Source organism: Chlorocebus sabaeus, chromosome 20, assembly GCF_047675955.1.
Source record: "Chlorocebus sabaeus isolate Y175 chromosome 20, mChlSab1.0.hap1, whole genome shotgun sequence".
Lineage (NCBI taxonomy): Eukaryota > Metazoa > Chordata > Mammalia > Primates > Cercopithecidae > Chlorocebus > Chlorocebus sabaeus.
This window is the reverse complement of record NC_132923.1, coordinates 25,250,611-25,322,699: the sequence shown is the minus strand read 5'-3', so window position 1 is coordinate 25,322,699 and position 72,089 is coordinate 25,250,611. Positions and strand designations below refer to the sequence as shown.

General features: G+C 41.6%; 3 protein-coding genes across 3 annotated transcripts in view; all 3 read left to right on the top strand.

The window, feature by feature from the left end:
- Positions 1 to 4,953, top strand: part of CHI3L2 (chitinase 3 like 2) — a 15,616-nt gene extending 10,663 nt beyond the window's left edge. The window contains exons 9-12 of the mRNA XM_007977594.3: positions 261 to 443; positions 2,833 to 2,949; positions 3,740 to 3,879; positions 4,728 to 4,953. Of these exons, the coding sequence (XP_007975785.3) occupies positions 261 to 443; positions 2,833 to 2,949; positions 3,740 to 3,877 (438 nt within the window). The 3' untranslated portion in view covers positions 3,878 to 3,879; positions 4,728 to 4,953. The remainder of the gene's footprint in view (positions 1 to 260; positions 444 to 2,832; positions 2,950 to 3,739; positions 3,880 to 4,727) is intronic.
- Positions 4,954 to 31,527: 26,574 nt separating this feature from the next.
- Positions 31,528 to 37,513, top strand: LOC103224230 (acidic mammalian chitinase-like). The gene is made up of 11 exons (XM_007977593.3): positions 31,528 to 31,552; positions 31,998 to 32,027; positions 33,030 to 33,231; positions 33,907 to 33,963; positions 34,059 to 34,224; positions 34,469 to 34,593; positions 34,775 to 34,898; positions 35,556 to 35,741; positions 36,250 to 36,369; positions 36,485 to 36,626; positions 37,278 to 37,513. The coding sequence occupies exons 1-11, from the start codon at positions 31,528 to 31,530 to the stop codon at positions 37,511 to 37,513; spliced, it is 1,413 nt and encodes a 470-aa protein (XP_007975784.3).
- Positions 37,514 to 57,679: 20,166 nt separating this feature from the next.
- On the top strand, positions 57,680 to 67,872 carry CHIA (chitinase acidic). The gene is given in 13 exon segments (XM_073007828.1): positions 57,680 to 57,800; positions 58,996 to 59,025; positions 59,519 to 59,720; positions 62,030 to 62,086; positions 62,763 to 62,822; positions 62,824 to 62,923; positions 65,160 to 65,284; positions 65,465 to 65,588; positions 65,891 to 66,076; positions 66,521 to 66,640; positions 66,728 to 66,873; positions 67,604 to 67,670; positions 67,672 to 67,872. Coding segments are annotated over 13 exon segments (1,461 nt in total). The 5' UTR covers positions 57,680 to 57,757.
- The last annotated feature ends 4,217 nt before the right edge of the window (positions 67,873 to 72,089 follow it).

Sequence of the window (72,089 nt, the reverse complement as noted above, 5' to 3'; positions counted from 1 at the left end):
TAGGTTTCTTGACTGATTTCTTTTGTGATCCACCGCCTAGTTCCTTTCAGAAATTAGAAAAAGCTGCATAAGCCTCTTGCTGCTAAAGAGCATATGCGCGTTAGAACAAGCACTCTTGTCCTGGGGAAGTCTGGTCTGTTCACACTCAGATATAGAAAAGAAACCAAGCAGTCACCTCTGTGAAGTTTGGGATAGAGGCTAAAAAAGGCCTGACACCTTTCTTTCCCCACTCTGAGCCTCCATCTCTCTTCCCATTCTAGGAATATGCTGTGGGGTACTGGATACACAAGGGAATGCCCTCAGAGAAGGTGGTCATGGGCATCCCCACATATGGGCACTCCTTCACACTGGCCTCTGCAGAAACCACCGTGGGGGCCCCTGCCTCTGGCCCTGGAGCTGCTGGACCCATCACAGAGTCTTCAGGCTTCCTGGCCTATTATGAGGTACCTGGAAACCACCTGTACCCTCAGCTCCCTGCCGTGTCTGGGTAGATATTCCAGCTTCAATCTGACAGCACAGTAAAGCATTCTGAGTGTTGTGAAGGGGAAAGTTCGCAGTACTACTGAACATGTGAAGGGAGCTCCCAACTCTGGTTTGGGAGAGGGTCAGAGAATGCTTTCTGGAGGAAGTGAAATAAGCTGAACTCTGAAGATGAGATGGAGCTAGCCAGGAATGGGGATAGGTAGAGGAGGATATGAGAAACTGAAAAAGGAAGACTACCCCAAGTTCTTGATTTGAGCAGCTAAGTGGAGGGCAATGCCATTTACAGGAGATAGGGAAGACTGGAGGGAGAACAGAGTGGACATTGGTCCTGCTCATGAGATCAGTTTTGGACGTTCTGAGTGTGAGGAGCCTGTGGGACATATAGATAACAAGTGAGTCATTGAATATATGGGTTTGGATCACAGCAGACCAGTCTGCACTAGAGAGGTAGATTCAAAAATATCAGCATAAAGATGGTACCTGAAGCCAAACCATACAATGAGAAGTGCATGAGGTCCAAGACAAACCCAAGAACCTCCTACACCTGAGGGACATGCAGAGGAAGGGGAACATATTAAGGTAACTGACAAGGAACTACAAGAGGGTTAGGAGGAACCCACACAGATCTGTGACAAAGACCTTAGAGAAGTGGGTGTTTCAAAAAGGAGGGAGTGGTCAAATGTGTCCAATTCTGTGCGAAAGTCAGATAGATCATAGGGATAACAAAATTGTTCAGTTAATTATACCATCATTTCTCTCTGCCCTCCAATCTGGGAAAATTTATTTAAAAAGCACAGGGGAAGATATAAATCTAATAATAGGTCAACCAACAGAAACTCTTTGAACACTCTCATATCCCAAACACTGGGTACTGTGAAAGCTAGAAATAAGTAATTATCCATCCTTGTCTCTAAAGGAGTTATTGTCAAGGTGAAAAGAATGTAGAATACAGACATAACTAGTTAAACAAGAGTTCAAAAACAAGATAACTATAATATTTAATAAAATCAGAGAGGTATTATAAAACAATATGGGATTCAATGACCAATGAATGGTGTAGAGTGACATGAGATCAGAGATGTGTGACCGGGGAAGGCTCCACGGAAGAGGAGAAGTTTATGCTGGGCCTTGAAGGATGAGTAGAAATTTGATCAGGTAGAGAAAACATATATCATTCTATATCCTGGTCTATCTTTGGAGTTCCAGCCCGACCTCTCATTGTGAGTGTGGACATGCCATGGGCCCATGCTGAATGACTTGGCACCCACCAAGGTACCCATTCAGTGTAATGCTCAATTTTTCCTTTCACCTTACACATAGGAATGATTGACATATCATCAATTCAACAGGCAACAGGAATGGGACATGGGTCATCGTGAGAGTCGTCAATGAATCTCAGGGTGCCTGATAGATAGGAGGTGGGAGAGAGGCTGACCCATCCTTGGGTAGTTCTAGGTTTATAGCAATAACACTCTTAATTTAAGGGAGAAGAGAGGTCATTGCTCAGAATCTACTGGTAGGATTATAATATCAACCACTAGATATGCACTTCCCATCTCATGGAAAGTTCGATTTGATTGTTCAGTTCATAATGACTCTAGGCCACTATAACTTTGACAGGTTGATATTTGCTTAAATATTCAACTTTCACTTTCTGCCCTCATTGTAGTAAGCGTGAATGTAGCTCATCCAAAAAGAGTAATCCAAAAGGGATTTTCTATGTGATGTTGAAATGCATTTTTTAATTGAAGATTTATCTTTTTTAGAGCTCTTCCTTATGCTAACAGAAAGAATGTAGCTAATGACAGAAGGGGAGCCCCAGGACAGGGCATATTGGGAATGGGAGGGGATAGAGGGGTAGTAATGAGATTTAACTGGAGATGCTACAAGATGAGGAATAGTGATGATGGTCAGGATAATACTTCACATTTGTAAAGCACTTTACTGTTTTCAAAATTTTTTTTAATGTGTGTTAGGTCATTTGATCCTAACAACAACACTGGAAGGTAGATATGTTGAAAGCATTATTATAATTATTTTCATTTTGCAAATGAAGAAATTGGAAGATTTATTGGTCGGTGCTGGGGTCTGATCTGGAACTCAAGTATTTTCTGATTTCTAGCCGCTGTGTCTCCTCCTGATGAGACTTTAGCACAGACACTTCCCAGGGGTTTACCTTGGGTGACCTACTTCATATGATTTATGTGGTCATTTCTTTCATTGTCTGATCTTTGGGATAAAGGTTCTGATATTTTCCCCAAGTCCCTAGTGGCTCACTGTCCTGTCTATCCCCACCAAGTTTCAAGAATAACCCATTACTGACCCTCTCGTTTCCCTTTCCCCTGCCAGATCTGCCAGTTTCTGAAAGGAGCCAAGATCACAAGGCTCCAGGATCAGCAAGTTCCCTACGCAGTCAAGGGGAACCAGTGGGTGGGCTATGACGATGTGGAGAGTATGGAGACCAAGGTAGGTGGGCAACAGGATCTGGAACAGGCAGATGCTTCTTTAGGTGGGGAATGGGGATATGTAGTAAAATGCCTGAATACTCTATGTTGAAAGAGAGAAGCTTCTGAGGCCCCAGACTCTAGGATGGGATCTAGCAGTCTCTATAGCTCAAGTCTAATAGTGACTCTATGTCATACCTGTGAGCAGCTGTGGTACAGGTAGACGAGTCGGAAAGGACACAAAAAAGAGTTGAGAACAAGTAAGTTTATTCTGATAAGTGAGGAGTAGAGAGAAGAGAAAGGCAAGGAGAAGGGAGAGGGAATAAAGGAGACATTAGTGCCTGTATAGGTAATCTACTTTGTTAATTATCTCAGGACAAACTGTTTAGTCCTTCTCATGGATTACCTAGCTAGGAGGCTCCAGATTCCTGAGCCTACCAGTTCTTAGACCTTGGTAAGACATTTGCATTCCTTTCAGGGTTAGGGCAAAAAGGAGGCTTGAGTGTAATTGACAATCCTGGCCACTTGTCTTGTTAAGGGCTTCCTAGTTTCTTCCCTTATTATGGAGAGTTTTCTCAGCCTCCAAGAATGCTGGACCTTGAGTGTGGTGACTCAAGTCAGAATGAGAGGTGGCTAATGCTGACTTGGTGGCTGTCTCTCCCTCAGCCATCTTACCCCTCAGGGAGTCTCTAACTCCAGAAAACCAGTTAGTCTACCGCTGTATTCTAAGCTGAGACCCTCATCTGAACCTGATATGGTCCTGGGCATTTAGGGGTCACTTCTAATCTCTATGTGTCCTGTGCCTCCCATAGGTTCGGTTCTTAAAGAATTTAAACCTGGGAGGAGCCATGATCTGGTCTATTGACATGGATGACTTCACTGGCAAATCCTGCAACCAGGGCCCTTACCCTCTTGTCCAAGCAGTCAAGAGAAACCTTGGCTCCCTGTGAAGGTAACAGTCCAGGCTGGAGCTGGGAGTGGGCAGAGAGATGGGCAGAACAGGGCACAGGAGACTGGGGGAGATCATCTTCACATATTTGGGCTAATCCTTTCTCATGCTCCTTTGGCTCTTCTGCCATGTTTTCTTAGTGATCAGGGGTTCTGCCCTTTTCATAGGTTTCTCATAGACTTTTAAAATGATAATAATAATATTGATAAATTTTGGCTACCATTTATTGAGCATAGTATGAGCTAAGGACTTTCATTACATATATATTAGGGATAAATATTGACTCCACCACAATTCTTGGTTACAAAATCATCAGCCTGTCTTAATTTTCTAAATCACAATAAATCTGACTCTGCCCTCAATTCACTTGACTGATGACAATTTCCATCTTTGTCACTACCTGATGCTCTTTTTCCCCATCCACAGTTGATCTTACTTAATCTAGACATTTGTGAGCTCCCATGGTCATTAGTGATACGCCTTTACCCAAGTCTCCCTATTACCTTGAAGGTCAGTGGCTTTGCTGCTGCTCCATCCCTGGGCCCCCAGTTCCCTAGGTGCATTGTATATCCTCCTGTGCAGATGAAGGCTGTTGCTGACCAACCAGTTATGCTGTGATACATTGGTTCTAGGGCAGAGGGTGGAGTAGCAGGGCGCTGGGGCTCACTGCACACAGACAACTAAAAAGGACTGGCTCTACTATCCTGGCAAAGGGCCTAGAACCATTTGAACACTCCTGATTAGATAATTGGGTAGCAGCCTTCCAATTCTGAGCATCCATTGTTTAGTAACTTGACTTAGGCCTCAGTTTACTGAGTTGGGCTTTGAAATATTTTTCCTTTTGTTTCCAGGATTAATTTACAGAGAAACAAGCAAGGTGATCTTGCTGCCTGGGGCCTGCTCTCTCCCAGGAATTCTAATGTGGGATTCCCCTTGCCAGGTTGGCCTTTGGATCTCTCTTCCAAGCCTTTCCTCACTTCCTCTTAAATCATGGATTGGACCTGGTTTTGTTTTCCTGCAGCTGTTGACTTGTTGCCCTGAAGTACAATTTAAAAAAAATTCATTTTGCTCCAGTAAGTATGGCCTCATTTGTTCAGTCCTTGACCCTGTGATATCAGGTTGTTGTTCTGTCCCTACTATTTGTGGGGTCCAGAGCTAGGGTGAAAATGAAAGTTTGCATATCATGTTTAAATATTAAAAACAGCTAATGTGCTGTTAAAATATGACTTATGCTCCAACATTAACACATACAACTTTGCAACCACCTAGAAGATCAGAACTTGAAAATTTAAAATTCTCAGACTCCTTGGAATTCCACACGAGAATTCCCATCTTTGCCTCTGTCTCTCACAGCAGAAGCCTCATGGGCATACTTGTGGACACTGTAGGCTTTGCCTCCAAGCTTCATGTGCACTCTACCCTCTACCCTCAACCTCCAACACACACACACACAGAGCCACAGACACACACACACACACACACACACACACCTGCCTCTGGGCTATGCATGTGCGCACAAGCATTGTAGTCCACTCTCAGTGAAGATGGACCCAGGGAAAAGTCATGTGCAGTCGCTGAGAGAGCGCATAGGCTATTCTGGCTATTTGGGTAGAAATGCTGGATATCTGGATCACGATTTAGAAGAGGAGGTGTGTGAGCTTTAGGTGAATGTGCTCCTAGCCTGGCAGTCTCCTTACCTTGTGGGGAGGGGTGCAACTGGAAGAGGGCCCAAGCGGGACCCTCCAAAGGAGGGTCAGAAAACTATGGCCCATGGATCAAACCTAGCCCATTGCCTGGTTTTGAAAGTAAAATGTTATTGGAAGACAGCCACACGCAGTTTGTTTACATATTGTCTGTGACTACCTTCTCCCAATAATGGCAGAGTTGAGAAGTATGACAGGGATGGTATGGCCTGCAAAGCCTAAACTGTTTACTCTCTGGCCCTTTACAGAAAAGTTTGCCAACTCCTTTTCTAAAGCATGGTGCCCACAGCACCAGGTCTAAGGCTGATTCTGGTGTCAGACTCCTTAATTTTAGGATGAACTGTTTTCCCCCATTTTCCCAATTTCTTCCAATCTTTTCCTTCCAGAAAAGCCACTTTTATCTTGACCTTTGAACAAGAGTTTCATACAAGTGTTTAATCCTCATGGCTTGTGAAGTGACAATAAGCCACATTTTCAGATGAGCTAACTGGGGCATCAGTGTAAGGGTACATGTCTGATAAGTGGTGGCAACTAGACTGAATCCAAGAAGGCAGCAGCACCAGAATGTCTGTGGAGGAGGGGATTCGAGGTGGGTTACATGATCGAAGCGGCATAGGGTGGCAATACTAGGAGACTTTTTCAAAACTACTTTGAATATCCTATTATGATGGAAAACCCCAGACGTACATACCAAAGAATGGCAGTGGCAAGCACTGATGGATACTAGGGGAAGTTAGTCCCCAAGGTCGCCTTGAATGCTGCTCCAGTGCTCAGATCTTCTTACTACAAGGTAGAAATTGCTTGGGCACCTCTCTGGCTTTCTAACTCTGGCTTTCTAACTTTGCTTCCTGTGGTAATTGAATTCTCAAGAAGCAGAAGAGCAGAGTAATTAAGAACATAGTCCGGAGCCAGATCTCCTGGATTCACACACACTGGCTTTGTCACCAGCCTAGTGGCTATGTGACCTTGGGCATGTTATTTACCTTTTATGTGCCGCCAGCTTTCTCATTTTTAAGGTGGGGATAATAAGAGTACCTACCTCTCAGGGATGTGATGATGGTTTGGTAAGTTAATATTTGTAAGGCATTTGGGCAAATGCCTGACACATCACAAATACTATTTGTGTTTGTTATTATTTCCATTAAAAGAAAAACGTTAGATAAGACAAATCTAACAGAGTTTATTTGAGCAAAGAATGATTCAGTGAATTGGGCAACACTGAGAACCAGAAGAGGTTCAGAGAGCTCTCCTCTGCAGTATGGAGAATGAGTATTTACAGACAGAACAGAAAGTAGAGAAATAGTCTAATTGGTCACAGCCAGGAGTCTGCCTTATTTAAACATGGTCTGATCAGTTGGCTGCCTGTGATTGGCTGAGATCTGGTTACTGTTACAAAAAAAAAATACTTCTAAGTTAGGTTTCAGCTTATTTATATACTACATTAGGTTCCAGTTCATTAGTAGGGACTCAAACTACAGAGATATCCTCAGGCCAAAGTTAATTTAACACTTCCATTATCCAGCTGCTATAACAGGCACGAGAGAGTATGGGCAGCTGCCCAACACATTAACCTTGGCCTTGCATGGAGCCTGAGAGCCCATTAAAGGTCTGTGTCTTGGGCTCTAAGCTTTGAACTCTATGGAGCTTGCTGTGACAATAGAATCATTTGTTTTGCAAACATCCAGGAGAAGATTAAGGAAATCAAGGCCCCTTGTTTGGTTGGGGTTGGGGATGGATCCTGGTCCCCTCCCCTCCCTTCCCCTCCCTTCCCCTCCCCTCCCCTGCCCTCCCCTCCCCTCCCCTTCCTTCTCTTCCCCTCCCCTCCCCTCCTTTCCTTTCCCCTCCCCTCCCGTCCCTTCCCCTCCCTTCCCTTCCCTTCCTCTCCCTTCCCTTCCCCTCCCCTCCCCTCCCCTCCCTTCCTCTCCTCTCCTCTGCTTTCCTTTCCTTTCCTTTCCTTTTTTTCTCTCCCCTATATCCCCACCCACTACAACCCCTTTGAGGAGATCTTTGTAGGCTAAGAGTCTTATGCCAAGGAGGAACCACATCTTAGACTTGCTCAGGGGCAGTATGGGTGAGAGTCAGGAGGTCATAAGAACCCAGGCCCCAGAGTCCGTTTGTCTCCACTTGCATTACAACTCTGCTACTTCTCAGTGTGATCTTTGGCAGTTTGCTTAGTCTCCTGTCCCTCAGTTTTCCTAATACATAAATAGATGATAGTAATAGCATCTTCCTGAAGGGATAGTTTTGAGTAAACGAATTCATACATGTGAAGCATTTAGCACATTGTAAGTGCTGAATGAATGTTAGCTGCTGTTGTGTTCAATACTGGTCTAGTTCTAGTTAGTCAATGCGTCCAGTTTTTGACATTCTTCTAGGGTTCAGACAGAGGCCAAACAGTCAAAAGCCTGGGAAGGATGGGGATAGATTGTAAGTAATAAATAGCTTTGGAAATGTCATCAGCTCCACACAACCACACACATGTACTGAAGTTTCTAGGACCCATTTCTATTTTGTTTGTGAATCTAAATTGCCTTTAAATGTATCTGACCTCAAAGCTCCCAAAGGTCTGAGTAGCATCTCCCAGAAAAATCTTGAAAATGTACCTGGCAGATCTCTTAAAAAGGAGGTATCTTGGCATATACTGGGAGTGGAGCCAGCAGCAAGACTGTCTCCTAGATGGGATTTCAGTTAGGTTATGTAGACGCCTCGGGGCTAATGTCAATACCAAAGATTTTTTTAAAAGGCCTGCCTTGGAGGAGAGCAGACCACATCTTTGGTACTTTCATTGTCTTCTGGGGCAGAGGGACCCTCAGAAATGGTCTAGAAACCTATGATGTGGCATCATGGTGGGCTTCCTGTAGGTGGCATCCCTTTATGTATGGGTAGTAAGACTAGGGATGGAGTGGAAGGAGGTGGGTAGTAAAATATTGCGATTTTCAAAGCCCGGGACCTGTCCCAGGTCTTGCTGTCTCTCCTTTCTGCGTGAAAGCATAATTAGAAATGTCTGCCCAGGTGAATTTTCTCTATCCTCTGTAAACCAGACAACCTTCAAATAAACAGAAACAACCTTGGAAAATGATGCTTTCTCACGCCAAACTTGATAGAACTCACAAACTTCTTGTAGCCACTACCCAAATCTATTGCTATAATAGAATCAAGGTGTTAGGGCCTGGGCAGGGTCCACCTGCCCAGGATGGTTCAAGAATGTGGTCAAATGGTTGCTTGATGTCCTTTGTCCATATCCCTCTGCTAGCATCCAGCTAGCAGACCCCAAATGACTTTGGACTCTAGGTCAACCTCATACGTGTGCCAAGTATGCCATTTTCCTCAAAGAACTTTCAGTCAACAGCCTTTTAAAGCTGCCCTCTCATGTGTCCCTGGGTTGATTACCTAAGATGGAAGACACAGATAAGATTCAAAGAGGTAAGGGGAGCCATATGCAACCCATACGCCTTTATTCCTGATCTCCCATCATGTCTGCTGAAGGGGGCCAGATGCAGGATGAGGGGGCATGCGTGCTCCCTATAAAAAGCTGTTGAGTACCCCACTCAGAACTGGAACTTGCATTTAGGACTTCCCAGCAAAATGGGCAAGCTGCTGATTCTTGCTGTTGAGTCTTTCCCAGGCAAGCTGTGTTTAGCTTTCAGAGCAGCTGCCTTTTCTCCTCCGTTCACTTGCTCTCTCCTCCCCTATCCTATGCTCCAAAGGCCTGCACTGTCTCCTTCCTCCCTCTCTTGCAGACTTCTTGAGTTCATAACATGGTGGGGAAGTAAGGAAGGGCTCACTGAGTACCTTAGGGCTTCATATGGGAGGGAAAGTGGATAACTCTGGCAGACCAGGACAAGGCCACTTCCCCCACGTGAAATAATAGAAGATTTAGGCCAGTCCCCACCCCAACGCCTTTCCAGTGTTCTGTGACTCCTGCTCTGTGCCAGCCACAGAGCAGGAGCTCAAGACACTCACTTAATCAAAGATTAACCAACTACCAGGAGCAATTAGTAGAAAAATGAATGAGGCGGATGTTTCTCTGAATGTAGAACTCTGGGAGCAGGCGCGTAGGAGGGGGTTTGGGAGAGAGGAAGAAAAGGCCTTAAAGAGTTAATGCAGCTCCCCCAGGGCTAACTTGTTTCCCAGAGAGAGTGACCAAACTGTAGAAAGGAGCCCAATAAGGGCGATCACTGGGCTGGCGCAACAGCACATCCAGGGTGTGGTTGGGTGGCTTGGAAAAGGTTACAATTTAAAAGCTTCATCTGAGTTGAAAAGTAGAGTATAGTTTTTCCTGGAAAAGGTGAGTTGTAGCTTTAGGGTGAAGAGACTGCTATGGGAAGGGGCCCTGTGCCTGAAATCTCCCCTTCTTCACCTTCAGTGCCTCCTGTGACCCTCCCCACAAATCTGGCTTATCTTTAGGGTCCGTTCATTCAATACTTACTGATAGACAGCTGACTGTGTGCTGGGTAGTGGGGACTCAGCAGTGTCAGCACAGCCCTTGCCCTCACAGAGCTCGCAGTCTGATGGGCAGGCCAATAAACAATCATCTTTCAGTGTGGTAAGGGCTGTGATGGGGATAAGCACAAATGTCAAAGGGGCCTAGAGGGAGAGCAGGGAGTTCCCGTCCCAAGGTCAACTCTCTTGGGAAGTCTTCCCTGACCTCTGTATCTCAATTTTGTCACTTGTCATACGGCATTGCACCTGTGTGCTTACAGGTGTGACTTTCCGCCAGATTGTGAGCTCCTTAAAGGCAGGGACCCTGCCTATGTAGTCTTTTGATCTCTAGCACTCAGTAATTAATATAGATTTATTGAAAGAATAACAACACATCCTCCTGGCTCCTGAGTCACACACCATCATCTGAGCTTCCAGGTAGCCAAGTGAATGCCTACATTAGCCTCCTGCTCCAAACACGTCAAACAGTAGCCTATGTTGGGAAAGGGTTTATAGAGCAGAGGGGGCACCAACCCCCATCTCCCTTTCCCCATTTACTGGCCAGGGCTGCCGTCGCCTTGCCTCTTCCCAGCCAGAGAAAAGGTGACCCTGGCACCCTCTGACCAAGGTCTCTTTGTCTTTAGGTCTGGTCCTCTTGCTGCAGCTGGGTAAGTATTCCATGAGAAGGTAGGGAGTGCCTGCGTATGAGGAGGACATTAGGGCAGGACACATATCTTACTTCCCTCCCATTCTGGGCACAGAAACCAAAATCATCTGTTACTTCACCAGTTGGAGCCAGTACTGCCCTGGGATTGTCTGCAACATGCCCCAGAATGTGAACCCTTGCCTGTGCATACACATCTTCTACGCTTTCGCTGGCATGGCCAACAACCAGATCAAAACCATCGAGTGGGATGAGGAGGCCCTCTATGCCGGCATCAATGGCCTTAAGAACTAGTGAGCTCTGGACTTGGGCTTTGTGCTGGGTTGAAGGCTTTTACATGAGGCTTTCACAAGTTCTCCAAGAGATACTGACACCAGAATGTTTAGCCTTTGAGTGCTGTCCACAGTCATTCTCATGCCATGCCTCATTACTAAAGCTTTCAGCATCCTTCTCCCCAGGAGAGGCAGGTTGCTGTCATTTTTCTGGATTATTTTCTCCAGGAAATTCAGATACCCAGGATTCTATTCTGTGTGTCACAGGAGGTGCCATTCACAAAGGATTCTTTGTGAATAGTGTCCCCTGAAGTTTGCCATGTTGCTGTACAACCCCACAACAACCTATCAACTAGCTACCAATTTAACCCAAAATTTAACCTAAAATTGCACCAGCTAAATGCTTAGCGTATTTATTGGGTAACTACTGTGTGCGAGGTGCTTTTCATTTATTATTTTATATACCCGCACAATAAACGTGATGAAGTGGGCATATTAAAACCATGTTAAGGTTGAGGAAACTGAGTCATAGGGAGATTAAAAGCTTTCCCTAGCCCACAGAACCCAGGAAGGCCAGATCGCCTTATCAGCTAGGTTGATGCTTTTGTCTCATCAGGAATCCAATGGGTAGGTTTTATGGTCAAGCTCACAGGACCATGGTACAAAGGACTTAGGTGTGAATCCTGGCTCTGCCACCTTATGCGTTGGATGATCTTGGTCAAGTTGCTTAATCTCTCTGAATGCCACTTAAAAGTCAAATGATATTAACAGTTTCTGCTTTGTGGGATTATAAGGGTTAAAGAAGCAATGCATGTAAAGTGCCTGGCATTTAGCAGGCACTCAGTAACTGGTAGACACTTCCACTGCCTGTGTTCCTCACTCTCTCCTAGAATCAGACTTCCAGCTTTCTGGCCTTGTGTATCCCAGAAGCTCCAGCCAGTCTACTTTCTGTGCTAAGGGGTTGATTTCTGGCTCCCTCATGCTGACCAGGATGCCCTGTCTTTTCTTCCCGGAAGCTCCCTTCTGCACCAGGGTCCATCAGCCCACTGGCAGAGATGGGAGCAAGAACCTACTCAATGAATTATTTATAGCGTGCCCTGGAGGACTCATGGCACAAGGGCCCCTTGATCCTACAGAGAGCTCTGTTCCCAACGCAAGGCCTTGTGTGGGATGTGAGGGTAGAGGGACTGACTGGCAAATGACGGTTCCTTGCAAGTGGAATTTCTTTCCACTAGTATCTTTTTATCTACAGCAACATAGAACTGAACACCTTGCTCTCTGTTGGTGGCTAGAACTTTGGATCCCAGGAGTAAGACCTTGTATTCAGGACTGAATCATTTCCAGATTAATCAGCCTCTTCCAAACTCCAAGGACTGTAAGTTTCTGTAATGTGAGTGTACTCTGGGCCTCAGACCCCAGTGTAGACCTCTCAGAACTCTTCTCTGACCAGGTCTCCCTAAAGTCTGCTCTTCCTTCATCATAGCTCTTACCATACAATTTTTTTAACTGGACATTTCATGATTTTTTGTTATATTATTTTTAACTTTGTTTTTTAATTGACATATAATAACTGTACATATTTATGGGATACATAGTGATATTTCAACACATATAATGTAGAGTGATCAGATAAGGGTAATTAGCATATCTATCATCTCAAACATCTGCCATTTTTTGTGTTGACAACATTTAATATCCTCTTTTTAGCCATTTGAAACTATACATTATTGTTAACTATAGTCATCCTATACCACACTGTATTTTAAGTTCCATTTACTTATCTATACCTTCCTCTATATGAGCTCCTCCAGGGCAGAAACTATTTTATTCACTACTCTATCCCAGCAATGTTAACAAATGACAGAATAACTGAATGACAGTAAATGACAATAAACAGCAGAATAACTGCATGTATGTCCAGGCAAATAGTAAGGAGGATAGGTGGCAAGACGGAGTATCCAGGGGCTTAGGCTACTGTGATTTAGGCTACAATGACTTATTGACTCCAGATTCTCTGACGTGGTGGCCACTGCTGAGAACCGCCAGACCTTCATCCAGTCAGCCATACAGTTTCTGAGGAAGTACAACTTCGATGGGCTGGACATTCACTGGGAATATCCAGGCAATCGCGGCAGCCCAGCTGACACCCAGCAGCTCTTCACCATCCTGTTGAAGGTGTCTCACCCTCCCTGTGTCCAAAGAACACACAATCTGGCCCACAGCAGGCTGGGACAAGGCCTCTCTCTGGAGAGGGATTCTGAGAGAGGCTGAATATATCCTGGCCAGAGGTGTGGATCTCACCCTTTCTGGCTCACAGCCTCATCTCTTTAGTGTAAGAGCAGATCTCTCTTTTGGGGAAAACTGCCACTGGCAGTGAGAAGTATATCTTTGAGCACCAGTGTTGGCTTTAATGCTCCTATTTCCCCTTCCTCCGTTTTTCTGATAATTAGATGCAATCACATACAGCTTGCAGGGCTGGAGGCCATTTTTGTCTCTTTAATACAATCTCCCTCCTTTTTTTTTTTCAAATTGTACTCTGGACATTATTTGTTTATTTTAAAGTTTAACTGTCAGAGGATGACCGAATTTCCCTCATTTCCAAGTTTTCGGAAGACAGCTTACTGTTGTCCCCAGAGACCAATGACAGCTTTTGGATCAAAGGACTGTAAATCAAGCACTCTGTAGCTTTCTTCATAAGAGCTGTGACCTCGTCACATGCCCACTGGTCCCTCTAGCCTGTGTTCGGTGTCTTCTGTTTCACAGGAAATGCATGAGGCTTTTGAGCAAGAGTCCACCCACAGCAAAAAGCCCAGACTGCTGATTTCTGCTGCTGTGTCAGCTGGCACAGGTGCCATTGAGACTGCCTACCAGATCCCCAAGATGTCAAGGTAAGCAAACCCAGGAGCCCATACTCAGAGCTAAGTGACCCTTAGACCTTCCCCAGGCATTGTCAAATGCCCAGATACCAGTGACCAATGCTCAGGTACCCAGGATAGAGAGGACTCTATCTCGGAGGAATGAAATGACCCCAATTCCTGAGGAAGAGGCAGAGGGAGCCAGTATGAATGCTGGCCTTGTTTCTAAGTCTATCTCCAAGGTTCTCGAGGGTAAATGGCCATTTGGAGAAGGTTAATTGAGTCTCAAGCTTTTACAAGTCCTGAAGGTCTGAGTGTAGCCAGATAGTGATCATGGTGTGGGTGCCTATTATATTCCAGGTGCTCTTGAGAAGAAGGTGAGGGAGAATGGAATAAAGAATAATAATGCATAAGGGAATCCTTATTGCCAAGTAGCAAACAGCAGATTTGGCTGTTTGGCAAATCTGCAATCAGCTGATTTGGGACTAGGAGCATTAGGGGTAGTGGGTTAGAAAGAGTGATTTCTCTTGGGTCATTTATTTCCTCCTGTTCCCTCTCCCTACTACCTAAGGTACATGGACCTCATCAGTGTGATAACCTGTGACCTAAGGGGCTCCTGGAAGGGTTTCTTAGGAGAGGACACTCCCGTTTGCAGGATCTAATGACTAGGAAGACTACAAATACTTTAATATGGTGAGTGAGGAAGCCAGCCCTAACAGACATCTTCAAAGCCTGTCACTGGATCCCCGGCCCCAGACTGCAAAGGAGGCCAAGAAACTTGATGGACAGCTCATGTTCTCTACCTCCCTGTCCCTATGACTGATTGTATCCATTCATCTTTCACAAAAAAGGAAGCAGAATAGTGGCTTGGGATAATCCCAAACATTGGGGGATTTTAAAAAATATATTTTCCATTTATGCTAGGAGCACATTTCATGATCCATCTTCTTCCCATTCTTCCTTGCCTCCCTTCCAGCCTCTTTCTTCCTAATTTGTGTGGTTTAGGCAGCTGTAATAATTAGTCTGCTTAATGATTAGTAGGTGACTAAATGGGCTAGATGTCATTTCAGTTGAGATTTCAACCAGGGATTTAAAAATTGATATGGGAAAATCTCCCAGTCGTTGCTCCATGCACAAATAACTCTCAGCATTGTAGTAAGCCCATTGGGAAGACAAGTGGATGCACAGCTGAACACTAGTCATGCCCCAAATGAACTCCAGTATGAAGAAAAAGAGGATCTCTGGCTAACACTGGGCCCTGCTACTAAAGCAATGGACCTCTTGACCCTTTGGTCAATCCATTCTTGAAGGAGCAGCATTCCTTTCCTTTCTACAAGGTTGAACTGTGGAAGGGGTTTGGCTGGATGCTATACCCAGAGACACTAGGGAATTGGGCAGAAAACCTAGACTATTCTAAGGCCTCTGGGTACATGCTCAGCTGCTTTCTAATGATACCTTCCTTATCTTGCCTCCAGGATTATGCAGTGAACTCCTGGAAGAGCCCAGGTGCCCCTGCTGAGAAGCTGATAGTGGTCTTTGGGGCTTATGCTCACACCTTCACTCTCACTAATCCAGCAAATCATGGCCTGGATGCTCCCACTTCTGGCCTTGGGACTGCTGGGCCCTATACACAGGAGGCTGGGACCCTTGCCTACTTGGAGGTAATGTCCTCAGAGGGCCTAGAGGACCCACTCTCTCTGTTCTCAAGGTTGAAGATATGTCAATGGAGAGAGAGTCTATACTCTGATTTCCAGTAGAGGGTACTCTGTTGCTGACTGCTCTGAATATATGTGGCAATGAGAGAAGGGAAGAGTGAAAAGTTGATAAAACATCTTAAATGTTAACCTTTTAAAGTAAATATGCATCTTTAATACTAGAACTAGCTAATGCTTACTGAGTGCAAACAGAGAGCCAGGTTGTGCTCCAAGTGATTTTTATATATAATCTCATTTACCGAACAATAAGGTACTGCCTTCTCCCCATCTTATTCAAGAGGTCACCGAGGCACAGAGAGGTTAAGCAATTTGCTCAAGGTCACAGAATTAGTAAGTGGCAGAGCTGGGATTCAAACTTAAGTTGTGCAGCTCCGGAATCTCAGACCTTACCCATTATACTACACTGTCCTCTTATTAGCTCTTTGGAGACTCCACTCTTTCAAACAAAAGGACCAGTCAAATTCATTTCAAAAGGAAACCAGGACACGAGGCACAAAGAAGCTTCTTGTCCATTGTTACACATGAGGTTATTGGCAGACAAAGGACTGAATTCATGTGTCATCTCTCTAGCTAGTGCACTCCACTGTCCCACGAGACAAAAGCAGGGCGGGGAGCTGGGTGACACTGGAACCAGGTTGTTATTTCCAGCACAGGGGAATGGACTGGGATGTGGATCTTAGAAAAGAAATGGAGGGAGGACAGAGAAGTGGCCTGAGAATAGCAGGGCCCCTCTGAGTTATGACTGCTCCTTCTGTACCTGCCCCAGTTCTGCTGCTTCCTGAAAGGAGCCACCGAGGTGTGGAATGACCCCCAGGAGGTGCCTTATGCCTACAAGGGGAACCAGTGGATGGAGTATGACAACTCCAAGAGCTTCACCCTCAAGGTAGGACCCTCCACACTCTTCCTAATGCATGCTTGGGGAGAGGTGGGGGACCTGCCCTCCAGCTGCCCTTGAATTGCAATCCCAGGAGACCTGAGGGAGGTGAGGAGAAACACAGGGAGGTTGTGAAGTTTCAGGGTGAGCCAGTGACCCAGCCACAGAGCCTGGCAGTTGGAGCAACCCCTTCAGTTCCTTTTCCTTCCTTTCCTTGACTCCTGCAGTTTCTCCTTCCCCCTACCCCTGGAGACTCTCCTTTGGCCCCCTCCCCTGCTCTTCTCTGGTCCTCATGCAGCTCTTTGATTTGTGCTTCCTGACACAGGTGTTCTTCCCCACTCCAAAGATAAAGTGTAGACCACAGAGTTTTTTCCTCTCCTTTGCCTATCTCCTGCTCATGGCAAATTCACACAGGCTGAGCCCTAATCAGGAGGTGATAGAGGCTCTGGTCCGCAATGTTATGCTCAGGTCTAGGGAGGACATGACTGCTGTTTATCAATCCCCGGGCCCTTCACCCTACACCTTCCATCTAGAGCCCTCTCGCTTTGCCCAGGTACTTTGCTGTGTGAAGGGCCTTATGTCTCTATAGCACTCAACCCACCCAAACTCCAGCTGTCAGACGCCTTCTCAGAAGGTGGTGGGTGATAACAAAGGGCAGGGGGAAAGAGCTGCTTGGGGCCAAGACTTATCCTCCATGACTTAGTCCTACAGTCCTTCTGTACATACAAAAACGTTAATGAATTCCTCAAAGTTGCCTCCTCAAAACCCACCCCCAGTCTCTCCTCTCCATGACTAGATCATGGTCCTCCTGCCATCCTGCTAGAGTTGCTCCCTGCATTTGTGCAAGGACACCCCAGAGTGCCCCTGGTTCTCTCCCACTGGCTTAGTGGCTGCTAAAGAACAGATTTGGAGGGGCCATGGTCTGGGCCATTGACCTGGATGATTTCACGGGCACTTTCTGTGGACCAGGCAAATACCCTCTCACGAATGCACTCAAATCCGCGCTTGGTGTCTCCGCACCCCGTAAGCAGTGATGACCTACCAGCCAGGAGATAACAAACTAGACATGGTTAAGAAGAAGAGAAGACCAGAGCTCCTCCCAGCCTCACCTCAAACAAGGCCTCCTCCAGATCTTCCAGCTGTCCTAGTGTGTCCTGTTGGAACTGGCATTTAGAACCCAGAAAGCAAGACCCAGCAGACTTAGTAGCAGGCAGGCCATGAGTGACAGGCCTGGCAAGTAAAAGGGGACCTATCAATATTCTGGAGGATTCTCCTCTGTAGGGCTACTCAGGGAAGCTTCTATAAAGTGAACTGAACACGCTGGAGCCTGGGTAGGGAAGGGAACACAAACACTGTATTCCCTGTCACTGCTGCTCAGCTCCAGCTTTTATGAACTTTGTGGGTCAGAGTTAAAAAAAAAAAAAAAAGCAAGGGATTAAAAACTTACAAGATGAGGAAAGAAATGAAAGAAGGAGAACTCTAAAGGGGCTCAGCTGGCATCTTTCCTGAAGTGGGGAGCAGAGCTACAGATGGTCTCAACACGATTCTATCCCAGCCCCGAGAACAGGGCAAGTCCAGGAAGCAAGAGGGGCTGGGAAGCTGCGGAGAAAGCTACTGCTGATCATTGGATCTTTACTCCGTGTCAAGCCTGCTGGTTCTTTAGATTTCATGTAATTCTCATAGGCACTCTTGGTGCCAGGTGTATTAGTTTACTCACAAATAAAAGCTAATAATTATATAATATAATAATATATATTTATATATATGATATATATTTATATACTATATATGCCTTATATATATAACATAATATATAATATATAATAATAAAAACTAATAATTACTCACAAATAAAAGCAATGTGCATGCTATATGACTTACTATGTTATATAGCATGCACATTGGAAAATGCTTTTTCTAATAATTCTAAGAGATAATACAATTATGTCATCATTTCAGAGAGGAAATTGAGGCTCAGAGAAGTGTTAATGAATTTTTCATGGTCACATAGCTCATGGCAGAGCTGGGCTATGAACTTGGGTATCCTCGATTCAGGCTCAGAGCATTAAACCACTGGTTTAGGTAGGATGTGCACTGAGAGAAACCCACAGTGACCTTAGAGACATGACACTAATCCTGGGAAAGGAGTCCTCTCCTGAGTTTATGGGGACCATTTTCCTTCTCTCTTCAGGTTGCAGAGTACCCACCTCTACCCTGGGAACCAACTTGACTCCCATCGTCACTGTAGCACCTGGGATTGGCAGCACTAGTGGCAGTGGATTCTGTACTGGGAAGTCCAGCGGTCTGTATCCTAGCCCCACCAGCAAGCGTGCCTTCTACAACTGTGTGGATGAGCACACCTATGAGGAGGCTTGTCAGGAAGGCCTGGTCTTTGATACCAGCTGCTCTTGCTGTAACTGGGCATAAGCTATTCACCTGTTGCGTCCCTTGGAGATTGTAAGACAAAAGGATGATTAAAGGGAAGTTTTGCATGTGAATGTCAAGTTGTCTGTTTTGATTTGTAAATCTGTGTGATACTATCCTGCAAGTAAAAGACAGCCTACTGCCACCCCCTAATCCCCATTGTCCACGAGCTCCCAGGAGATGCCCAAACATTGAGGCTGAGAGAGAAGGAGGAACAGGTTCCTGGGACCTCTCTGAGCATCTCTATGGGAAGTTCTGGTACTCTGGGCCCCTCCTGAAGGAGGATGAGAGAGGAAATAGGCTCTAAGGAACAAGAGAAAATAAAGCCTCATTCTTTCTCACAAATTCGCCTCCAAAGGGTCTTGCAGAAGGACCCAGAAGAGTGGCTGGACTTGGAACATTTAATTTACGGGATCCACCCTCTTCAGGAGCTCTACCTTCACGAAGTTCACTCATTTCCCACCTCCATGGCAAGCAACCCTAAGAAAGCCTGTGTTTTACAGACACAGCATGATGGGCCAACCACGGGCTAGTTTACACACACCACTTCCACACCTACGAGGTTAGCAAAAAAGACCACTGCTGACGATTTCAAGATTACCTCATTTTCAAAACAAATTCATTTATTATCATTTTATTGCCACACCATGCTCCAGCGTACCCTTCGATACCCTTAGGGAAGGCAACAAGAAAGCTAGAAGGAAAACCACATTACAGCAGGAGTCAGAGGTCCTCTTTCTCCCACCACCTCCAGAGCCTGGCCTTGGCTTTTTCCCCAGTTGCCATGCTGCAGAAGGCAGGAAGAATGCAGCTCACCAAGCAAGGGAGACACCTCTTTGTCCAGCCATCTTAACTGGTTTACTGGTGAATAGGAAGGGAGTCTGTGGATTATACCATTTTGACAAAACTGTCATAATCAGTAAGCAGAATCCCCAGAAGTTTATTTTGTGCCTCCCATCTGGTTAGCTGGAGTATGAGCAGGATGTCTATACAACTCCGTTTTCTCAGGAAAGTCCCGGTTAACTATAGTTCCAGTGTCCAATTCATTTAGCAATTGTGTGGGTTTAAAACTTTTATTATAAAGTATTTTTATTACTATTGTATTGATGTTATAGGACATGAAGTTATACCCCTCCACTTTATACTACTTTTTGCTGTGTTTCATAAACAGAATTATTTAATATGTGGTTAAATCTGAACACTTACCAGAGATAACCCCTCTCCTTTCCTGGCCCTTTTCTGACAAACAAACACAGCCCCTTTTCAATGACTACTTGCTGGGTGCTTGCTAATAAACTGATGTGTGCTAGGACAGAAGTAGCTAGAGATAGCTATTGCCTCTGGTCTCCAGCACTGGTGAAGGACTGCTGCTCCTGCTAGCCCCTTAGTGGACCAGCTAGTTGTGCCATGGCCTGTGAGATGCATAAAGCCATCAGGCCACCTGTTGGTAGGATCAGTGGGTAATCATAGGTTAAGGGTATGCAGAATATAAACAGGGAAATATTAATAGAAACCAAGAAGACATTCCACTGAGTTTGTAGAGAGTAGTCTGAATGTTCTTCTTACAAGGGCTTTATCATCTATTGTGTAGTATAAATCTACAATCACTTATTTATTTTGTTGTTTGGTAACACTTTTTATTTTGCAAATAAATGCTTTTGTCAGCAATGAGCTTTAAAGTTCAAATGTCTACATAATAAAAAATTAAGTAATGAATTTCCATTTTCCAAGAAAGTTGATGGTGATTATATAACTTATGTATAACTTCGCAAGATGTTGGCTGACATTTACCAACCACCATGGGGTTGTTTGATGCAGCACGAAAACCAAAAGACATAAATCTGCTGAAGAAGCATCAGCATCTACTTCAAAAGAAATCATGATTTTAAGAGGATTTTGCCTAAAGATGACGATTTCACGAAAGTAGTTGCCAAAGGTATTATTTATGTTACTAAGTGCCATGGTCTGAATGTTTGTGTCCCCACCCAAAGTCGTTGAAATCCTAACCCCCAGGTGATAGGATTGGGAAATGAGGCCTATGGGAGGTGCTTAGAATTGAGGGCCTTATAAAGAGAACCCAGAGAGCTAGCAAACCTCTTCCACCATCGAAGGACACAGCTAGAAGTTTTCATCTATAAACCAGAAAGTGGGCCCTCACCAGACACCGAATCTGCCCACTCCTTCGTCTTGGATTCCTAATCTCCAGAACTGGGGAAAATAAACGTCTGTTATTTATAAGCTACCCAGTTTATTGCATGTTGTTACAGCAGCCTGTGTGGACTAAGACACTAAGTGAAACATAAATTTTCATTTAGGTAGATCAAAAGACTGATGCTTCAAGTTAACCTTTCTCTTTTTCTATTCCAGGTTTTGTATGTGTGTGTGCACATATATAAAAGTCAAGTTCTACTTGCAGAACAACTTTCCAAGGTTTTAAATAATACCAAGTTAACATCAATGTCATCAGTTATTCCAAATAGAAAATCAGATAAGATAGTTATTCAAATAATGATGGGATGGTTGCATTTTCTTCACATAGCTTATGAAACAAAAGTAAAGCTTTTCTGGTGGTTCATTTCATTAAAGGAGAGACATCTGATGTTATCATAAACGCTATTTTAAATTCAGTTAAATAGCTCAACACCAAAATTAATTATTTTATGGTGATATGAATTCAAATATTGATGGAACATAACATTATGTGAAAACAATGTTCCTTCTAAATGCCTTAGTACTTTTATGCTGCTATAGCAGAATATGACAAATTGGGTAATTTATAGAAAACAAATATTTATTTCTCACATTTCTGGAGGCTGGAAAGTCTAAGATCAAGGTGACTAATGACAAAAAGAGCACGTGAATTTAATTTCTTGCAAATCTGACATACTTTGCATATATTTCATGGCCATTCGAGTGGATCTGGAAAAGGGTTTCTCGATTCCCCTGTGATACTTGCGGGTTGCACTTCAGCTCTTTGTATGTGTGTCTGGATTATCTTCATCTTGAGAATCCCCACACCCTGATGGCTCCTTATCTTATTGCCCTGGCTAGTCCGGGGAGGAAGACCAGCTGGAGTCACCCTCGGTATTCCCCCAGTCCTCTCTCCAACCTCCTTCCTGCCGCTTTACTTATTTAACAACAGTACTGTGAGCAAGCCCTGTCCAGAGCACTCTGTGAACGAGGGAATCTTCATAATGACCCTATGCGGTAGTCATGGTTCTTACATGACCACTTTACAGGTAAGAAAACTGACAGAGACACTAAGAGATTTGACCAAGGTCAAACAGCTCGAAAATGCATTTCGAAGCTGGCTGTCTGGCTTCGGTGTCCAGGACCTTAGCGCACATTCTGCTGTTCTTTGGCCCTACTGCAACTGGAGGCCACCTCTCATTCTTGCCCAGGCTCCAGCGTTTGGACCTTAGGACCGAGGGAAAGCTGGGTGGAGCAGGTCAGGTGGCACCACCTGAAGTTTCAGGATTCCCTCTCTTCAAAGCACCCCATCTGTGACGCCGCCCCCTGGCTGCCTGGCTGCCCCCGCTGCGCCCCCGGCCCTCTCTACCGATGGATGGAGCATCACCCCCAAGTGGTGACCCACCGGTGAGTGCCGGGTGGCCCAGGGCAAGGCGGACCGGGAGCCACCTCACACCCACACAGCCTGCCTGAAGGATTCGACAAGGTGAGGGTCGCCCCGCGCGGGGCCGCAACAGCCACCGTGGCTCTATTCCTCCCGTGTATGACTGGACCCCAGCCAGAAAGAAACCAACCTGAGTGCCCAGCGAGCGCCTGTGTTTAGCCGCTCCGACCCCTCGCCAGGGGATGTCCGGTTGCAGTAGCGCTGAGCTGAGGTGACCGCGCGGGGGCGCCAAAATCTCCACTTAGGGCGATGAAGGGAAGTCGGCCTCCCTCTTGCTGGCACTGAAGGAACCGGCCGGGTGCGACAAGGTGGGGCGGGCCCTCATCCATGTCCCTAGGAGTAAGGCACACTCTGAAAGTAGCAGCGAGTCTGAAGTGTCCAAGATCAAGTCGTCCTGCAATTCACCATTCGTACGGCTATCTGCGCCTTTCATTTACCCACTGGCCGGGTGACTCAAAGCTAAAGGTTGCCAACTTTTTTCAAAATCTCTGGAGGGGCGTTCAACACTTTTTAGGTGGCCTGAACTACCGAGGAACACAAAGGCTGGCCAGAATCCAAGTGAAATACTACACAGGATCCCCCAAGGCACGAAGCTGGCTGGAGGGAGCTGGAGGGAGCGCTCCACCTGTCCTGGGAAACTCACCAGGGAAGTGCAGACCTTCGGTGGCGCTGGCAATCGCGTGGCCCTGATTCCTAAGACTTGGCACTGGCCGCTAGAGTTCCCTTCCCTGCACTGCCTGGTCCGGGGCAGAAGCGGGGTGGTCACCACCGTCTCCAGCAAAAAGGAGCAGATGAGCGACACCTGGAGTCTTTAAATCTCCTGACTGAGAAGTCCTATTTGTCCAGATCAGAGGTGGGCAAGTCTGTGGGACCAGGTGCCCAGACTTGCCCACTGTCCCCCACCCCAACCCCAATGATACTTGCTTCAGTCTTGTTCTATCTCTAGTTCCTCACTTCACTCCGTTTTTTTTTTGTTTTTTGTTTTGTTTTGTTTTGTTTTTTGATCGCTATCAGAGTAATCCTTTGGGTGTGACAAGTTCCATCAGCTGCAGCAGCATTTCACAAAATGTTTCAAGTAACACTAGCTTTTTGCAAGCTAGTAACAAACTCAACCTGTTTTTTGGGAAATGCTATCCTATACTCATGCTATGTGTGGGCCACAAATTTGGTTTTATATTTCTGGTAGTCCATGAAAAATTAGAAATAAAATTAGTTACACAATTTATAATGTGCAGAAAATCAGAGCAAACAAACAGGCAACTATTTTAGATTGAAAGACCAGAAATATGCTTCCCTGCAGGATTCTTATTGCCAAAACACTGCATAATCCAAGGATCAACATCCTCACAGTAAACACAAAAGTCTGTTTTTACATATGAATGCTCCCTATAGCATCCCTTAAAAGAAAGGGAGGGCGTAAGTCCAAAACACCACCAATCTTTCATGATGAAGATGCCAAAGCAATTGCAGCAAAAGCAAAAATTGACAAATGGAATCTCAGTAAACTAAAGAACTTCTGCACAGCAAAATAAACTGTCAACAGAGTAAACAGACGACCCACAGAATGGGAGAAAAGTTCTGCAAACTATACATCTGACAAAGGTCTAATATCCAGCATCTATAAGGAACTTGAATTAATTTACAAGAAAGAAACACACAACCCTATTAAAAACCCATTAAAAAGTGGGTAATGGACATGAATAGAATCTTCTCAAAAGAAGACATAACATGCAGCCAACAATCATATGATAAAAGCTCAGCATCACTGATTATTAGAAATGCAAATCAAAATCACAATGAGATACCAGTCAGAATGTCTATTATTAGTCAAAACATAACAGATGCTAGTGAGAATGTGGAGAAAAATGAACACTTATACACTGTTGGTGGGAGTGTAAATTAGTTTAATCATTGTGGAAGACAGCATGGTGATTCCTAAGACCTCAAGACAGAGACACCATTTGACCCAGCAATCCCATTACTGGGTATTTTACCCAAAGGAACATAAATCATTCTCTTATAAAGACACATGCATGCCTATGTTCATTGCAGCACTATTCACAATAGCAAAGACGTGGAATCAGCCTAAATGCCCACCAGTGGTAGGCTGGATAAAGAAAATATGGTACATATACACCATGGAACACTATGCAGCCATAAAAAAGAAGGAGCTTGGCCAGGTGCGGTGTCTCACGCCTGTAATCCCAGTACTTTGGGAGGTGGGTGGGTCACGAGGTCAGGAGATGGAGACCATCCTGGCTAACACAGTGAAACCTGTCTCTACTGAAAATACAAAAAATTAGCCAGGTGTCGTGGTGGGTGCCTGTAGTCCCAGCTACTTGGGAGGCTGAGGCAGGAGAATGGCATGAACCCGGGAGGCAGAGCTTGCAGTGAGCCGAGATCGCGCCACTGCTCTCCAGTCTGGGCAACAGAGCGAGACTCTATCTCAAAAAAAAAAAAACAATGAGATCATGTCCTTTGCCAGGACATGGATGGAGTTGGAGGCCATTATCCTTAGCAAACTAACACAGGAACAGAAAACCAAATACCTATTATATGTTCTCACTTATAAATAGGAGCTAAATGATGAGAACACATGGACACAGAGAGGGAAACAACACACACTGGGACCTATCAGAACCTGGAGAGTGGGAGGAGGGAGAGTATCAGGAAAAATTATTAATGGATACTAGGTTTAACAGCTGAGTGATGAAATAATCTGTATAACAAACCCCTATGACACGTTTGTCTGTGTAACAAACCCACACATCTTGCACACGTACCCCTGAACTTACAAGTTAACAAAAATGCAATCAATCAAAGCAAACCTATAGGACACTTATATAAAAGGCAGGTTTCAGCTTTCTACTGATCTGTCTAGAACTATGTTGTCCAATATTGTAGTCACCAGTCACAGGTGGCTACTGAGCACTTGAAATGTGAATAGTCCAAACTAAAATGTATTATAAGTGCAAAATGTACACCGGATTTTGAATATTTACTAGAGAGAAAAAAAGTAAACTATCTCAGTAATTTTTATATTGATCACATGTTGAAATGATACATGTTAGATATACTAGATTAAATAAAATATATTATTACATTAATTTCACTTGTTTCTTTTTACTTTTCTAGATGTGGCTATTTAAAAAATTTAGAGTTCCAGATGTGGCACCCATTATTTTTCTATTGGACAGAACTGCAATGTTTCTTCAACTATATACTCTAAGATATCTATATATATACTATATATGACAAAAGGGTTTCATAGTTTACTCATTTGGAAAGCACTGCCTACTATATCCCCTCTTCTTGAGTTCTGCAGGGTAACCTGAGATTTAGGGGAAAAATTTATGGATTAAACATATTTGGGATATGCCAGTTAAGCATGGAGGACTTTGAACTCTCAATATAATGTGAATTACGATTTTCTAAGAGAGGCATCTTATATGCAGCCTTTCTCCAACATACTCAAAGAACACTTTTCATCATAAACACAACACCCATTAATAAAATCCTGAAGAACAGTTTAGGAAACTGGAGTAGAAGATAAAGCTCATAGGCCTTACTTTGCTTCATATATCTGTCATGTGGCTCAAGGCTTGGATTGTAAGTCTTCTCTAGCTTTTCACTCAACTAATAGTTAGACCAGTATTTTCACCAGGTACTAGTGAAGTCCTCAACCCAGACATAATCAATCAGACCCTTGGAGATCACCCTTTTTGTGTTAGTTAAGCCTTGTTGTGTAACAAACTACCCCAAAATATAATGGTTTAAAGTGGCAACAATGTAATATGCTACTATATGGATAAACCTTGAGGATATCATCCTGAATGAAATAAGCCAGTCACAAAAAGACAACAGTGTATGATTCCACTTTTATCAGCGGTCTGGACTAGTCAATATCACGGAAACAGAAAGTAAGATTGTGGTTGCCAGGAGTTGGAGAATGGAGGAAAATTGGGAGTCGTTTGATGGGTACGGAGTTTCCATTTTGCAAAATGAAAACTCAAAATTTAGTTGTTAGAAAAAGTCCTTGAGATCTGTTACACAATAATATGATTATAGCTAACACTACTGTACACTTAAATATGGTTAAGAGTGAACATTTTTATTGTGTTTTTTAACCATAATTTCAGAAAATTAAAAATTAAGGTAAAATCAACACAGCAACAATTTGTTTAGCTCACAGTTCTGTGGGCTGGCAGTTTGGGCTGGGATGAGCCGGGTACTTCTGGTCTCGGCTGGGCTTACTCATGCGTTTGTGGTTGGCTGGCAGTCAATAGTGGGTTCTGCTTCTGGGGGTTGCCTGGCTGTCAGCTGAGGCCATTGGGAGTGACTGACCACATGTTTCTCATTGTCCCTCAGGGTAAGTCTGGTCACATGACAGTATAAGCTTTCCAAGAGTATGAGCAAAAGCCTCATGGACTCTTCAGATTTAGGTCTAGAACTCACACAATGTTACTCTAGCTGTGTCCTATTAGTCAAAGCAAATAACAAGGCTAGCCCAGACTCAAGGGGCGAGCTAAGCAACTCCTGATACCAGGTGCTAAAAAACACTGTGACTATTTTTACAATTGTCCACACTTGTTCTGCATCCCATTTTCTAGAATAATCCATTATTACCTGTTTCTTATATTTTATATATTCAGAAACATACTACTCTTTTGTGCATCACTTTCTTTTACTTTCTCAGACACTTTTTCATCTCATCAGCATGTCAGAAGTATTTTATTCTTTTTAGTGGTGAATTTTTGCATTATCATTTTGCTGGGCTTGCCTCCCTCCCCTGTCTCTCCATTATCTTTACTGTACCTCAATGCTAAATGCTAAATATTATAAAAACAATCTTCTCTAAAAGTGTTTCCTTGACTCTCTCCCTCTGCCTCTAACAATTCCCTTGGAAATCCTAAAATCCAGATGCCTGAGTGTCCACTCCTTAGGCTGGGTTCCTTTTCACCTGCTGTAATAGTTATTCCAGGATAACTTGCCCTGCAGTGTTTGACTCACTAGGTCATAAGTTTTTACTTACTTATCTATCTGCACCAGTGATGGTAAGCCCTGTGTCTTGTTTACTAGTATAGCCAAATACTCACAAGGTACCTGACACAATGTAGGCATTCAATAGGTAATTATTAAATAAATGAATAAACATTAATCAATGAATAGGTTGATGTAGGTGCATTCCCAAGGTGTTTACTGCAAACTGCACCATCTAACTATAAGATCTGCACCTCTTCTCCTTCTTCCTTCTAACTTGTGACTCATCTTTTACTGGAAGGATACCTTCTTTTAATATCTCCTACCTGATTTCCCATATGCAAATCGACACTCTCAGCTTTCATGTGTTCACACCGTAAGTACCATCTGCTAGACTCTTTATCTTTATTAGAGTATTTCTCCTCTGTATGTGCTTTAACTGATGAGAGTGCTCTAGAAACAAGAGCCCCTTTCCCCATCACTCCTTCATATGCACTTGAAAAGAATGATTGCGTAAAAGTGCATATTGTGTAAATTTTTATGTAATGTTTGTGTATGTCAATTAAGCCAAATATTAATAACATGCTCAGGTCGAGACACTTACTGACTTTTTTCTTTGTTCTGTTACTATGAGAGGTATTAGAAATCTCCTACTATGATTGTAGACTTGTCTTTTCTCCTTTTAGTTCTGGCAATTTTTGCTTTCCATATTTGGTAGCTATGTTCATGAGTACATAGAGATTAAGAGTTTTTATATCTCCCTATTAGATTGACACTTACTATTATAAAATGTCTTTATCTCTAGGAATGCTTCTTGTTTTAAAGTTTACTTTGTCTGATATCAATATAGCTATACCTACTTTCTTTTGGTTAGTATTTGCATAGCATACTTTTTCCATCCTTTTATTTTAACCTTGCTGTGTCCCTGTGGTATTTTTCTTAAAAGCAGCATTTGCTTGAACATTTTTAAAAAAGAAAACACATTGGTAATCTTTGGCTAATAAATGGAGTATTTATCCCATTTATATTTAATGTAACTACTGGTATATTTCTGGTATATTTAATTAACTTTCCCAAAGCCACAGCGTGTTAGTGGGAGAGTGCACACTAGGCATTTCCTGACTTTCAAGTCTGGGATGCTTTCTCATTCATTACCCCAAACTTGGGGTAAAGGCTATATTTCCCACCCTCACATCTACTCCTGCCACTGCTGTAATATTTAGTCCTTCAAGTTCCTTGAGAGATATGGGCAGCACTGCTCTGGAATCTTAGCCTGGAGTTCTGCTCTTAACATTAAAAGAGAGGGCAGAACAAAGGAATATTAATAGCGCTCTGTGAGCTTTCCATGAGCCCACACAATAGGGTTGGTAGGCTTTCAAGGAAATCAGACGCATTCCTGAACTAGCACAAACAATTGTGAATTTCCTTGAACTCACCTGAAAGCCTTAAGATCCAGGAGTAACTTTACGGTCAGGACCTCAATGCCATACTACAGGTTGAGAACCCAAAACATATCCAAGGTAGGACTGAATCTAGGATCTACAACCACCAGCAAAGAACTACATATGCTATATTGCTAGCACTCCCTAGCTCACCTATTTCACTTTTTTTTTTTTTCGAGACCCAGTCTCACTCTGTCACCCAGGCTGGAGTGCAGTGGTGTTATCTCGTCTTGCTGCAACCTCTGCCTCCAGAGTTCAAGTGATTCTCATGCCTCAGCCGTCCGAGTAGCTGGGACTACAGGCATGAACCATCACACTCGACTAATTTTTGTATTTTCAGTAGAGACGGGATTTCACCATGTTGGCCAGGCTGGTCTTGAACCCCCGGCCTCAGGTGATCCACCCGCCTCGGCCTCCCAAAGTGCTGGGCTTATAGACATAAGCCACTGTGCCCAACCTATTTTACTTTTAAGAACAAGGAAGGCTTTAAGCATTCTAAAACACAACTAGGGAGGCACAGGAGAAAACAGTGGTGATCTGGGAAAGCTGGAATACAAGATGAGTGAAACTACTCACCTTCCTGCAGGTGCTCCTAACGTACACAGTGCCTCAGTGCCTCTGTCTTATGGCTATGAGCTTTACAGCAATCTTTCTCAAACTGCAAAAAGGCCTAATTAAAATCCATCTTATAATTTCTAGCACTTGTGTTAAGGTAGGCAGCATGTCTACACATCCTTCTATAGGGTGTGACTTTAAAGATATCAGAAGATTTTTTACCCAAAAGATGCCCTTGTGCCAGCCTGCTTTTTCATGTGTAAAATACAACAGTTACTCCTACTAAAATTAACTTATTTGGTACTCAATGAATGTTTATTTAGAAGTCCTATCTTACATAGGAAATAGACTTTAGGTACAACATGGGAATTAACATGGGTTTGACTAGTATTGGGTTTTTTTGGAGGACTGGTATTCTTAAAGAGTTTCTAAACAGAAGACAAGGTACATGTGCAGATAGTCTATAATGATTATTATTTGTGGAGTGTTTATTATGCACCTGATTCTTTACAAATATTTCATTTAATGCTTACAACTGCCATACAAAGTAGGCATTTGTGTCCCAGTTTTACAAACTAGGAAACTGAGATTAAGGAACTGTCCCAATTTCTCAAACCAAATGAACAATGGAAAGAATTTGAGCCTCAAAGGTAGAAAGGATTTGAACTCCAATATGTGTCGCTTTTTCTACTGGTTCCACATGTCTTCCCTACCAATGGTTCATAAAAAGAAGCAGTGAGTTTTCCAAATGGTACAAACAAAATACCAGAGAAGTAGAGGTGAGGAAGGTGGTCACTTCCAGGTGTGATGACTGGGGAAGGTGTCATGGGGGAAAGCAGTTGAAGTGGGCCTTTAATGGAGTAGGAGGTAGGTACAGGAGGACAATATTCTGTATTCTAGACAGAGGGAATGGTTTCAGCAGGAGGGTTAAAATGAGATCATTTTTGAATATGGAGAATAGTATAATTTAATATGCAAGATTTAAATAGAGAGGCTAGCAGAAGGTAAGGCAGAAAGTTAAATTGAGGCAAGATTGTGGAGTCTTGATGACAGGCGAAGGAGAAAGAACTCTATGAGGCAATAAGGAGCTATTAAACTCTGCCCCCAACTCCAGGGACTTGGAGCCATATACAGAAAAGATCTGGAAGAAAAAGAAGGGAGCTACAGTGCACTGTCACAGTGCTAAGCTCTGAGACAAGTGGTGGTGGGGAAAGGAATTGAAGATTCCAAGGACAAGGGGAACTCTAAGACCAAATAGAAGAGGACTATAGATTTCAGTGACCAATGGATTTTGGAGAGTAGAAGTGTATGAATCACAAAAACTAGAGTGGTGACAGCCTCAGTGATCAAGAGAAATTTGGAACCACACACAGAAATGTGGGCAACAGGAAGAGGTGCTGGCTTAGGGGAAAGAACCACCTGGAAAGTGTCAGCCATCAGGCTCAGGGTCTGGTGGTCAGGTATGTTACCCTGCCTCAGGCTGAGGCAGGCTGAATCCAAGGAAGTAACAAAAAGGAAAGGAGCCTCCTGAGAAGAGAAGAACCAAGTGAAGGCCACTTCAGGGGTAGAGGGCTGGGAAAGGGTAGGAGAAATAGAAGTAGAAAAATCCACAGAAGGAAAAGAGGTAATGATTTGAGGTCAAAAAGACAGAGTAGGTAATGACCCTCCATAGCCTTTGCTTAAGGAGGAAACTTTGTTCTTACAATGAGTGAATGAGTGACTGCAAAGAATAAATGAATGTAAAGTCACTCAATGCTTCTGCCTGACAAAGAGTGGGTGAAATAGCCAATTAGTTGCTTCACTATCCAAATGGAGAATATAGTCCACTGTACATAAGCCATTTGATTTACATAAGCTACTCCATAATGGAGCTTATTAGTGTGGTTCCTGGGCTTGAGCCCAATCTTTTCTTCTTGTTAAACGAAATCAAGATAGTATTGTTTCCCTGTCAATAATGGGTTCTTAAATGGGTTTGAGCTTTGTGAGTACTGCCAATATCAACACTTACTTTAGAGGCAATCTCGATAAAGGAGAATCTGATAAGGCACAAGAGAGGGTAAAGAGGGTATAAATGGCAGGTTGGATGAAGGAGACACTACCACTGAGGCAACATGGCCAAGCTCACCCTCCTCACTGGTAAGAGATCGTCTCATCTCTGTACCTCTGAACGACTCTCTCCCTCTTGTTTTTCTGCCCCTTTAAAACTCTTTTACCTTCAAATTTAAACCAGATCATCTGAGATTTTTGCTTTTGGCAAAAGTATGAGGATGTACTGAAAGAGGGAAAGTCCCAAATTGCCTGGTGATAGGTTTCTCACTGCCCTGCCGTCCTCCTCCCTTCACCAAGCCCCAAAGTCTCATGGCACTTTAACCCTTTAATGGTCTTTTGAATGGAAATAGAGGGGAGTGGATTTCCAGGGCAAATCCAAGGCTTTGCCAGCCTCAGTAGGTTGGACTTCTACCGAGGATCTTAAAAGAATGAAAAATAGAAAAAGTTTCCTACTGCTAAAGTGAGGTTACTAATGTATAAAGGCTGCTCTGCTCACATTCCTCCAGTTCATTCTTCTCTCTGTTGCTTTAAGGTCTGCTCCTTGTGCTGACAGCTGAGATAGGTATGTATATTTTTTGGGATGAACCACTATATTGTTCTTCTTTTTCTTCTTCATAATGTAGAAACTCAGTATGGCCCTGTATCCTTCCACATCAGGCAGAGACTATTAACTACTCTCTAGAGAATTCGAAATTCCCTAACCAAGTTTAAAGGATTAATACCATTGACCAAAAAAATCCCAAAGCAGAAACCAACTAGATGGCCGCCTTAAAGAATACGTGTTAACAATAAAAACTAATATGGTGAGGCAGCTACATGGTGTCTTCTGCTCTTAAAACATTTTAAGATCTGTCATCTTACTGAGTTTTAAAACAACTCTTCTTTAAGAGGTGTACAGGAAAGGCATTACCACCCCATCTCACAGACTAGTTAACCGGGGCAGAGATAAGACATATGACCTGACCCAGGTAATATAGAGAGTTCATGGCAGAATCTGAACCAGTAGCCAGGGCCCTTGGCTCCTGGTGGATGACTCACTACCCCCTGGGTGAAATTACTCAGGGAGACATCTAAAAGGGCTAAACAGACTTATACTATCACCCTTTCTGTGTCTCAGTTTCCAAATGGGTAAAATGGGAAAAATAATAGTACCTCTTTCACACGGTTTTGGTGAGGATTCATGAGTAAATATAAGTAAATTTCTCAGAGTAATGCTTGGTACGTAAGTGCTAATTCCCACATAAGGGAGCCAGAATACATCTAAATCATAGTTTGCTAGCTTTAAAGTTCTATTTCAGCTAAAGGCACTGGTTTCTAAGGTTATTCAATTCTCTCTTGGAGGAACAGAGCTATCTCTAAGAGATGTCTTCAGCCCTGAATTGCCTGCTCCTTATTGCGTGCAAATTATATAATTATAGGTTTGCTGCAACATGAAGTTCTTACATCGACTTTTCCCCTTTCCTTTGAGACTTCAGATAGGGAAATCATTTGGAAATCTGTGGTTTGCAAAGAAATCTGTGACCACTAGGGAGCTTGTCTCTTACCTTCTTCCTCTGGGTAACAGGCTCTGCTTACCAGCTGACATGCTACTTCTCCAACTGGGCCCAGTACCGGCCAGGCCTGGGGCGCTTCATGCCTGACGACATCAACCCCTGCCTCTGTACCCACCTGATCTACGCCTTTGCTGGGATGCAGAACAACAAGATCACCACCATCGAATGGAATGATGTGACTCTCTACCAAGCTTTCAATGGCCTGAAAAACAAGTAAGTGACAGAAAACCTGAGTTTCAAGTCTTTTAACCTTCAAGGACAGTTTAAACAAGATCTTCCACAGCTGACTTCAGGCTGAAATTCCAAACAGGCCAACAAGCAGGTAAATTCAGCTTTCTTATTATTTCAAGTACAAGAATGACTCTAATATTAAGGGGAATAGTTGGCTCACAGAAGCTAGTTGCCAGCTAAATCCCACCTCAGTTGCCAAGGGAAGCTTACAAGTCCAACTACTGGTGGACTCAGATGAGAACAATCTTCTACTTAGAAGCAATCCAAAGCTGTCATTGATAAATCATTCAGTCTCCTTGGTCAGGAGATTCACTCCTAGGGAAATAATTAGAACTGTGGAGACATTGGGGTGCAGCAAACCAACATGGCACATGTATACCTACGTAACAAACCAGCACGTTGTGCACAAGTACCCTAGAACTTAAAGTATATTAAAAAAAAAAAAAAAAGAACTCTGGAGACATTGAAACTTACCAATCATAGTCACCTAGTCCAACATTCATTAAGTAGGAAATAAGGATGAGAACAAAGATAAACCAGGATGAGAGGCTGCATGACACTTTCCTGGCTTCCTCCTCACTATTGCAGCTGAATGTTGAAATGCCTTCCCTTTCTTTTCATTTGTTCTGATAAAACACTTTGTTTCTTTTCCCTCAGAAATAGTCAGCTGAAAACTCTCTTGGCTATTGGTGGCTGGAACTTTGGCACTGCTCCGTAAGTTCTTTTTGGAGATGCCTTCCTAGGTTGATTTTACTCCAAGGTGTTGGGACTACCAAGGTCTCACCCTGCCTTCTTTGGGTCTCCCTCAGTTTCACTGCCATGGTTTCTACTTCTGAGAACCGCCAGACTTTCATCAACTCAGTCATCAAATTCCTGCGCCAGTATGAGTTTGATGGGCTAGACTTTGACTGGGAGTACCCTGGCTCTCGTGGGAGCCCTTCTCAGGACAAGCATCTCTTCACTGTCCTGGTGCAGGTGAGCTGAGTTCCCGATCATTTTGACTGGAAAGCATACACCCATCTCACATGAAAGATCACTGGGACCTTAAACCTAGTTTCCTACAATTTTAGTTGGGGTGAAGGACCTGAAAATCCTATTCAAGTAAGGATGTTGAGGAATGAATGGAAGGATGGAAGAGGTTAATTTAATTCAGAGTCATGAACCTCATGAAAGTCAACTTAAAGTTACTATTCACAGACTTTCTCCTGCTCCTGTACAGGAAACGCGTGAAGCTTTTGAGCAGGAAGCCAAACAAAGCAACAAGCCCAGGCTGTTGGTCACTGCTGCAGTAGCTGCTGGCATCTCCACCATCCAATCTGGCTACGAGATCCCCCAACTGTCGCAGTGAGTGATGTGCCTTATCTTCAAACCCCTGGAGATATCACTCGGGCAGACTAGACTTGCCTTTGGTCTGTCTTGCTATTCAGGGACCTTGTTTAGGAGGCTTTGGAAGTGGTGCCTTGTGCCTGCACAGGTATGGGAAATGACCATCAGAAATGATTTTAAATCCTCTACCCCACCTCAGGTACCTGGACTACATCCATGTCATGACCTACGACCTCCATGGCCCCTGGGAGGGCTACACTGGAGAGAACAGCCCCCTGTACAAATACCCGACTGACACTGGCAGCAATGCCTACCTCAATGTGGTGAGTCCCTGTACAGATGCAAGTGCAGACCAGAGATGATGATGAAAATCACATAGAGATTCAGGCACAAAAGGCATCATAAGTTTAGTGGTTTTCTCAAATGGGGAATTAGGCTGCCATAATTAATCAACTGCTCTCATTTACTAAAAATCTTCCCTATTTACTAACACCATACTGATAATTCTACCTAATATGAAAGAAGATTCATAACAAGTGCACTGCTTTTTAATAAAAGAACATGATATGCCACTGCTCCTATTTCAATAAATTATAAAAGGCTTTTTCCACCTTTCCCCTTTTGCTGTTTCCCTTTTGCCTTACCCATTTTCTACTGTTCTAATCCCTTGCCCATGTATATCATATAGAATTTCAGCCATTAACTAATGAATCATACCAGGAATATGATTTTAAAAGCTCTACTCTTCCATCATATATATTTTTATATGAAGGGTATATGTAAAACCTGCACATTATTAAAAGAATTTAGTTGAGAATGAGACCTACCACTTTAACAGATATATGTCAGTGATGCTCTAAAATATGTTGCAAGTACTTTGTAGAATGGGCACAACCAAATCGAAAAAAAGTTTAGCTAATAATTAATCACTAGGCCATCAGCTGTGGGTGAGAACTCGAGCTAACCCACTACCATTGCAGGATTATGCCATCAACTACTGGAAGGACAACGGGGCCCCAGCTGAGAAGCTCATCGTTGGATTCCCAGCCTATGGACATACCTTCCTTCTGAGCAATCCCTCTGATCATGGAATTGGCGCCCCTACCACTGGTCCTGGCCCTGCTGGGCCCTATACCAGAGAGTCTGGGTTCTGGGCCTACTATGAGGTATACACGCAGAAATTTTAGAGGAAAGGTGGCTTCCTCTTGGTACACGTAGCTAATAATATGAGCAATATTCAACAGTATTTGAATCATTCTTGGATTGGAGCTGAAAGTGGATGTTTGTGACTCTCTAGAAGGGAGGCAAGATAAGCCCCCCTGTTGCACCACTTTAATTGGCCCTTTACTAGGGTCCTTTCAGGCTACATTCCAAACACAGAGAGTGTAGGAAAGCAGGCTCTCATTGGTGAGAGTATACCAATCTGTAGACACTTCTGACTGCCAGGGCATTCCTTGATTTAAGAGTTTCTCCCCACATTGAAAATAAATTACTCAAAAGGGGTAAAGAAACAGAATCCCAAATGAACTAAGAAATTTGCTGATAGAGTCATAGACCTTTGTTTTCAAGTAGTTTTTATGCAACCCTCCTCTACTTCCCCTTCCCCATGTCCTTTTACCTCTGCCACCACAAGGACACTGCCTACCTCTTGACCTGTTCCTTATATTCTGTTAGATCTGTACCTTCCTGAAGAATGGAGCTACTGAAGTATGGGAGGCTAATGAGGATGTTCCCTATGCCTACAAAGGAAATGAGTGGCTTGGATATGATAACACCAAGAGTTTCCAAATCAAGGTAGACTGTGTCTTATGGACTGTTGTTGCCTGTGAGCATGTTCCCATTATAGCCCTGGAGCTGCAGCTCAGCCTTGGTGTCTGTACATAACTGACTTCCTTTCTAATTACCACAGGCTGACTGGCTAAAGAAGAACAACTTCGGAGGTGCCATGGTCTGGGCCATTGACTTGGATGATTTCACAGGCACTTTCTGCAACGAAGGAAAATTCCCTCTGATCACCACCCTAAAGGATGCTCTGGGCCTGCAGAGTACAAGTGAGTTAGGGAGTGAGAAGGGACACTAAGCCTCAGACTTGAGAGAAATTCCAAAGGTTCCTTGCAAGTCAGGGAGCCATTGCGCAAGCAATTGACTACTGCTCCATTCCTATCTGGTAACAACTGATTAATGGTGTGAAGAACAAACAGGGCTCTTCACCATTTCTTCCTTCCTTCATTCATTTTACAAGCAATTTGTTGAACATCTATTACATATACAGTGCTCTGTAGGTACCACAGGCAATCCAAATGCATAAATATCCATATCTACTCTATAGAATTTACAATCTAGTGAGAGAAATTGGATTTACAAAAATTGCAAAGCTAGACAACAATACAGAAGATATTATGTGATAATGTGCCCCTCAAAAGAATAAGCAACCTTCTCGTGAGTTCATGATAATGAAAAATTTCATTCAGAAAGCTGTAAGGAGGAAAAAATGCACTGTGCCTTGAAGGATGAGGAAGGAGTTGGTAAGCAAAGGGGTGAGTGGAGTAGGAAGGATATATCAGATCAGAAGACTGAAATATGCAGAGACATAGAAGGAGGAGCCAAGAACAAAATCCAGGGCATTTGCTCTCACACATCAGGTATCACTGGCTAAAAGCAAGGAGGTTCAGGATTTGTTTTTCTTTTTTTTCCCTTCTCAGGTTGCAAAGCTCCACCCCAACCCATTACTCCCATTACTGAGGCACCCGTCACAGGCAGTGTCAGCCACAGTGGTAGCCCCACTGATAGTGGATTCTGTGCCAACAAGGCCGATGGCTTGTACCCTGACCCCAATGACAAGAATGCCTTCTACAATTGTGCAAATGGAAAGACTTTCATTCAGCACTGCCAGGCTGGCCTTGTCTTCGAAGCCTCCTGCTCCTGCTGCAGCTGGTGATAACATGTGTCAGATACCACCTCACCCAGCCGCAGACGTTGTTGTGCAATAAAAGGTTGAGCATTACTGTACAATGGCTTCTGCTTCTTTACTGTAGGATCTTAGATGTAATTAATCCCTATTTCCCAATGATATACAGTTGCTCCACCAGCCCCCAAGCCTGCAGCATGCACTGCTCTTCCTGGGCGTTGGGGAGCAGAAGCAAGGGGATTAAAGGAAAAGACATCATCCCTTCATTCTCAAAATGTACTCAGACGAAAGTGGGGAGCCCAAGAATGTAAGACTCAGATAACAATGACCCATAAACAAATGTCATTTTAAAATGATTGATTTGCCCTTTTTGCTGAGAATGCACAATTAGGAGGCTATTGCAGTGATTCACGGGAGAGGTGCAGATTTAGAACAAAGTAGCAGCAGTAGAAGTGGTCAGAGGTGATTGCATTTCAGCTGTATTCTTAAGATTTGTTAAGCCAGCAGTTTTCTTTATGGGTTGTATGTAGAGAGTGAGAGACAAAAAGAGGAGCCAAGGATAATTTCAACATTTTGGCTTAAGAAATTACAAATATGAAATTACCATCAACTGAAATGGAGAAAGCTAAAAGTAGACTAGATTATGAAAGAAGAGCAGGAGTTCAACTTTGGACATGTTGAATTTAAGATTGTTACTGGGTTTCTAAGTGGAGATGTGGAGTAGATAGTTGGACATAACATTTTTAGAGGTAGTTTGTATTTAAAGTAAATAGATTAGATGAGATCATTAAGGGAGACAGAGAAAGAAAAGCATTCAAGGACTAAACCCTGAGCATTTCAGCATTCAGAGGGAGGCTGGAGAGAAGAGTAGGAACAAGTAATGAAGACCAAAAAAGGAGGGCTAAATGAGGTAGAAGGAAAACCAAGGAAAAAAACATATCTAGGAGAAGAAAGTGATCAAGTTTGTCAAATACTACTTAGGTCAGGTCAGATGAAGTCTGAGAATTGACCATTATGCTTAACAACCTGTAGATCATTGATAAACTTGACGGAAGTGGAGTTGGTAAACAATTTAGTGGCAAAAGCCTCAGTGAAGTAGGTTTAAGACAGAATGGAAAGGTAAGAATTGAAAACAGTAAGAATACAAAAACCTGTCTTATATGTGTTAAAGGGAAGCAAAAAAATGGATTAAGAATAAAAGATTATGGAAAACAGAAGCTGAAATTATGTTTTCAAACCCACATATACTTATTTAGAGGTATGGGAGATAAAAATCTAACATTCTTTCCATACCTCTCACTTTCTTATTTTTATTATTATTTTCACAGAGTCAAAAAAGTTTTTTAACTTAAAAAAAAATTGTTTTTTGAGACAAAGTCTCATTCTGTTCCCCACGCTGGAGTACAAAAGGCACGAACGTGGCTCACTGCACCCTTGACCTCCTGGACTCAAGCAATTCTCCAGTCTCAGCCTCCTAAAGTGCTGGGATTACAGGCGTGAGCCATCACATCCAGCCCCAAATTTTTAATATCACTTTGTTTTATAACAGAACTAAAGTCCTATATTTAAATCAATGCAATATTCATCCCCTATACTTACACTACAGCTTCTCCAATATTCATTTCTTTTTTTATCTTGTTTGTTTTCTTTTGTTTGCCAAGAAGGACTTGCAGTATCTTCCATTTTCTTGCATGTATGAAAATGCCTGACTGTTGCCTTTATATTTGATTGGTAACTTTTGGACACAAAGTTATTGGCTCACTCTTTTACTCAAAATTTTGTAAATATTACTACTTTTTTATTCTGACATTGAATATTGAGTTAGTTCTTTTCCTATGGCTCTTTCATTTACTTTTTCAGGGTTGGCTGTTTTGTAGTTGAATAGTTTTCCAAGTAGTTCTGTGGCTGCCACAGGCCTTAAGTTCTTTTATATGTGAAAATGTCTTCCGGTCTCCTCTGTTCTTGAAAAGTATACTTCAAGGATATTATACTTGGTAGAATATAATACGTTGGGCTTGTACTTTCTTTTCCTCAGAACTCTTCAGGTGTAGACAAAACTTAACATTATTTCAAATCGTCTCTGCCTTACCTTTTAATTCCAGTTGAAGCTACAGCCACCAATTCTGCATAGCCTTAATGGTCTTCGTGGCGCTAAGGAATCTTACCTCACATCTGTGTTGTGCACTTTTTGCTACCCTTCCTAGGGCTCCTGGGACACAGGTTTCCACTCAAACAGGTACAATCTAGACATTAGAGGGGTTATTGTCACTTACGAAGATCAGGGGAACGTAACGTTCCCATCTTTCCTCCCCTGATGTTCTAGAGGCACATTTTGTAGGACTTCTAACACCGTTCCAAAGGGATGGAGCATTTAGTTGTTTCTACCAGTGGCTAATTTGATAAAAGCATGTTTTTATTGGCCCTTCCTTCTTCCCTGTTTCACTCCCCTGTCTCTTACTCTTATTCTTTGCATTCCACTCCCAAATTATTCTCACATGAGCTACTTCCAGGTGAACTTAGCTTTAGATAGTAGGCATTGCTCCATTGTGTCCTGGCACTGAATGTTGTTGTGGGGATGTTTGAAGCCAGTGGATAATCACTACCCTTTCTTTAATCCACACTTATAAAGTTATTTGACTTTTTTCCTGTGAGTGCCTGAAGAATTCATGATTTATTCTTGAAGTTCAATAACTTAACCAGGTTGCCGGGCGCGGTGGCTCAAGCCTGTAATCCCAGCACTTTGGGAGGCCGAGACGGGCGGATCACGAGGTCAGGAGATCGAGACCATCCTGGCTAACACAGTGAAACCCCGTCTCTACTAAAAAATACAAAAACTAGCCGGGCGAGGTGGCGGGCGCCTGTAGTCCCAGCTACTCGGGAGGCTGAGGCAGGAGAATAGCGTAAACCCGGGAGGCGGAGCTTGCAGTGAGCTGAGATCCGGCCACTGCACTCCAGCCTGGGCGACAGAGCGAAACTCTGTCTCAAAAAATAATAATAAAATAAAATAACTTAACCAGGTTATGCCTTGTTTATGATGGTTTTTGTCAATTTCTCCTATAAGACAGTTGAGAGGTAAGAATTAACTTGCCTGAGTTAACAGACCTGCAAGCGGCCTCCTGGAAAAGAAAGCTGGCCTGTTGCCTCTGGAAACAAGCTATAATCTATAGCCTAGGTCCTAATGCAATCCATCCTGACAGAGAGCTGACCATGGTGAAAGAAAACTTCAGCCAAGTTTACACCAAGCAGTTGTGTATAATCATGGGGATGGATTACACCAGAAGAAAGCCAAGTATTCTTCCAATAGATGAATGCTAAGGTAGTAGATAAGACTGAAAGCCAAGGTTCTGCTATATCATACTGCTATTAGATTCCATATCCCAATCTCACTAAAGAGTTTGTTAAGAAGCTTAAAAGTCCCAACATCCAAGGCCCAGAGCCTCTTTCTCAGAGCTAGAGATGTGCTATGTTAGATTGTTGTGTGCTGCCTGAGAATAAAATAAACACCAGAGGATCACTCATCTGCCATTGCTTCTGTCTCTGATTTTTAACCTAGAAAGTACTATTCCAGGAAGCCCAGTGTGCATGCTGCTTGGCTACTCACCCTGAATCACTTGACAACTGGTGTAGAGAGCTGGATGTCGGACTAGGGGCACCCACCATGGCCTTCTAGAAGTGAACCAAGGGACTTGGGGTTTAAAAAGTGTTTCTCAGATGATCCCATCGCTTTCAAAGATTGGTATGGTAGTCATGGGGACTAGTCCACTAAATTCCTGAAGATACAGTGATAAAAGTACACTGGGTAGTTAAGATCATCGAGGCTAGCATTCCATGATCGTTATTATTGGCCTTGGAAGAATTAGCTCTAAGGAGGCAGACTGAGGGGAGCTTGACTCAGCATCTCAAATGAAATTACAATTTGAAAACTTTGGTGAATGTGAAATGATTTGTATATGGTCTTATCCAAGCAGGAGCAAACAAATTCTGTCCCCTGACTCTCTTCCTATAACTGGCAGGATCAATTCAAGATGGCACAGGTTGTCATGTTGTTAGGGTGTTATGAGCTCCAGTTAAATGGGTGCAAAGGGAAGGAAAGACAAAGTATGTGACTTATGAGGTTAGTTCCCTCATAACAAGTGAACAACATAATCTGAAATAGGTTGATTGAACCAACAGAACTTCTGGGTAGATTCCCACTACAGCTCCACCTTAGAAAGTCTATGTGATTATGGCTTCTATATAGAGGGTTAAACATGATAAAATTGATGATGATCCCTATCTTTGTCTATGGAAAAAAATATCCAGTGAGTTTTGGGGGAACTCATGACCCAAGTCATAATAGGAATTTCAGGCCTCATAAAGACATCATGGTTGAAGCAGATGTGCTCTGTTTCCAGCAAAGCCCAATAAGTAACTAACTTTTGCTCTCTGAAAGGAGGATTCCCCATCAGACTGGGAAGCAACAGCCTGGGCTCCAGAGTGGGACACTGGACTTAAATGTTGTTATCAGATGAATTTGCTCAGTTGCGTACTGTTGTGTTGCAAAATCAAATGGCATTAGACATGCTTACCGCAGTCCAAAGAGGAGTTTGCACCTTACTGCATACTGAATGTTGTGTGTATAGCCCTGACAATTCTCACAGTATTACTCACAAAGCCATGTTGAATGTGATTTTTATTAATTGTGCTTTTAATTCTCCTGTACTTACCCTGTATCTGTAAACTATATCAAATATTCCCTTCCCCATGTATCTGTAAGGGTATTTTCGTACAATTGAGTATTAAACTGAGGCCGAATGTGGAGGAAAAGTTAAATATTAAATTTGAACTCAACCGAACATGGACACAAACAGTGGTTACCAAGTCCCAGAACAGGTTGTATGAGCCCCTTGAGGCGTTCATCCAGCACTGTTTTGGAAAAATCTCTATTTCAATCTATTCCTATATGTTAGCTATTGAAAAACAGTAGACAATCGCAAAAAACAAGTTGGTCTTTTTGTGTTCCTTGAGCCCAGTCGTGAATGGCCCTTGTTACTGGGCCTCATGCCAAACAACTCATTACAAAAACAGCTAGGTCCCAGACTGTGCCAAAGCTTCATGAAACCTCTCTTCGTCTATGCAGGAATAGGTGGCTGACTCTGGAGCCCAGGCTGTTGCTTTCCATGAAGAAGAGAAAGATATATATATATATATATAGAGAGAGAGATATATATATAGATAGATATATAAAGATACATATATTAAAAAGATATATATAAAAGATATATATATTTTAAAAAGATATACATATATATATATATCTTTTCCCTTCTCCCCTTCCCATTGCAATTTGCTTGTTATGTCAATTTGCTTATATCAAGTTGCTTTTTGTATCATTTGCTTATTATATCTGCATTGCCATTCATGTGGGATAAAGGTTGTTTACCCTTAAACGTATTGTGTGTGTATGTTTTCTTCTCCCCTCACATGTCTCTCACACAGAACATTTTATACCCAAAGGAATATAAATCATTCTACTATAAAGACACAGGCACACATATGGTTATTACAGCACTATTTACAATAGCAAAGACGTGGAACCAGCCCAAATGCCCATCAATGATAGACTGGATAAAGAAAATGTGGTACATATACATCACGGAATACTATGCAGCCATAAAAAGGAACAAGATCATGTCCTTTGCAGGGACATGGATGAAGCTGGAAGCTATCACCCTCAGCAAACTAACACAGAAACAGAAAATTAAACACCGCATGTGTTTAGTTGGACACACTCATAAGCAGGAGTTGGAACAATGAGAACACATGTACACAGGGAGGGGAACAAGAAACACTGGGGCCAGCTGGGGAGTTGGGGGCAAGGGGAGGGAGAGCATTAGGACAAATGCCTAATGCATGCGGGGCTTAAAACCTAGAGGATGGGTTGATAGGTGCAGCAAGGCATGATGGCACATGTATACCTATGTAACCAACCTACACATTCTTTACTTGTATCCTGGAACTTAAAGTAATTTAAAAAGAAAAAAAAAAGAGTAAAAAAAAGAAAATATATAGCAAAATGCAACTGGAATTTCCAAATGAATTAGTATTTTATTTAAACATCTATATTTTAAAAATAATTGTAGGCCGGGCGCCGTGGCTCAAGCCTGTAATCCCAGCACTTTGGGAGGCCGAGGCGGGCGGATCACGAGGTCAGGAGATCGAGACCATCCTGGCTAACACGGTGAAACCCCGTCTCTACTAAAAAATACAAAAAAAAAAAAAAAAAAAAAAGCTAGCCGGGCGAGGTGGCGGGCGCCTGTAGTCCCAGTTACTCGGGAGGCTGAGGCAGGAGAATGGCGTAAATCCGGGAGGCGGAGCTTGCAGTGAGCTGAGATCCGGCCACTGCACCCCAGCCTGGGCGACAGAGCGAGACTCCGTCTCAATAAATAAATAAATAAATAAAAATTAAAAATAATTGTAATAAAGAGAATACATAGACATAGGGACGGGAGCAACACACACTGGGGCCTGTCAGGGGGGTGGGGGAAGGGAAAGCATCAGGATTAACAGCTAAAGCATGTGGGGCTTCATACCTAGGTGAGGGGTTGATAGGTGTGGCAAGCCACCATGGCACACGTTTACCTGTGTAACCTCAAACTTGCACGTCCTGCACATGTATCATGGAACTTAAAATAAAATAGAAGTAAATTAAATCTTAAAAATAACAATAATTGTAATAAATTTATATTTGAAACATGTAAGGTATTTAATTCATACACAATGTTTTGTGTGCAAACTCCCCTTTCCCCTACAATTACTCCTCAGCTATCCAAGGACTTGAAGTGCTCAGATTGGGAAAAATAACATTAACTAAAATTTATTAAATAACTAATATGTGCTAGGCCCAGTGCTAGGTGTTTTACATAGGTTATCTCATGTAATTCTCACAACAACCCTATAAGACAATAGCTATTATTATCTATATGTAATAAATGAGGTAGCTGAGGTTCACAGGTGAAATAACTTGTCCAATGTCACGTATCTAGAAAGGAGGAGAACCATGATTTGAATATAAGTCAGTTATTCTAGAGACCATGCTGATACTCTGTTCTGTCCTATGGCAACCTTTGTGCTGGACAGGTGTGGGAGAATGCTCTCTGCAATTGACCGGCATTGGTTATTATAACAGTCTTGCCCTCTTCGTATGTGAACAAACCTGCAATCTCACTTATATTGACTGCATGGGTCAGTCTCTATTGTCTTTTTTTCAATGTTTTAAAAATGTTTTTCCTGTGGTAAAATCGGCCAAAACTAATTACCAACTTAAATATTTTAAGTGTACAGTTCGGTGGTACTAAATACATTCATAATGTTCTTCCGCCATCACCCCTTTCCATCTCCATAATTCTTTCCATCATGTAAAACTCCAAGTCTATACTCATTAACCAGTAAGTCCCCATTTCCCCCTCCCCCAGCTCCAGGAAACCACTATTCTACTTTCTATCTCCATGATTTTGACTATTCTAAGTATCTCACATAAACAGAAAAATCATATAGTATCTATCTTTTCAGACTGGCTTTTTTCATTTGGCATAATGTCTCAGGGTTCATCCATGCTGTAACAAGTCAGAATTTCCTTTTAAAGGCCAAATAATACTTTATTGTATATATAAATAACAGTTTTGTTATTCATTCATTCATTGATGGACACTTGAGTTGTTTGCATGTTTTAGCTATGGTGAGTAATGTTACTGTGAACATGGGTGTACAAATATTTCTTTGACACCAAGCTTTCAATTCTTTTGGGTATATCTAGAAGTGGAATTGCTGAATCATGTGGTAATTCCATGTATGATTTTTTAGGAACTTCCATACTGTTTTCCATAGCAGATGTACCATTTTACATTCCCACCAACAGGGCACAACTGCTCCAATTTTTTCACATCCTTGTTAACACTTATTATTTTCTGTTTTTTGATCGTAGCCATCCTAGTGGATATGATGAGATATCTCATTGTAGATTTGATAGGCATTTCCTTAATGATTAATGACATTAAGCATCTTTGTATGCGTTTATTGGCCATTTCAATATCTTCTTTGAGGAAATATACATTCAAGTTCTTTGTCCATTTTTGAATCAAGTTGTTTGGTTGTGTGTGTGTGTGTCATTGAGTTTTAAAAGTTCTCTCTATATTCTGAATATCTCTTATCAAATATACTCTTTGCAAATATTCTCTACCATTCTGTGAGCTGCAGTTTTACTCTGTTTGTACTGTCTTTTGATATACAAACTTTTAAAATACTCATGAAGTCCAATTTGTGCATTTTATTCTTTTGTTGTCTGAGATTTAGGTGTCCTATCCAACAAATCATTGCAAAGTCCAATGTCATGAAATTTTTGCCCTATGTTTTCTTCTAAGAGTTTTATACTTTTAGGTCTTACATTTAGGCCTTTGATCTATTTTGAGTTAATTTTGCCTATGATGTTAGATAATGGCCCAAAAAACATCAATGGGGCCAGATGTGGTGGCTCATGCTTGTAATTCCAGTACTTTGGGAGGCCAAGGTGGGCAGATTGCTTGAGCTCAGGAGTTCGAGACCAGCTTCGGCAACATGGCTGTCCCTATAAAAAATACAAAAAAATTAGCCAGGCATGGTGGCACATGACTGTTGTCCCAGCTAATCAGGAGGCTGAGGTGGGAGGACTGCTTGAGCCCAGGAAGTCAGGGCTGCAGTGAGCTATGATCACGCCACTGCACTCTAGCCTGGGTGACACAGTGAGACCCTGTCTCAAAAAACAACAATGACAACAAAGAAAACAACATTGGGATTTCGATAGGGATTGCATTGAATCTGTACATCACTTTGGGTAGTACAGACATTTTAATAACATTGAATCTTCCAATTCATGAACATGGGGCATGTTTCCATTTATTCATATCTTCTTTAATTAATTTGAACAATGTTCTATAGTTTTCATAGTGCAAGTCTTTCACTTCATTAAGTTAATTTCTAAGTATTTTATTCTTTTTGATGCTATTGTAAATGAAATTATTTTTATAATTTTTCTTTTTTGATTTTCATTGTTAGTTTATAAAAATGCAATTAATTTTTGTGTTGACTTTGTAACCTGTTATTTTACGAATTCATTTATTAGCTCTGACAAAATTTTTTGTGTGAAAAATTTAGGGTTTTTCATAAATATTATCTCATCTGCAGGGACAATTTTGCTACTTCTTTCCCAGATTGGATGCCTTTTATGTCTTATTTTTGCCCAAATGTTCTGGTTGACTATGTTGAATAGAAGTGGCAAAAGCAGCATTATTATCTTGTTGCTGATCTTAGAAAAGCTTTCAGTCTTTCACCATTGAGTATGATATTTGCTATGCGTTTTTCAAACATAGCTTTTATTATGTTGAAGTAGTTCGCTTCTATTCCTAGTTTGTTTTTATTATGAGAGGGTGTTAACTTTTGGCAAATACTTTTTCTGCATCAGTTGAGACGATTATGCCATTTTTTTCTTCATTCTTTTAATGTGTATATTACATTCATTGATTTTCATATGTTGAACCATTCTTGTATTCCATGAATAAATCCCTCTTGAACATGGTATATAATCCCTTAACATCCTGTTAAATTCAGTTTAATAGTATTTTGTTGAGGATTTTTGCATCAATGTTTATAAGGGATTTTGGTCTGTAGTTTTCCTGCATATTTATCTGGTTTTGATATTACAGTAATTCTGGACAGATAGGATGAGTTAGAAAGTGTTTTCTCCTCTTCATTTTTCTGGAAAAGTTTGAAAAGAATTGGTGTTAGCTTGTTGCTAATGTTTGGTAGATTCACCTCGCAAGTATCAGGTCTACAGCTTTCCTTTGTTGGAAGTTTATTGCATTTTATTATTTTTCTGAGACAGGATCTCACTCTGTCACCCAGGCTGGAATGCAGTGGCACAATCACAGCTCACTGCAGCCTCAACTTCCCAGACTCAAGTGATTCTCCTACCTGAGCCTCCCAAAGTGTTGGGATTACAGGCATGAGCCATCATGCCCAGTGTAAGATTTTTGGTTACTAATTAAATCTCCTTAGTAGTTATAGGTCTATTCCAATTGTCTATCTTTTCATGATTTAGCTTTGGTAGGTTTCGTATTTCTAGAAATGTGCGGCCGGGCGCGGTGGCTCACGCCTGTAATCCCAGAACTTCGGGAGGCTGAGGCGGGCGGATCACGAGGTCAGGAGATCGAGACCATCCTGGCTAACACGGTGAAACCCCGTCTCTACTAAAAATGCAAAAAAAATAGCTGGGCGTGGCGGCGGGCGCCTGTAGCCCCAGCTACTTGGGAGGCTGAGGCAGGAGAATGGCGTGAACCCGGGAGGCGGAGCTTGCAGTGAGCCGAGATCGCGCCACCGTACTCCAGCCTGGGCGACTGAGCGAGACTCTAGCTCAAAAAAAAAAAAAGAAAGAAAGAAAGAAAGAAATTTGCTCCTTTCATTTGAATTATCAAATTTATTGGCATATGATTGCTCATAAAAGCCTCATAATCCAACCACTGAGAATTAGGCAAGATAGCGGAAGAGGAACAGCTCCAGTCTGCAGCTCCCAGCATGATGGACACAGAAGACAGGTGGTTTCTGCATTTCCAACTGAGGTACCTGGTTCATCTCTTGGGACTGGTTGGACAGTGAGTGCAGCCCATGCAGGGCGAACCAAAGCAGGGTGGGGCGTCGTCTCACCCAGGAAGCGCAAGGGGTTGGGGGATTTCCCTTTCCTAGCCAAGGGAAGCCGTAACAGATTGTACCTGGAAAAACGGGACACTTCTGCCCTAATACTGCGCTTTTTCAACGGTATTAGCAAAAGGCAGACCAGGAGATTATATTCCGCTCCTGGCTCCGTGGGTCCCATGCCCACGGAGCTTTGCTCACTGCTAGCACGGCAGTCCGAGAGGCTGGAGAGGACGTGGAGAAATAGGAACACTTTTGCACTGCTGGTGGAAGTGTAAATTAGTTCAACCACTGTGGAAGACAGTGTGGTGATTCCTCAAGGATCTAGAACTAGAAATACCATTTGACCCAGCGATCCCATTACTGGGTATACACCCAAAGGATTATAAATCATGCTACTATAAAGATACATGCACACGTATATTTATTGAGGCACTATTCACAATAGCAAAGACTTGGAACCAACCCAAATGTCCAGCAACGATAGACTGGATAAAGAAAATGTGGCCGCCCGGCGTGGTGGCTCACACCTGTAATGCCAGGATTTTGGGAAGCCGAGGCAGGCAGATCACGAGGTCAGGAGATCGAGACCATCCTGGTTAACACGGTGAAACCCCATTTCTACTAAAAATACGAAAAAACAATTAGCTGGGTGTGGTGGCAGGCGCCTGGAGTCCCAGCTACTCGGGAGGCTGAGGCAGGAGAATGGCATGAACCCAGGAGGTGGAGCTAGCAGTGAGCCAAGATTGTGCCACTGCACTCTAGATTGGGTGACAGAGCAAGACTCCGTCTCAAAAAAAACAAAAACAAAAACAAAAACATGTGGCACATATACACCATGGAATACTATGCAGCCATAAAAAAGGGTGAGTTCATATCCTTTGCAGGGACATGGATACAGCTGGAAACCATCATTCTCAGCAAACTCTCACAAGGACAGAAAACCAAATACCACACGTTCTCACTCATAGGTGGGAATTGAACAATGAGACACAGGGTGGGGAACATCACACACCGGACCTGTCCGGGGTTGGAGGGCTGGGGGAGGGATAGCATTAGGGGAAATACCTAATGTAAATGACGAGTTATTGGGTGCAGCAAACCAACATGGCATATGTATACCTATGCAACAAACCTGCACATTGTGCACATGTACCCTAGAACTTAAATTTTTTAAAGAAAAACCTCATAATCCTTTTTATTTTTTATAGTCAGTAGTAATGTCCCCATTTTTATTTCTGATTTTAGTAATTTGAGTCTTCTCTCTTCTTTCTTAGTTTATCTAGCTAAAAGTTTGTTGAAATGTTTTATCTTCTCAAAGAACTTTTTATTTTATTGATTTTCTCTATTGTTTTACTATTCTCTATTTCATTTATCAGAGCGCCAGTCTTTATTATTTCCTTCTCTCTGCTACCTTTGGGTTTAATTTGTGTTTCTTTTTCTAGCTCCTTAAGCATAATTAGATTGTCTTGAGATTTTTCTTGTTTTTTCAATGTAAATATTTAGAGTTATAAAGTTCTCACTTAGTAGTGCCTTCACAGTTTCCCATAAGTTTTGCTATGTTATGTTTTTATTTTCATTCATTTCTAAGTATTTTTAAATTTCCCTTGTGACTGCTTCTTTAATCTATTATTGTTTAACAGTGTGTTGTTTAGCTTTCACAGACTGGTGGCTTCTACAGTTTCACTTCTATTATTGATTTCTAACTTCACCCCCTTTGTGGTTGGAGAAGATACTTTGTATGATCTCTATATTTTTAAATCTGTTGAGACTTAGTTTGTAACCTAATATGTAGTCTATACTGAAAAATGTCCCATGTGCGCTTGGGAAGAATGTAAATGCTGTTTTTGTTAGGTAGAGTATTCTGTGTATAACTCTTATATCTAGTTGGTTTATTATGTTGTTTAGGTCCTCTATTTCCTCACTTGCCTTCCATGTGATTGTTGTATTCATTACTGAGAATGGGCTATTGAAGTCTCCAAGTAGCATTTATTGTAGAACTGTCTATTTCTTCCTTTAATTCTGTCAGTTTTTGCTTCATATATTTTTATAGTGTGTCATTAGGTACAGAAATGTTTGAAATTGTTAGATTCTTGCTCTATTAAACCTTGTATTAATATATAATGTCCTGCTTTGTCTCTTGTACATTTTTTAGTTTATAATCTATTTTGTCTGTTATTAATATAGCCACTCCTGCCCTCTTTTGGTTACTATTTGCGTGGAATACTTCTCTCCATCCTTTCTCTTTCAAATTATTTATGTCTTTAAATCTAAAATGAGTCTCTTGTAGACAGCGTATGTTTGGATCATGTGTTTTAATTGATTCTGCCAATCTCAGTATTTTGATTGAAGCATTAATATATTTACATTTAGAGAAATTACTGATAAAGAGGGAATTATTTCAGTCATTTTAATTATTTCTTCCCTGTATGCCTTTTAGCTTTTTTGTCCCTCATTTCTGGCATTACTGTCTTTCTTTGTGGTTAGTTGATTGTTTGTAGTGAAATGTTTACATTTCTTTATACACACACATATACATCTATACACATATATACACACATATACATATATACATACACACATATATATACACATGCATATGAATACACACACATATATAGCTATTTTCTTCCCCATTGGTTACAATGGGGATTACATGTAATATCCTAAGGTTATAACGTTCTAATTTGAATTTACACAGGTTTAAACGCAATAACTTACAAAACTCTGCTCTTTTACAGCCCCATTCCCTACCCCTTTCAGTTGTTGATGTGATAAAATACCATCTTCATATATTATGTGTTCAAAAATGTAAACTAATGATTCTTTGAAATGCATTTGTCTCTTAAATTACATGCAGAATAAAAAGTGGAGTTACAAGTCATTATTATAATAATACTAGCTTTTATGATTGTCTGTGTGTTTACTTTTACTGAGAACTTTATTTATTCATATGGCAGCAAGTTTCTGTCTTGTGTCTGTTTATTTCATCCTACAGGACTCCCTTGACTATTTCTCGCAGAACACGTCTATTGGTAACAACTACATCAGCTTTTGCTTATCTAGAAATGTCTCATGTTATCCCTGGCTTTTGAAGGATAGTTTTGCCAGATAAAAGATTTTTGGTTGACACTTTTTTTCTTTTAGAACTTTGAATACATCTGGCCTCTAAAGTTTCTGATGAGAGATCTGCTGATAATTTTATTGAGGATCCCTTGTATGTGGCCAGTTGCTTCTCTTTTGATGCTTTCAAGACTGTCTTTGTCTTTGGCTTTTAAAATTTGATTATAATGTGTCTTGTGTGAATTTCTTTAAGTTCATCTTACTTGGAGTTTGCTGAGTTTTTGGATGTCTATATACATGTCTTTCATCAAATTTGGGAAGTGTTAGACCATTATCTTTTAAAATATTGTCTCTGCTCCTTCCTTTCTCTTTTATTTTTCTTGAATTCCCACAATGTGTATGTTGGTCCACTTGATGGCTTTTCACATGTCCTTTAGGCTCTCTTCAGTATTCTTCAATTTGTTTTCTTCCTGTTCCTCCAACTTAATAATTTTCACTCTCCTACCTTTATGTTTCCCAATTCTTTCTCCTGTCAGTGCAAATCTGCCCTTGAACCTTTCTACTAAGTTTTCCATTTCAGTTATATCAATTTTTAGCTCCACAATTTATTTTCTGTTCTTGTTCAAATTTTTAAAAAATCTTATTATTGATATTTACATTTTGTTCCTATATCATTTTCTTCATTCTCTACATCTTTTTTTTTAGTTCTTTGAACATATTCAAGATAGTTGTTCTAAAGTCTTTGCCTAGTATATTTGCCATCAGGTCTTTTTTGGAGACATTTATATTGATTTTTTTGTTTGTTTGCTTGCTTGTTTGAATGAGCTATACTTTCTTGTTCCTTTGTACGCCTTGTGATTTTTGGTTAAAAACTGGACATTTGAATCTAATAATGTTGTATCTCTGAAAAGAAGATTCTCCCCATTCCCCAGGATTTGCTGGGGGTTTTTGTTATTGCTTTGGTTTTTTGTCTATTTTTTTTTTCTTAGAGATGTGATCTTGCTGTACTGCTCAGGCTGGCCTCAAACTACTGGGCTCAAATGCTCCTCCCAGCTCAGCCTCCAGAGTAGCTGGGATTACAGGTCACTGCACTTGGCTTTGATTTGGGGTTTTGTTTTGTTGTTTTTGTTGTAAGCTGTCTCTGTGCTGAGAATAAGCCTGAAGTATAAACTTCAGAACTTCACAGGTCTTTTCTGAGCCTTTCCTTGGGCATATGCAGTCACTTTCTAATTCTCCCAATATATACAATTATTTTTTAATGTTCTATTGCTTGATGTTTGGCTTCCAAATGTTGGAAAGAGAAAAATAAAGGGAAGATAAGAATGGCGCCAACCCTTTACTTGAGCCAGAGGGGGAGTAGCTTGCAACAATGGGGGGAAGTGCAACAACAATGACTGCCTACCTCTTTGCACCTTTGTAATCAGAAGCAGCAATCAGTGACAAGAGCACAGATCTCTGATATTTGAAGGACATAGTCCTTTTTTGCCCACCCTGGCTCCCACAAGCTCTGTATAAGCTGCTCCTGCCTTGGGGCTTAGTGGTGGGGGAAGAATAGCTACTACTGTGCTAAGAACTGAAATTGACTAAAATTACTTCAATTTACCTACCAAGCTTTCTTCTGAAGTTGCAAGGCTTCAATAGACTCTAGAGTTCCAAAGTAGTTGCATCAGACAAATTCTGCCAGTAAAATTTTTGTCTGGGAAGGGAGACAGATTCCTGGTGCTTTCTACTCTGCCATCTTCTCAGGATTTGTTCCTCATTTTCCTTTTATATGATGCTCCTTTAAGCTAAGCATATTGGAAAAGAAGAAAGAAAACTACCGTTATTCTCAGATGACATAGAAACCAAAAAATGCATAGAAAATTATTCAAGCTAATAATCATATTTAGTGGTATTGCTGGAATTAAAGTTTTTATATAAAGATTAATTGCATTTATAGAAACAAGTAATAAATAGAAAATGCACTTTAAAATGCTACCATCCACAGTAAAGACAAGATATATAAGAGATCTGTAATTTCTTAAGATGTGAAAGACTACTATGGAGAAAGTTATAATAACTTTATTAACAGACACTTTCAAAGATGTAAATAACTTGAGAGGCAACCCATTTTCATGAAAAAACTTAAAATCATAAAGATTTTCATGTTTTCCAATGTTATTCCATGTACATCCAATCAAAATTCCAATGGGGTTTCTTATGGGACTTTTATGATAAAACTAAAATGAAAGCATAAAAGGCCAAGAAAACTAAGGCATTCCTGAGGATGAAAAACTGTGTGTGTCTGTCGGAGGATGGGATACCATTACCTATGATGGGTCTGAGGAGTGGCAGAAATGGCATTTCAAATTAGTGTGGAAAAGATGGGTTATTAAAGTTATGTTGGGGCAAGCAGTTACCCACATGGAAAAAATGAAACTGGATCAAGTCTGTGCACTATACACAAAAGATAAATTTAATAAATTAATAGCTCAAATTTAAAGACAACATTTAAAATTTTAGAAGAAAATATAAAGTATATTTACATCCTCAGAGTAGGGAGAAATTTTTCAAATCAGATTCCAAAAAATCAAACTATAAAATACAAGTGGTATGCATTTGACTATATTAAAATTAAGAATTTATTTTCATTATAAGGCACCATAAAGAGAGTGAAAAAATAACCCATAAAGTTGGAAAAGATATGTTCAATGCACATAACTGAAAAATAATTACAATCAAGAATATATAAAGCATGGTGATAAAAATTAATAAACGTGTGGGCAGCACAATAGAAAAATGGGCAAAAGATACAAGCAGGCATTTCACAGAAAAGGAAACGAAAGCAGCCAATAAATGTCCAGAAATGCTCAACCACATTAGTAATGTGATAGATATACACTGAAACTACTCACCTTAATGACACAAATTTAGTCTGATGATTAAGTTTTGGCAAAGATGTGGAGTAGGAATTCTCAATCATTGCTGTTGGTAGTGTAAATTGATATAACTATGTTGGAAGAAACTTTCTAGGTAAATAGCAAATTTTAATATGCATGTGCTAGTTCACTGGGCAATTCCATTCCTAGGTGTAAACACTGGAAAAATTCTTGCAGAAGAGCACCAAGAGACATGTGTGCAGGAACGCTGACAGCAGCATGTAAAAGAAAAATACTGAAAATAAACCTTATGTTGTTATACATAGAAAGGATCAGTAAATCAAAGCGTATTTGTATAATGGAATACCATAGAGCTGTGAAAATATGTGAACAGCTGCTACTTGTACCAACTGGATAAATCTCAAAAACAATGCTGAGCTAAAAATGCAAGAAATAGAAGAATGCATATGGTATTATTTCATTTCTACAAAGTCAAGACTAATGAATATGTTGAAACTAATATAATAAAGTGATTATAATAAGTGAATATAAAACTAAAGAATGTATTATTTAGGGAAACAGACATATGTGATAATACTATAAATGAAGTAAGAAAATAGTTCCAAACTCAGAATAGTGGTTTCTCCAGGGCAATGATGAGTATTTAACTGGGGAGAAGTATATAGGGTAACAGTCAAAGATAATGTTATTTTTTAAGTTATGTGATAGAGAAAGGGTTTTCATTTTGACTTTTTTTTTTTTTTTTTTTTTTGAGATGGAGTCTCACTATTGTCACCGGAGCTGGAATGCGATGGCACTATCTCAGCTCACTGCAACCTCCGTCTCCTGGGTTCCAGCAGTTGTCCCGCTTCAGCCTCCCAAGGAGCTGAGATTACAGGCACCCGCCATCACATCCAGCTAATTTTTGTATTTTTAGTAGAGATGGGGTTTCACCATGTTGACCAGGCTGGTCTCGAACTCCTGATCTCCGGTGATCCACCCACCTTGGCCTCCCAAAGTGCTGGGATTACAGGTGTTGAGCCACCACACCTATCCACATTTTTCTTAAAATGTATACCTAAACTCACGTGCAGGGTAGATTTTACAATTAAAGAGACTAAAAATAATACAAGATTATTGAAAAATATTAACAATGTAAAAGAATACACATGGTCACAATTTAAAACTATGCATTCTATGACTCATAATGGCAGTGATTCTTTCCAATACCCAAGTGCTCAGATGGGATGCAAGTTTGACGGGGACTCACCTGGAGCTCTTAAGGAACTATTGAAAATAAATGTTTAATCTGCAGGTCATATCATTTATTTAGAATCGGGGATGCCAAATTCAATAGAAAATACCTCACTAGATATAAATGGTAGCTCCACCTGATAGTCCTGAATACGGTAAACCTGGAGCTACTGGCCTTGCTGTTTGCTTTTGCAAATCCTTGACTTTGATTTGACATTCTGACTCTTTGGCTCAACTGTATTCTCTTGACTACGTTGGGAAAATGCCTCACTCAGTTTAACTTGGATCAAAAGCTTGCTTACTTAACACAGGAAGCAATGCAGTATAAACTAGGAAATCCCCATGTTGGAGACAGATGGTCTTGTCACTGAATCCTGGATCTGGTGTTTAATAGGTGGTTGATTTTCTCATCTGCAAAATTGGTGCAATAGTAATAATCCTCTTTATAGGGTAAAAGAAATAATAAAATCAAGCCCTCTGATGATAGTCTTTTTTTTTATTCACTCTGCTTTAACTTTTTATTCTTTTAGAATTTCATTTTTGACTAGTCCTCAAGAAAATGTAAATCCAAGTGCCCTGCCCTTTCCCTAATCGCGGGTCTGGTGTAATACAACAATATGTTTTTCCCCAGGATTTAATTGTCATTCATGAATGGAAAATAAAATTGGAGTTTATTTATCCTAAGCCTTCCTCCCACACCCCTCCCCATAGGAAGACTTGGTTTCTATTATATTAGAGGCAGGTTCTGTATTCTTTTTGATTCCGTGAGTTTCTACGTATCTTTCAAATGTATTTTGTACTTATTAGCGTTGGTTTCGATTGCTTACAAAATTAAAGCTTAAGTGATATAAGCATCAAATACAGTCTCGGGCACATTGTAGGTACTTGTAGTGTTTGTTGATATGATTATTTTCACAATTGAAACTTTCCCTGAACAACACACACTAGGGCCTGTTGGTGGGGGTGGCAGGAGGGAGAGCATCAAGAAAAATAGCTAATGCGTGCTGGGCTTAATACTTAAGTGATGGGTTAATAGTGCCAGCAAACCACCATGGCACATGTTTACCTATGTAATGAAACTGCACACCTTGCACGTGTACCCTGGAACTAAGATAAAATAAAATAAAATATTTTCCTGGCAGCACTTCTATTAGACTTTCTCTGGTTCTGAGAGTAGAACCAAACACTTAACCTACCGATCATAGGAAAAATGGGTACAATTTAGTTTCCAAATGTGGTAAATGGAGAAACCTGTCTGGACTCACAAGAACTCTGCTAAAGTGCTGAAATCCCATAATGAGCACCCATATTGCCACCAACTGCATTCCTGGTATTGTCACAAGACAGTATCATATAAGCAATACAGAAAATATGTGCTAGAGCACATGAAGTACATCAGAAGAAGGAGAGATCATTAAGATACAAAGAAAAGATCTGAGTTGGACTTTGAAGAACTGCTAAGATTGGGATGGACGGTGAGGATAAGGAGACACTGCAGGCAAGACACTACAGTCAAGGAGTGGAGAAACAACTTGAGCAAAGACATGCAAGGCATGTTTGAGGACAAAGAATAGACCTTTGGCCAAAGCAGAAATGTATTATAGAATAATAGTAGTGAATTATGTTTGGAGGGCTAGATTGGAGTTAATTTAAATAGAAAATTCTAGAAATGGTCAAGCTGAAATTCTATGAAGTGACTCATTTCAATATCGTCAACATTATTTCTATCCATTAGCAACACAAAATAGTTTTTAGGGGATGTAATTTGAAACTATGGAACACCAGAGACTTATTGATGACTTTCAGGGGGGACATTTTGAGATCCAAACATTCTTAAATAAAATTATCACATAGTAATGACTTGAAGCCATTCCAAAAAAACAAGTGTGAATAGAATATTCAGAAAATAGCACCTAAAGAGAGAAGATTTCTTAGGCACTGATTGCACAAATTACATATGAATAATTCCACGAGGAAAAAAGGTTTAAGAACAGCTAATAACTTCCAAAGGTTTTTTTTATTTATTTTTCCATAAAGACTTGCTTTGATGCCAGACACACAAAATGTCCACAACAGAAAATTTAATCACAGTATCTAAACAGATGCTTATCAACCCTTGGAACTGCCAAAAAAGCTATTAAACTGGTGGTTTCCATGGTGATGGTCTCCACCACCCTGTTAGGAACCATGACATTGTTCTGTCCTTGTTGGGCAGAGAAGGTGGTGATGCTGGTGGTGGGAGGGTGTAGGTTGAAGGTCTTGGGAGGGTGTTTGTAGAAGAGAAGGTCTGTTGATTTACTGATTAACTACTTACACATCTGGGTCAAATTGTTTCTCCATTTGGAAGCCTTTGTGATAATCATGGAATCAGAACATATAAAAATCCAACCTAGCAGGAATGGTACTGACTGCAACCATGGCAAAGCTTATTCTCCTCACAGGTGGGTTTGTAATCAAAGATTGACCCTTCATCTTATCTGGTTTCTTTTTCTCTCACAGGCTCTGACAATCATGAAGTGGTCTTCAAACTATATCTCTATACTTTTCCATTCTTCTTTCATCATTTCAAATTTCAAGTGAATCTTGTTATATACAAATCAGTCTGCCTCTCATTCTCTTAACCTCAACTGACTCTGGTAACATTTCTGCTTTTGTTAATCCCACAGACCTGGTCCTAAAGGAAAGGCTTACTTTCTCCCACTGTTAGTCTTACTTTTTCATCTTTTGTTCGGCCATTCCTTTTTCTTTACTCTTCTTCCTACGCCGTCTCACTTTAATTGGAATAATGCTTATTGATGTGCTTGTGTCCTTGGACTAGCTTTTTCGGGGAAGAAAATCAGTAGGAACTGAGATAGAGTTATGCAAGTTGTCTTTGTTCTGCTGTTTCCAGAATTATTTCTCCATTTATTCCTCTATTATCCTACTGAGTTGATGATGTACCATAAAATGTTAGAAATTAAATTATACAAAGAAATTGATTCAGTAAGTTGTTTAGAGCCAAGTCATACCAAGAATTTATTGGTTGCTCTAGAGCTGGGATTTTCAAACTGTTTAAGCTTCAGAACCTTTTCTGAATGAAACCTCAAGCTCAATTTATAAAACAATCAGAGTAGAAGAATTGCTTTGTAGAAGTCAGGGAAAGTCATCTGGAGTCTCAACTCCATAGTTCCTAGTTCTTCTCTCCTCATATAAGAGCTCCTGAAAGTCATTCCAAAAAACTCCTAACACCCAGAAGATACTGAATTCTCTGCTTTAGCAGATGCCTTGTCTGTTGGAAGGCTGTGTTCTATCACTCAGGTAGGGGAAGAAAGAATGGATGTGTCATCACTGAGCACAGTGACCAGTGGTGATTTCAGGAAGTACGTCTTCCATAGATAGTAGACTTCGGACTCAGCGTTCAGTAACATTTATTTGTGACATGGAAGGAGTAAGAAGAAGGCACCATGGTCATTTTTGATAAAGGTAGGGAAAGGTAGATCTACTGTTGTGTTCACTGAAAAGCCTTTGGAATCACCACTAAATTTCACTGAGGCTGTAACAATTTATGGCAAATTGGAAGGCAATCAATCCTTCAGAATTAGATTCTATGGGGTACAGACAACTGGTTCAAAGTACATGCTTTTTCTTTCTATCTAGGTCTTGTTCTTGTACTGAATGTACAGCTGGGTAAGTCATGAACTCCATGTTTTATCATTGAATATATATATACATATATGTATGAGATAAACCATATGAGGGAAAGAGAGCTGCTGTTTGCTTCACAGACAGATGGGTTTGATTTGGGTGTAATCTACTGTTTTGGATTGGCTGTCACTGCTATCCTCTTCAGCATGACCATCTGAATTATAAACTGGTACTCACTTGGCTTCATAGGACTATGGGCATCTTTTCTTAGAAGGCTTCCACCTAGGCTTATCCAAAATCCCAAAATGAGTCTGTCAAAGTTGAAAATCAACAACTCCAAGTTACTGACTAGTTCTGAGTTAGAATCATAGGATGCATCTGCAAGAGTGTTCATACTACCTCCCTCCACACAGAGATCAGGCCTCTGAGGCACAGGGAGGGAAACAGAGGCAGGGCCAAAACTCACAGCACAATTCAGGGCCAAAACTCACAACTCCTAAACCAGGCCATTGTCCCTCCTGCTGACTACACACAGGCTCTGCCTACCAGCTGACATGCTACTTCTCCAACTGGGCCCAGTACCCGTCAGGCCTGGGGCACTTCACGCCTGACGACATTGACCCCTGCCTCTGTACCCACCTGATCTACGCCTTTGCTGGGATGCAGAACAACAAGATCACCACCATCGAATGGAATGATGTGACTGTCTACCAAGCTTTCAATGGCCTGAAAAATAAGTAAGAGGAGGGAGATATTTAATTTGATATCCCCTTTTTCAGCACTTCCCAAACATTAATGCTTCTTAAAATGTAGTTCAGATCCGTGGATCTGAGATGGGGACCAAGACTCTGCATTTCATTTTTATTTTATAATTGACAAAAATTGTTATGTGTTTATCATGGGCAATGTAATGTTTTGAAATATGAATATGGTGTGGAATGGCTCAATCAAACTATCAACATATGCATTTCCACAAATACTTGATATTTTTGTGGTGAGAACACTTAAAATGTACTCTTAGCAATTTTCAAAATACAATATATTGTTATTAACAATAGTCACCATGCTGTACAATATACCTCTGCAACTTATTCCTCATTTGTAACTGAGATTTTGTATCCTTTCACCAACATCCCCCCCAACCCCCACAGCACCCCAGCCTCTGCTAACCACCATTCTACTATATACTTCTATGAGTTCAACTTCTTTTAGATTCCACTTTTTTTTTTAATTGTGCTTTCATCTTTTTAATTATATTTAACAACGATAATGTGAATAATCTTAGTAACCTCTTATAACAAAATACTCCAGCCTGGGCAACAAAGTGAGACTGCCTCTTTGAAAAATTAGCTGAGCATAGTGGCACGGGCCTATAGTCCCAACTACTCAGGAGGCTGAGCTAGAAGGATTGCTTGAGCCCCACTTTTAAGTGAGATCATGTGGTATTTGTCTTTCTGTGCCTGGTTTATGTCACTTAACATAAGTTCCTCCAGGTTTATCCACATTGCTGCAAATGGCAGGATTTCCACCTCTTTTTAAAGACTTAATAGTATTCATTGTCTATAAATACCACATTTTCTTTATCCATTCATTCATCGATGGGCACTTAGGTTGACTCCACATCTTAGCTATTGTAAACAGTGCTGCAATGAACATGGAAATTCAGATATGTCTTCAACACGCTGATTTCATTTCCTTTGGATATAAACCCAGTAGTGTAACTGCTGGATCATATGGTAGTTATTCTTTCAATTTTTTGAGGAACATCCATACTGTTTCCATAAGTGTGCAAGAGTTCCTTTTTGTCCACATCCTCTCTAACACTTGTCTTTCATCTTTTTGATAACAGACATTCTAACTGGATTGAGTGGTGTCTTATTTGATTTTGATATGTATTTCTCTGATGATTAGTGATGTTGAGCATTTTTCATACACTTGTTGACCATTGGTATGTCTTCTTTTGAGAAATGTCTATTCAAGTCCTTGGCCCATTTTTTAATAAGGTTATTTGCTTTCTCACTACTGAGTTGTACAAATTTCCTATATATTTTTGATACTAACCCCTTACTTGACATATTGTTCCCAACTATTTCCTCCCATTCCATAGGTAGTCCCTTCACTCTGTTTCCTTTGTCATGCAAAAGCTTTTTAGCTTGATGTAATCCCATTTGTCTATTTGTGCTTTTGTTGCTGCACTTTTGAGGTCGTATCCAAAAAATTCTTGTTGTAGCTCTTGGAGTTTTACAATTTGTAAAACCTCCAGTAGTTTTACAATTTGAGGTCGTAAATTGAGGTCTTTCATTCATTCTGAGTTGATTTTGTTCAGTTTAGTCATATTTAAGGGAAGGAAAGTACAGGTGATTGCCACTATCAGTAATGGTATTATCGTGAATGCAGCCACTAGAATTTAAGTCACAATGACTCAGAGCAAATAAACTCCTTTACAGCAGTGTTTCTGAAAGTGTGGTCCATTGACTCCTTGCCTCAAAATCATGTGCGGTACTTGATTAAAGTGTTAGTCCCTACTGCAATCCAACCTAATTGGAATCTCAGGGGAAGAGGTGATAAACCCAGATTTTTAATCTTGTCCTCCCACAACCCTTGCACTTAATTATTACATACTTTTATGTTTGGGAATGTCTATTCCAGAGAATGTGTATAATTTCAAGCCAATTAATTTATGTTAATGTTACAGAGGCTACGAATGTAATTAAGCTCAAGCAACATTTACCACTTTATCTGATGGAATAGAATATTATATTAGCTATTCATGCTTTTTAAAGTTACGTGTATCAAAGTTACTGCCAATACACAATATTTTTTAAAGCCCAGTTTCAAATTTAGATTTCCCTAGGGAACCCTGAGTGCATTCATGACAAGAACAACACAAAGAATTTTTATAAAGGAAGTTTTCAGTAGCGGAGGAAAATTGTTCTACAAAAGGCAAAACAAAAATATCTGACAAGATCCAATACTGAGGCAATGCATTTTAAATGGAGAGAGTCATGAATTTTGAAATTTATCTGTTTCTATCCTTGCTTTACAGGAACAGGCAGCTGAAAACTCTCCTGGCCATTGGAGGCTGGAACTTCGGGACTGCCCCGTAAGTCTTCTTAGAGAGCATGTTTGTTTGCTATTGAAAACAAGTTAGCCCCATGTGATCACTGTCACTTTAGACTTCACAGTCTAAGACAGGGTGTTGAGGATGTACATAAACAAATATATGAATTAAATAAGTCGCTAAACCAGAACCTCAGTATTTAGTGGAACACATTTTATTTCATACATTTAATTTTTGGTGGACATTTTGGGGCCTTATCCACAGAGGTTTACTAACTGAGGTTCCCAAACAACCTCTTCTTAAAGTATTTCAAGAGTACAAACCCCAAGGAGAGTGTTACAGTGCTTCCCTCTATTTATCTTCTGGTGTGGGGAGGAACGAGAAAATCACGCAAATAAACAAGAGGACTTCTTGGAGGGTACATGAACTTGGCGGACTGTTTGGGGAAGGGACCCAGTGTGCTGGGTTTGCCAGGTATTCAAAGAAACAAGGGCAACTTGGGAGAAAGAGCAGAGTATGGGGGCGGATAACAAAATAAAGGGAATGTGAAGATACCATGGCTGATTACAAAGGAAGGAGAGGAGAAAACCAAGAACATGCTTTACTCTGAGCTATGGGTCCTGATGAAGGGCTCCGAGGCAGAAATGGAGAGCTTGATTTTACTCCAAGGTGTTGGGACCACCAAGGCCTCACCCTGCCTTCTTTGGTTCTCCCTCAGTTTCACTGCCATGGTTTCTACTTCTGAGAACCACCAGACTTTCATCACCTCAGTCATCAAATCGCCAGTATGAGTTTGACGGGCTGGACTTGGACTGGGAGTACCCTGGCTCTCGTGGGAGCCCTCCTCAGGACAAGCATCTCTTCACTCTCCTGGTGCAGGTGGGGAAGGAAGTCACAGTCTTTAGCCCAAAAAGATTCAAAGTCGTTCTTTCCAAGGAGAATTGGGTGACTCTAGGGGAAAACTAAACTTGAATTTAAACTGATAGAATATTAGCATTGCAAAGATTCTTATGTATCATGCATTCATTCAACAAACATTTAATAGCAACAACAAAACAATATGTAAGCTGTGTGCCAGGTGCTGCTCTACATGTTGTTTTAAGAACCATAACTCACATTATCTTCATATGGCACACATACTATAAGTATTATAATCTTTATTTTACAGATGAGGAAACTGAAGTACAGAGAGGGTTTAAGTAACTTGCCCAAGATCATACAACTAGTAGGCATCGTAACTGCCTCTGCAGTTTGGCTACAGAGTCCATTGTTCCTAAGCATTACAGTAGGCTGCCCATTATTACTGAGCACATATTCTGTGGCAGACATTGTCAGGCTAAAGATAAGAATAAGATACTATCCTTGACTTTGAAGAACTTCTTCTGAAGTGGAAGACTGAAAAAAATGAACAATGACAGTGCATTGTTATCAATGCCATGCTAGAGGTCTGCAGAGTACAAAAGTAACAAGGAAAGAGGGTACCTAAATCTGCTCTGGGGCAGGATCAGAAAGTGTTTCCTAGAGAAAGTGATGCTTGGGCTCAGTCTTGAAAGAAACTGGTGTTAACCAATTAAGTGAGGATGGGAATGGCACAAATGATATACAGATAAGTGAGAGCAAGTGGGTGAGTAATGACTGTGAAGTTGCATGAAGAACCAGACAATGTGAGAACTTTCATGTTATGTTCAACAATTTGCACTTTACCCTTGACACAATGGGACTGTTTTGAAGAATTTTAAGTAGTAGAAAGCTGGCTTTAACCATACAGGATAAATTAGAAGGAGATGAGAAGGCATGGATAGAATTAGGAGGTTATTGCAGTAAATCAAGCAAGAAATGATCAGGGCCCCAACAAAGGCTCTAACACTGAGGGAAGAAGAGGATGTATATACGAGATATCAAGAGGATAGAATCAATAGGATTTGGAGATCAACCGGAAATGGGAAACGGAGAGGACCCCCAGTTTTCTGACATTGACGATGGTTTTGATTTTAATGCTATTAAGTAAGACGGTAAATACAGGAAGAAGTGTAGATTTGAAAGAACTGACCTTGAACTTGATGAGTGTGAAGTATCTGTAGGGTATCCTAATGGAATGCCCAGTAGGCGTCAGATAAATATCAATCTGGAGTCTAGGACAAAAAAGCTTGACTTGATATACTTGATTTTTAGACTTACTGTCTCCCAAGACAGATTGTTTGCTATACCATGCTATGTAACAGATCATCACCTAGCCTCTGAATAGTTTCAATGTTAAGTAATAGGTGAAAAGTCTATTTCCTTACTTGTTGAATTGCTCTAATGATCAGAAAGGAGTATCTCTTTTCTTGGCTGGAACATGCCTCCAGTCATAACTTATAACTTCTGGTCATTGTTTCTAGTGCTGCCTGCAGAAGCAACAGAAAATAAGGCTACACCTTTTGCAATATATGGGCTTAATGTCTTAAGACAGCTGTAATGCCTTGCCTATAATTTCTCTTATTCCAATTAAATATCTTAGTTCATTCAACCAATAACCACAAGACAATTTTCAGGCCCAGCCTTCACTGGAACATACTCTGGCATGCCCTAATAGTGCAATTATAAGAACTACACCCAGTACTCCAAATGAGGTTATAGTCACACAGATACAGGTGGATTAATCTCTAGCATTGAATGGGAACCTATCATCTAGCTGTTACCACCTTCCTTATTGGCCAATTCACCATTTTATTTGTTGGGATGTCAGTCCTATAAAGTAGTTCATCTACTTTATGAAACAAATTTCTATACTGCTGGATGTAGGGTATCCCTGCAACTATAGCTTCAAAGTATAGAGATACAATGGAGCTCTGGTGGTGGTCTGAGACCTGGGTTTTGGTCATTACCTACCTACTAACTCACTGTGGGACTTTGGTGAAAGTGTCCTAACTCTTATGCATATTAGATAGCCATAAAATTCAATAATATTATCTATCCTATCTACTCTATCAGGTTGTTGAAAGACTAAAGTAAAATAAAATATGTGAAAGCAATTTAAGAAAGAGAAGCATTATACAAACATACGTTTACTATTATTATTTAAGGAGCTAAAATCAGCTTCATAGATGTCCTATTATGCCTTTTTATTCTGTAGGAAATGCGTCAAGCTTTTGAGCAGGAGGCCAAGCAGAGCAACAAGCCCAGGCTGTTGGTCACTGCTGCAGTAGCTGCTGGCATCTCCACCATCCAGTCTGGCTATGAGATCCCCCAGCTGTCACAGTGAGTGATGTGCCTTATCTTCAAACTCCTAGAGGTGTTACTCGGGCACACGAGGCTTGTCCTTGGTCTGGCTTGCTATTCAGGGACCTTGTTTAGGAGGCTTTAGAAGTGGTGTCCTGTGCCGGCATGAGTGTGGGAAATGACCATCAGAACGATTTTAAATCCTCTACCCCACCTCAGGTACCTGGACTACATCCATGTCATGACCTATGACTTCCATGGCACCTGGAAGGGCTACACTGGAGAGAACAGCCCCCTGTACAAATACCCGACTGACACTGGCAGCAATGCCTACCTCAATGTGGCGAGTCCCTGTACAGATGCAAGTGCAGACCAGAGATGATGATGTTAATCACACAGATGTTAATTTGACGCATAGTAAACATAAATTCTGCAAGTGTCTCACTTAAACAACTGTCTTCACGTTGATCATATTTCATTAATTACAATTTCACCAAAATGTTTTGAAAAAACAAAAAACAAAAAAAAACTACTCCATCTGCAATTAACAGCATACAGTTTCACCTGTTGGAATAGGAGACTAATAAAACTAAGAACTGGGTCCTCAGCTGCTTGGGCCCTGTAACTAACCCACTGCCATTGCAGGATTATGCCATGAACTACTGGAAGGACAACGGAGCCCCAGCTGAGAAGCTCTTAGTTGGATTCCCTACCTATGGACACGTCTTCATCCTGAGCAACCCCTCCAACCATGGAATTGGTGCCCCCACCTCTGGTGCTGGTCCTGCTGGGCCGTATACCGGGGAGTCTGGGACGTGGGCTTACTATGAGGTACATAGATTGGACTGAAAAGTGCTCTGTGAATTCCATACACTGTGCCTTAGGGTAGCTAAAATCTGCTGAAATCTTGAATATTCATTCTGTCTCTGACCTAAATGCTTTAAACACAGCTGCTTAAAGTGTTTAAATAACATTCATTTACATAATCCAAATGAAGAGCATTTAAGAATGCATAATATCCCTTCACACAACAGACTACCTTTTTAATGTAATTTATATTAGCACACAGGTAATAAAATAAATATACATCTCATATTACTGTGGGTTCCCAAAATCATTTGACAAGCAACTTGATCCTCTTTACTACATATAAAAACCTGTAATTAGAAATTCAGCAAAACCCCAACTGGAAACATGAAAGAAGAAAAATTGGAAACATGTTTTTCTTTAATGGGAGTAACATTTAAAAGATTTGAATCTCTTGACTTTTGAAAGATCTGTACCTTCCTGAAAAATGGAGCCACTGAGGGATGGGACGCCTCTCAGAAAGTGCGTTATGCCTATCAGGGCAATGTGTGGGTTGGCTATGACAATGTCAAGAGCTTCAATATTAAGGTAAGATCAGTCCCTTAAATGTACTGAGGTCCCAGCCCTGAGTCCCAGAAAAGCAAGTGATTCCTGTTATCCTCTTTCTTTAAACAGGCTCAATGGCTTAAGCGCAACCAATTTGGAGGTGCCATGGTCTGGGCCATTGATCTGGATGACTTTACTGGCACTTTCTGCAACCAGGGCAAGTTTCCCCTAATCTCTACCCTGACGAAGGCCCTTGGCCTGTAGAGTGCAAGTAAGTGACTAGGGGGGAATGCCCAGGTGTATAAATGCCCCTTCTCCAACTCAAAAAGCAACCCTGATGTCTTCCCACCTGCCAGGGATCCTCTTTCCACTTCACCTCACTGCTCCTGCCCAGGTGAGAGACAGGTTCTACCCTTGAACTGCCATGTCAGGAACATTATGCACTTATGGGAAGCCAGGCCTGACTGGGTGGGTGTTCTAAGTCTGCTAAGTCTTAAGGGTGTGGAAGAGCCTCAAGCAATTATACTAACATCAATATAAGTATCTACTTCTCTATGAATCCCTTATTCAAAGTTTTTCTTAGCCCACGTGGGGAGATTTAAGGAACCATTACCAATGTTCACATATCTCTAATCTGTGATTCAGGAGACATATCAATTCTCTAAATTTCTTCCAGATTTTTCCTAGAATTTATTGGTTCACCATTTATGCCCAGGTTCTAGAAAAGTGTTTTGCATACATTTGGTGGTTAGTAAATATTTTTTGAATGATTTGGATGTTATAAGGAAAGAACAACCTTTTTTTACAATTGAAGGCAGGCTGGCTTGACACAATAGCTTTACTTAACTCCTGAATATGGAGCTACTTTCTCTTCTGAGTTGCAGAGATCCAGAGCCAGCTGCACCCCACCTCCACACTTCCACTCCCACAGTTCTCTTCACCTCTAGGTGAAACTTAGAGCCTCTCCCAAGCCCACTAGTCTGCTCTTACTGCTCTGTGTTTCAGGCTGCACGCGGTAGCTCAGCCCATTGAGGCAATAACTGCTGCTCCCAGTGGTAGCAGAGTGGCCGCAGGAACATGGGAGAAGGAGCAGCAGCTCTGGAGGCAGCTCCGGAGGCAGCGGATTCTGTGCTGGCAAAGCCAATGGCCTCTACCCGGTGGCAAATAACAGAAATGCCTTCTGGCACTGCGTGAATGGAGGAGTCACATACCAGCAGAACTGCCCGGCCGGACTTGTCCTCGATACCAGCTGTGATTGCTGCAACTGGACATAAACTTGACCTGGTCTATACTCCCTAGAGTTCCAGTCCCTTTTGCTTAGGACACATTGCTCCTACCTAAAGTCCTGCAATAAAATCAGCAGTCAAAACCTTAGTGTCCTTGGTGTTAAGTGATGTAGGTGGAAACCTTTTCTAGATATGAAAGCAGGGGCTATGCATGGGGGTGGAGTGGTGGAGTAGAGTGTGGGAGGAAGTGGTGGAGCTAAAGCACCACAGTCTTCTATCTCCCTGTGCTCATCTGCATGAAGGTTGGAAGCCGTAAGGAGGAAATGTCTGAATGTTTGGTGCATGAGTGGGATGAGGACATGAAAAGGATAGGTCTGTCACCAGGCAGTTTTCCTCAGGAAGGAGCTGAGGTGCTTCCATGAGACTGGGGGACACAGGCAGTGCTGCCTGGCTTGCTCAAGGAGTGGAAGACCGGGACATTCTCTCCACTTCTACTGAAGACCTAGAGCTATTCCGGCACCTCCTGGACTGACAGCTTTGGGAAGATTTGTGCAGTACACTCCATGTAGGGTGTCTCCCTAGCCCGTGGGCCAGCCAGGCTCCTTTTCTCAGGAGATGACACCTACCATTGGAATCGCAGTGGTGGCCCCCAGCTGCTGTGCTTGTACGCATACCCACTCCGATGGCTTGGCTGATTGACTGGGATAGACATCGGGCTCAAGAGGGCCAATAAGATCATCACACCTCAGCATTTGCAGCTGGGAACAAGGAATTGCCTGTCATCCCTCACGTGGGTGGGTCTGTAATATGTAAGCTCAGGAGCTGTAGCAAGGGACTGGGGAAGGAAAAGTTGTCCTAGATGTAGAACCGAGCTACAGAGAAAAGCCAGGATGTGAGATGAGAGAGAACACGTACTGATAGATGGCCGCCTTCTTCCTCCTCCTCCACCTCCTCCTCCTCCATTTCTTCTTCTTCTTCTCCTTCTTCTTCTTCTTCTTCTTTTTCTTGAGATGAAGTCTCACTGTGTCAGCAGGCTGCAGTGCTGTGGCGCGATCTCGGCTCACTACAATCTCTGCCTCCCAGGTTAAAGTGATTCTCTTGCCTCAGCCTTCCAAGTATCTGGGATTACAGGCACATGCCACCATGCCCAGCTAATTTTTGTATACTAACTGTATACAAAAATACTAATTGTATTTTTAGTAGAGACAGGGTCTCACCGTGTTGGTCAGGCTGGTCTCAAACTCCTGACCTCAAGTGATCCACCCACCTCGGCTTCCCAAAGTGCTGGGATTACAGGCATGAGACACCTTGCCTGGCCAGATAGATGGCTTTCTAGCTCTTGATTATGGTGCCTTCCTGAGGCCCAGATGCACTTTTGCCTAGGGATTTTGTGAAATATCCCTATAACTACATAATAAATTCCTCTTTGTTGCTTAAGCTGACTAAAGTTTGTTTCTTTTACATGCAAATGAAAGAAACTTCAATAATGTAGTGAGAATATAAAGGCTCATTTCTTTTTTCTGGCATTCTTACTATGTGTCAAACTGTTCTAAGTGTTTTACATGTATTTTCTTCTTTAGTTTTCCTAGCAACTTTATGAGGTGGATAACGTTAACTCCAGGAAACTGAAGTAGAGACGAATTCTTTAACCTGCCCCAAATCACGCAGCTAGTTATTCGCAGAGACAGACACATAGCCAGGTAGGCTGGCCCCAGAGCTCACAGTCTTATCTACTATGTTTTACTTGCCTCCCTTGACACACACCACATTGTTCTCATGGGAGATGACAGCACTGGTGGCAGTGATGAGGCGCACACCACTCTCTGGGCAACATAATTCATTCATAAACTCACACCATTTATTGATTATTATGCGTCAAGTGATATTCTAGGTACTGAAAACATAGTGGTAAAGAAGACGTATTCTGCTCTCATGGGGATTATATTTTGCTGGTGGAAGTGTTAGATGATAAATAAGCAAATGAACAAATGAGAAAAGTAAAACAGTGATAGAAAGTGACCAAAAGAGGAGACTACTTTATTTTGAGCAATCCCAGAAGGCTTCTCTGAGGAGGTCCTATACCAGATGGCCTTGACAGTCAAAAAGAGTTGTCTGTTTGGGGATCTGGAAAAAGTGTGTTTTGCGCAGAGGGACTAAGTACAAAGTCCTTGAGGTAGAAATGAACATGGAGCGTTAGATACAAGAAGCCCAGTATGGCCATGAGGTGGTGGGTACAGGGAAGAAATAGGCAGGGGTCAGATCATGCAAGGGCTTGAAACATGGTTAGAAGTTTGTGTTTTATTGTAAGTGGGCTGCAAAGCCACTGGAAAGTGATAGCAGGGATGAGGGGTGGTGACAGGATCTAAATTCAACATGGATGAGATGAAGCTGGAATAGGATTAAAGAATATCGGAAAATGGCACTCTTGGTGATGGTAGCCAATGGATTGACCGAGCACTTGTTTGACATGCCTTGAAGATTGAAAACATAGAAGTGGGGGGACTTGTGTCTTCAATGAGCAGAGGAAGGCAAGAGACAGTAAAAGTGGGTATCACTAGTAATGTCATTATATTTCTAGTCAAAGAATGATGACAACTGGAGTAAAATAGAGCATAGAAATTTTGGGGATGGCTTTTGAAAGGAGTTGCCTATTTAGGTCACTACTAAGGTAAATAGCACTAAGGGGGGACATGGGGATGTGGGGCTCTGGAGTTAATGAAAAAATGACATGATATCAGCTGTTGGCTTTGAGGAAGAGTGTCTTTGAACAACATGGTGTCCAGTGGCTAAATCAAAGTGGTTTTCAAAACTAGCACCTTTTTCAATGCCACTATTTTCCCACAAAGATTAATTCTGCCACCATTTCTAGAACATGGAAATTACTGCAGCCAAAAAAAGTAGCATCTCCTCCATTTTTCTTCCTATTTTTACATATTAATTGATCATGCAAATGCATGTTTACTGTGCACCTACTGTGTGCAAAAAGAGGGTTAACATGAGCTAGCTCCCCTGACCACTCTGACCTCACCTCCAACAATTCTCACTCACTCCATTCCAACTACGTCATCTTCTTGCTGTTTCTCAAGTATTCCAGGCATGTCTTGCCTCAGGGCCTTCATACAAGCTAGAACACACTTTCCATAGATTTCCATTCGACTCTTTCCCTCACTTTCTTCAGGCTTTTCCTGGAAGTCACCTTCTCAGTGAGGTCTTTCCTAGTCACTCAACCTAATTTTGAAACCCTCTTTCTCCACCTCTCCCTGCTGCGCTTCTTTTGCCCTTTCTTGACACTCATCACTACCTGACCTACCATTCATTTAGTGTATTTACCTTTTTTATTGTCTACCTCCCTCACTAGAATTAACCCCCATGAGGAAAGGTATTTCTGTTCACTGCAACATTCTCACTGCCTAGAACAAGGCCTGGCATATTATAAGAGAATAAATACTTGGTGAATTAATAAATGAATTAGGTAAAGGAAGTGAGATAGGAATTAACAAGCTGACCCCTCATGTCAGGTGGTGTGTGGTCTATGGCACACTTCTCTCAGCAGACACAAAGGATTGGGTACGCCTGCAGTTTCATGCAGGTCAGTCCTGGGTGCCGACCACTTACAGGAGGATGAATTCTCTCTTCTGGTTACCTGCCTGCATTTTCCCATCCCCAGGCATAGAAGATAACATCTTATGCCCTGACTGTGCTAAGAAGAATAAAAAGATGATGAAAAGATTAATGACAATAAAGAAGTAGCAGCAACCTTTTTGAATACAATATAAGAGACCAGAATATGCCACCTCAAAATAAGTATTATTTTGATTTGAAGGCAACCGAAAAGAGTCACATACAAGAGAAACTTTCTGCCTTCCCACTATATGCTAAAAAAAAACAGGACATACATTTTTAAAAGTCTCTTCTCCATTCTCTACCAGGAAAGACCAATGGTGGTGACCCTGTATACGACTTGCATCCCAATCATTGCTGTGCGGTGTTCTGACCATATTTGGTGTCTCCTGATGCCTTGAGTACTGACTTATTAAACATTTAGCTGTACAGAAAAAAAAAAAAAAAACAAGCTGAATATTTCAAACATCGGGCAATGTACTTTATATAGGTTATGTCCTATTTAGTGAGTATCGTCCCCAGGTTTCAGAGTGAGGAAATCGAGACCTTGTGAGGATAAGCAACTTGCCGAGGATCACAGAGCTGGTAATTAATGGACCTCATTCTCAAAAATTAGGCCTTTCTGGCTCTCTTTAAACCACAAT

Bases quoted from the DNA above. Each gene is read 5' to 3' on its own strand.
- LOC103224230 (XM_007977593.3), top strand. From the start codon at position 31,528: ATGGCCAAGCTCACCCTCCTCACTG. The intron at 34,225-34,468 runs GTGAGCTGAGTT...GCTCCTGTACAG, and splicing joins TCTTCACTGTCCTGGTGCAG to GAAACGCGTGAAGCTTTTGA. The intron at 34,594-34,774 runs GTGAGTGATGTG...ACCCCACCTCAG, and splicing joins GAGATCCCCCAACTGTCGCA to GTACCTGGACTACATCCATG.